The 65,087-nt window shown below is 44.3% G+C and overlaps 1 protein-coding gene and 1 long non-coding RNA gene across 5 annotated transcripts in view; both read left to right on the forward strand.

The window, feature by feature from the left end:
- Positions 1-2,788: 2,788 nt before the first annotated feature.
- On the forward strand, positions 2,789-28,429 carry LOC147995505 (uncharacterized). The gene is made up of 3 exons (XR_015683556.1): positions 2,789-2,952; positions 4,866-5,251; positions 26,699-28,429. It is a non-coding gene; the product is annotated as an uncharacterized LOC147995505 (long non-coding RNA).
- A 22,568-nt stretch (positions 28,430-50,997) lies between these two features.
- The window catches only part of Rapgef4 (Rap guanine nucleotide exchange factor 4), a 292,481-nt gene continuing 278,391 nt past the window's right edge, over positions 50,998-65,087 (forward strand). For 3 of the 4 annotated variants that reach the window (XM_087649242.1, XM_087649247.1, XM_087649219.1), the window contains exon 1: positions 51,003-51,133. Coding sequence is in view for 2 of the 4 variants with exons in the window: in XM_087649219.1 (XP_087505345.1) it covers positions 51,069-51,133 (65 nt within the window). In the remaining 2 variants the exon portion in view is untranslated. 4 annotated transcript variants of the gene reach the window in all.

A 65,087-nucleotide genomic window follows, 5' to 3' on the forward strand; every position in this document is an offset into this window, starting at 1 on the left:
AGTGCTCCCCTCGTAATGATGTAATCAGGATGTAAATGTGAGATTACTACCTCACTTACTCTTCACCCATTTGTCAAATACTCAAATCACTTAGGATGAAGGCCCACAGGTTCCAAGCTGTGCCTCAGGAAGAGCGCTATCATGATGCTGTATGCCTGCCAGCATGGAAATACTGTACAGGAGTAGCCTGGGTCTTGATCTCTGAGCTGTGGAAGGCTGGGCCATGATGCTTGTGGTGGTTTGAATGAAAGTGAATCCCTCAGGCACTATTAAGAGGTGTGGCCTTGTTGGAGGAGGTGTGGCTTTGTTGGAGGAGGTGTGGCCTTGTTGGAGGAGGTGTGGCTTTGTTGTAAGAAGTGTGTCACAGGGGATGGGCTTTGAGGTTTCAGATACTTAAGCCAGCCCCAGTGTCACTCTCTCTTCCGGCTGCCTGCCATTCCAGACGTAGAACTTCCAGCTACCTCTCCAGCATCGTGTCAGCCTGCATGCCACCATGCTTCTTGCCATGATGACAACGGACTTAACCTCTGAACCTGTAAGCCGCCCCAATTAAATGTTTTCCTTTATAAGAGTTTCCATGGTTATGGGGTGTCTTCACAGCAATGGACCCCAACAAAGACAATGTTCTGCAAGTCTCAAGGTATCCCTTCCAGCCTCTGGGCCCTGGAATTTGCTGCCCAAACACCCTTTGTACACACAGGGCTTGAGGTCCTCCTCATAACAGATCTTCCTAGGGACAGGCTATTGCCAAGAAGTAGACAGAACAGATATTTCCTTGGGTGGGTGGGGGGAACCGAGCTTGGCTGTGTGGGGCGGAGTGTTTGCATTCATGTGTGGAAAGACAAGACTGACAGAGGGGTGTGAAGAAGGACCTAAGGGTGGGTTAGGACCAATTTTCCCTGCCCCGTCGAGAGAAACTCTGAAGAATTCAGTGATTCCGGATTCAAATGCGGCAGGAAAACCAGACGATTGTAACCATTTACCAGCTTGATTTATAATTCTGTTTAGACAAATGATTTTGTGGGCTTCCATTAGCATTCTTGTTCCAGGCCCCATAAGCATTAGAGGTCAGTCCCCCCACCCCCCATAGTCTCATGGAAAATTTTTGTATTCCCAATGATATGGAGTCTCTAGTTCCCATTACTCAGTTCTCTGAGATTCATCCATGAAGGGTGGTCCATTTCAGACAGTTTTATAGAGAGGCAGGGTTAAGGAGCAGCTCTGAGATAATGCCAAGACCCCTGCTTTAGATAAGAAAAAAAATTATTGTTAGGGTAGGAAAAGAGACGTAAGATGTGCCAGGAAAAACACAAACAACAACAACAACAACAACAACAACAACAACAACAACAATTGAAGAAACATATCAGGACTAGCTGCCGACATGTCAAATCAGCCATGGTGAGTTCAGGGACTGCACGGGGTAACACAGCAGTCTAGAGTTTCAGCTCTGAGAATATGCCTGGCTTTAAAATCCTGGATACAAGATGCATAACCTTTGGGTAATTTAACTTCTGTGCCCAAAGACAGAATAACAATAAGATCTGCTTCCCAGGGAGGTTGTGAGTTTACTTAAAATGGATTTGTGTGGAGTACACACATTGCTGTAAGCATTCAGTAGATAGATGCCTGCAGATTCATTTTCATGAGAATTGGTTCTCATGAGAAAAGCGTGTGTGTGTGTGTGTGTGTGTGTGTGTGTGTGTGTGCGCGCGCGCGCGCGCACGCATGCATATTGAAGCTGGGGTTGTCAAAGTTAGTAGTAATGTGCTTGCCTAGTATGTGCAAGGCTCTGAGTTTGATTCCCAGTAGCACTTAAAGTGGGAAATCCCTAAGGAGATATTAGCCGAGGGTTTCTGATTGGTTACACTTAAGTTTTCTTTTATTGGTTCAGTTGGGCTTCGGCTGCACAGAACCCTGGCTACAGGTACCTGGATCACTTAACCTCTGGCTTCCACGTCTGTGAAATGGAGACACAAGCCCATGATGTGCTCATAAGAATGGTGGTAGGTGGTTTGTGGGACTCAGCTTGTACCCCTGGCAGAAGCAACTCTTATATCTTCAGGATTTTACAAGTCAGCTGTTGAACCACTGGACAACCTTACATTAGCAATGACTACAAACCAGACCTCTTTCTCTCAGAGGGCCATTTGCCAACACAGTGGTGATTACAACAGAGAAACATTTAATAGTGTGGGCTTAGGTTTTTAAAAACCTTCTTTCAAAAGGGTTTTTAAATGCTTTAACCTCCCTTCTAGTGCACTATTTGCCAGAGGTAGTGGAGGTAGGGCAAAGGGGGATGTGGATCTATTTAGAAATAGTTCTTTGGAGATGATTTCAATCTTCGTTCTCAGAATCTCAATAGTGGTAGCTCGATCCAATCACAAATGGCAGTTTGATCCAGAAGACATCGCAAGGCTCCATCAATCGGCCCGCGTCAGCTGAAGCAGCAAGAAACCACTGGAACATCAAGAGAAGTTCTTTGGTGATTTATCTCTACAAAGTTACAACGAACAATGACCAGTAAAGCAAGAAAGGTGAAGCAATGCCACAGTGTAGTCAGTGAAGACCGGCATCAGCAAAGCCCAATGAAGGCCAGCAAAGACTGGCAAGGCAAACCATCGTCTACTGTCTGTTGAGATACATTTACACCCTTTCCAGACATCACGTGTCCTCTCAGGCTTCCACTACAGCACACGTCCCTTCACCAGGCAGCTTCCAGAAAAACATCACATGTCTGTTCTCAGCAAAACATCCTCTCATGACAGTCTCTAGAAAAACATCACATGACACAGCTGAGTGTTCAAAAGAAAACAGAAATTTCCACCTCAAGACAGCATCGATACCGCCCAGAACGAGAGCTGACACTGTTCAATGTCGTCAGTTGTTAATGGACCCTTAACATGCACAGAAGTGTGTTTTAGGCACTCTGGGACTCATTGCTGGAAGCGGGTGAGTGCATACACAGTGCCCTGGGGAAGGTCAGCTTAGACTGTCTGAGAGGACAGCACTGTGAAAGGGTTGCCCTTACAGTCACTGAGACTGGAGGTCTGTCAGGGAAATCTCCATTTCTGTCAGGACTTTTGGATCTCACTTTAAATTGCTGGCTGGTCTGGAACTCACTGTGTAGACCAGGCTGGCCTTGAACTCACAGAGACGCACCTACCTCTGTCCTGAGTTCTTGGATCAAAGTTGTACATCACAATGCCTGTCAGGTTTTCTTTAACTCTTAAAGATAGAGATTGTAATGTCTGCCTCATTTTCCATAGGAGGTTTCCACAGATCAAAATGAAATAAGGGATATGAACGTGCTTTATAAAACACTATCAGCCTTTCCTAGACTTTGATGAATTCTGTGTTCATTCTTACAGTGAGCCTTTTCTCTTTGAAAGCCAAGACAAAACAAACAGAAGGATCCTCTGTGCAATGCAGAATTGTTTCTGCTAAGGGAAAAGCCACTCAATTTTAAAAGAAGGATTGGCCACATACATCATTTTGTTTGACTGTCTATTGATGCAAGTAGGGCTAATATCTGATCGTGCTATTTAGTCATATGCAAATGGATTATGAATGAAATAGTATATTGTAGTTTAGATTTAAGCAATGGGAAAGAATCTGTCTGTATTCAAAAAAGCAAAAATCATCAAGAGTTCTGCTCCTATGTGATTTATTTATTTTTTAACATTTATTTATTTATTTATTTATTTATTTATTTATTTATTTATTTATTTATTTTTATGTGCATTGGTGTTTTGTCTGCAAGTATGTCTGTATGAGGGTGTTGGAACCCCTGGCATTGGAGTTATAAACAGCTGTGAGCTGCCATGTGGGTGCTGGGATTGAACCCAGGTCCTCTGGAAGATCCGCCAATGCTCTTAACCACTGAGCCATCTCTCCTGCCCCCTATGTGATTTAAAACAAACCTTCCTCCTTCTACCTGGTATAAAATGACATTAGCCTAACTAGCGGCCAATCAATGGGACACTCTTCACCAAGGTGGGTTGCAGCCTGTGGAGCAGCCATCCAGTGAGGTCCTAATTTCCTGTGAGGCAAGAGTAAGATGAGAGACTCAAAAATAAAAAAATCGTTAAAGCAGCATTGTAGACATATTCACACCTAAGTTTCTATTTGTAGCTAAGCGGCAAGCACTCACAATTAAATCACGAAGGGTTTATAGAGTTTATTTAGCGGCAGAAAAATAATAATCGTAGACGTGAATCATATGGTTTGTGACTCACAGCTAATTACTGTTTTCCCTTCTCGGAAGCAAAGACATAGGAAGTGCATCTGGGGGTTAATAGGGATGTGGCACTGACGGGTTTCAGGGTCTCTTAAACTTCCAATTCCCTATCCCCAAATACAGAGACCAAAAGCCCAGGGGCTTGGGCTGCTCTTCCTCGCTCAGGCAGACCCCAGTATGCAGTTACAACCGATGCCTATGAGATAGCAGGGGCCAGATTTCAGCCACACTTGCAACGATTCATCTTCGGACATAAATCCATAGGATGTTGCAAGTCCAGAATGCAAGAGTACAGAAAATTCCTTCTGAACATTCCCTCAAATTCCCCAGAGTCAACCTTTCTTTAAAAAAACAAAAAAACGGGGCTGGGGATTTGCTCAGTGGTAGAGCGCTTACCTAGGAAGCACAAGGCCCTGGGTTCGGTCCCCAGCTCCGAAAAAAAGAACCAAAAAAAAAAAAAAAAAAAAAAAAAAACCAAAAAAAAAAAAAAAAAAAAAAAAAACAAAACTCCTGATTTCACATCGAAGGTGAGAACGTCATTAACGGAAGTGTGTAATTTAGGATTTCTTGATAAATGGCAACTGTATAGACTTTTTTTTTTAAGTCTTATTTTTTATGTGTGTAGGTGTTTTGCACGCATGTGTGTCTGTGCACCACATGTGTGCCTGGTGACCGAAGAGTTCCAGGAGGGGGTGTTGGATCTCCTGGAACAGGAGTTACAGACCATGGGATTCACAGTGATGAGCGACCTTGAAGGCACTTAGACTCAAACGCAGGACCTCTGGAAGAGCGGTCACTGCTCTCAACACTGAGCCATCTCTCCAGCCCCAGCTGTGTGGACTTTCTGCCTTGTTATCTTATTGGAGAACGGCATGCCCAAAGGCAAAAGCGGAAAGTCAATTCCCAGTTTCACCATTGTAAAACTGTGCTGTCATTAGCTGCATTTAATATTTTATTGGAACTGTCTGTAGCATTTATTTGCTGAGGAGCCACGGGCAGACAGCCTAGTAGGTGAGTACAAAGCTATCTTTGTGTCTGGTGATAATGCAGACTTTAGTATCTGTTCTTAATAGAGAGCGCTAGGGGATAGAGAGTTATTTTGTTATCTACAAGGAATATGTTATTTAGAGCCAGTTGTGGTGGCACATGCCTTTAACTCTAGCATTTGGAAGGCAGCGGCAGAGGCAAAGACAAGGGCAGGGGCAGGGGCAGGGGGAGGGGCAGGGGCAGGGGCAGGGGCAGGGGCAGAGACAGAGACAGAGGCAGAAGCATATCTCTGAGTTCAAGGCTAGCCTGGTCTACATTGAGTTCTCAGAACAACCAGGGTTACATAGAGAAACCCTGTCTCTAAAAACAAAACAAAACAAACAAAGGAATATGCTATTTGATGCCCTTCAGAGGAAAACGAGGCTTTGACATCTGAGACTTGGCTACCCAGGAGGAACCACTGTGGTTCTGTTTTCAACTTCTTCCCTTAGGGGGTCCAGATACTGCTGTAGACCAGGCAGGGAAGGATGAAGCAAAGTCTGGAGTAGGCGGGTCAGCAGGATCCTGGAGACTGCAAGCTTCATAGTGAGGTGAAACTGACCACTCTTCTCAGGGCTGTGGGATTCCTATAGATGGCAAGTAATTTGCCTTTTGTGTGAAAACCTACGAGCTCAGCGTTCACCCTCTTGTACTCTAACCAAGAGAACATATCTCTTCTCCAACCATCCAGGGACACATGCCAGACAGTCACAGCTAGCCCTCAAACTAGCCAATCTTCGACCTCAGAAACCACAACCCAGGTTCGTGTCCACCTCTCCTGGTCCAGCCCTTTGCCTCTTGCCTCTTGCCTGGGTTATGTGTGTCTCTGTGTAGCTCCGCTTAGAGAGTATACTCACAGAATACTTTAAAACAGAAATCGTTATCTCTGTGCCTTACCATACTTCACTCAAAGCATCCTGCATATCTGTTATGACAAAATAGATTTTTAAAATGGTTAAGAGAAGCGTATGGCATTTGAATAGTCCAAGATTGTGCCATCTATTCTAGGTGGCTTTAGTGGTTAAATTAACGTGTCTTAGAGTGTTCTGGGAAGAAAACCCTCTATTGAAGAGTCTCCTAGGTAGGGATGACCTGTAGGAGACTGTCTTGATTAACTGATGCAGGAGAGCTTAGCCCACTGTGGGCAGTGCTATCACTAGGCAGATGAACTTTGGCTATAAGAAAGATAGCTAAATAGGAGCCTTTGAGTGAACCAGCAAATGGCATTCCTCTGTGGTTTCTGTTTCAAGATCCTACTTAAGTTCCTTTCCTGACTTCCCTCAGCGATTGAGTGTGAACCGGAAGTATAAGCCAGTAAGTTCTTTCCTCCTCTAAGTTGCTTTAGTCATGGTATTTACCAACAGCAACAAAATGAAATTAGAAAACCATCCACTTGAAAAATAATTACTCCTCAACTCAAAGTTTATTGAGTCTTCCTCAAACATAAGTGACCACAGTCTTGGAACATGCCCATCAGGGTGTACTAAACGGTATGCTCCATCTCAGAAGTGGTTACACAAACTTTGATAATCAGGGCAAAAGAAAAGCATAAATCAGAGCATTTACTAAGTATGTTTGTGAGGGCATCAGGTAGGTGGGTCACAGCTAAGTGGGGAAACAAACAGCTATAGTTTCACAGGCTGTCAGGTGACATTTATGACTGGGCACAGTATTGGCCTGTTAAGTTACTGTGTACTGGTCACAGTTATTACGTTAATTACAGAATGTTTTTGTTTCATTTCTGTGACAATGACAAAGAGAATCTGAGGGAGAAAGTTTATTTCAATGTAACATTCCAGGTTAGTCTATCATTGTGGGGAAGTCAGGGCGGGAATTCAAACAGCTGGTCACATCCCACTCATAGTTAAAAGCAGTGAGAAATGAAAGCATATGATTGATTGGTTGCTTGTTTACGCTTAACTTGAGGGAGGGATGGGGAGAGAGAAAAAGAGGGGGGGGTAGGGAGAGAGAGAGAGAGAGAGAGAGAGAGAGAGAGAGAGAGAGAGAGAGATCTCATCTGTTATGGGCTTTTGAAACCTCAAAGCCTGTGGTTTGGTTTCAGACCAAGGGACAAGGGACTGAGGTACATAGTTTACATATCAAAGCAGACCTGGCCTCCATGTTTTGCCAACATCCCTCAGTCTCTACCTGGCATACCCTGCCCCCAACCTTTAACTTTCCAGCCCAGAGACTGGGCTGCCCTTTCCCCTAGAGTCTCTTCCCTATATAATCCAGACATTTTGGTCTCTCTCTATCTCTTCTCCTTCTTTTCTCTCTCTGCAGATGGCCTCAGCACCTTCCCGAGAGCAGCTTCCCAATAAACCTGCTTTTAATATAATCTAATCTGATTTGAATTGGTTCATTTCAGTGGTGACTGAGCAGTAACCCGTCACCTGCCTCCAGTGACCCACATCCTCCCACAAAACCACATCTCCGATTTGTAGTACAACCAGCTTACGCTAATCCCCAACTAGCTTACAAATAAATGAAACACAGACTATGGTTATTTCATTTGGCTTTGACAGTTACTGAGAGGTCACCCCTAATCTACTTTTCTAACCGCTAGCCTGGCTACCTCCCCAGTGGTGTACCCCAGATATTTGCTGTTTCTCCTGGCCATGGGCCCATGGTCCATCTCCCCTCATGGCAGCTTCCTCTTCTCTTTCCCTCCTACCTCCTCCCTTGGTCTTCCTCTCTCCTTTTCTTTCTCCACTCCCAACCAGGTAACTCCAAACCCCACCTACTTCTAATCCCTCCTGTAGTTGGCTGAAGCCAATTTTAGTTAACTAATAGGTTTAGATGAAGGAGTGAGATTTGCACAATGAAAACTTGCAAACATAAGAATTCACTCCTAGGCCTAGACATTCTAGGATTTAGCATTGCAATACACAGCAACAGACCACAACAATCGATCCTTCCCAAACAGTTCCATTAACAGGGACCAAGTACTAGACTGTAAGAAGAGCCTGTGGAGTTCATTCTCACTCAAGCCCCCACACAGAGGTTGGTAATAAATTGCTATTGAGGCAAGCAAACAAAACCAAGACACGTTGGTTTTCTATCTGCAGTACCGGATCCTCCCACAACCACAGATTTGTAGTCAGGGGATCAGTATGCAGAATCTTCCAGACAAATGTGACTTTCCCAGCAGCCTCAGTCCACAGTTCAATTCTCTACATGAAAGTATCCATTAAGCATACCCGTGTTATGTGGAAATCTACCTTGTGATGTAAGAAACAAGAAAGTCAAGAAAGTCTGACCTACCCTGAGTATAGACCTACCTTACTTTCCATTTAGACTTGACTTTTCTCTCCTGTAGTCCTCCTCTCTTCACCCACTGTAATGTTTCTTCTGCTCCCTGCCTTCTAGCTTCCCCCAATGAGCCCTTCCTTTCTTCTGCTTTCCTTTCTTCTCTCTTAGCAGGTTTGTACATCTCCCTTCTATAGCTGGCAGGGCCGTGACACACTCATACCCCACAATGGTTACATCCCATCTTGCCTGACTCCTGGAAAAACAGGCTAGTTATTCACAAGAACTATGAATACAAACATGAATAGGAAATTTGTTATAATGGGCATTTAGACATTGCTTATTCCTAGCTGGGTGTGGTACCTGATGCCTATGTCCTTAGCACCTAGGAGGCTGAGACAGGAGGATTGTAAAAAAAAAAAATTGTGAGAAAATGGCTCAGCAAATCAGAGTATTGATTGTCGATAACACTCTGGACAGAGACCTAAAAATGACTTTGTAAAGACAGAGGCTTATATTTCTTTCTTTTAAAAATTATTTTATTTTGCTTTCTTGTCTAACTCAGGACAATCTGCCTAGGGATGACAACGCCCACAGTGGACTGGGTCCTCCCACATCAACCATTAGTCAAGAAAATGCCCCACAGATCTGCTGCCTACAGGCCAATCTGTTGGAGGTATTTTCTCAGATTACTCTAGCTTGTGCCAAGTTAACAAACTAATAAAAACATTAACACTTCCACAATCATATATTATCACAGTTTGTTAACGAATATTACACGTTTATAGTTATATAGCTTATAGGCAACTTGTATTATTATTATTATTATTATTATTATTATTATTACTATAATTATTGACATGGTCTCACTGTGTAGCCCTCTTGCTGTTCTGAAACTCCCTACGTAGATCAGGCTGGCCTTGAACTCACACAAGTCCTTCTGCCTCTCTTTCTCAAGTCACAGTGGCATTTGACTAATCTTAATGAAACCCATCTGCCCTGCGATCCGATGCCCTCTTCTGGTGTGTGTCTGAAGACAGCCACAGTGGACTCACATAAACAAAGTATAAAATGTAAAACGTATTCCAAAAATCATAGGAGTCTTCACATTCCCTCCTGGTCGTCTATCTGGTTTTCCTGTCACCAGCCACTAACAGTCTTCGATTTTGTTACCTTTATATACTATATTTGTAGAATTATAATGTAAGTTATGATTATAAATACAATGGGCAATTTCTTAATATTAGTAAAGAGTAGGTACATAATTTTGTTCATTATGAAGTTCTAACATAAAGTCGGGCAGTGGTGGCCCACGCCTTTAATCCCAGCACTCAGGAGGCAGAGGCAGGGAGATCGCTGGGAGTTCATGGCCAGCCTGGTCTACAGAGCTAGTTCCAGGACAGCTGGGGCTAAACAAAGAAACCCTGTCTTGAAACACTCCACCCATCCAAAAGAAACTTTAAGATGAAATTGTTTTAATAGATTGAAATATACCTATAAAATAATTTTCTTTTTAAAGTTTTTAATGTTCAGGGCCTCAGTTTCTTCCACTGAGAAGTCTAATATTCCCATTTATTTTTTAGGGGAAGGGTTGTTCTAAAAACACCTTAAACTAATAATGATTATGGACATTCTTCATAGGCTGTTGTCCACACGATTATATTTGCTGTAAAGGTATCCATGATGTGGAACTTGTTGATAATGTCATAAATCAGGGCATAGAGAAGTAGTAAAAAGGGCAAAATGTGTCTTTCTTTTCTTGTTTTTTTTTTTTTTCATGCCTGCAGTCAAACATGCTATAGAATAGAGAGAAAGTAGTTAACATGTTTTTGATTTTTTTTAATGTATGTTTGTACAAATGGGTATTTGCTCGCATGCGTGTATGTCTGAGCTCCAGCTGCACGCCTGTGGTGCCTGTGGAGACCAGAAGAGGGCGTTCTGGAACTGGAGTTACAGACAGTGCGTTGCCATGGTGCTGGGAAAGCCCTCCTCTGGAAGAACCATTCTCTTAACCACGGAGCCATCTCTCTAGCCCCAGCATGTCTGAGAAGAAAATTCTACCACCAGAATTACAGGGAAATTGAAATCAAGTAACGGAGCAAAAACTTAAATACACTTTAGGAGGGAAACTTGGAGGAAGATGGGACCTCAGTAATATTTACTCCACAAATGAGCGAGTGGACAGGAGAACAGAAAGCCCACATCTTGCTCCTATTGTTGTTTCTGTAGACAGTCTTGGGAGTCGTGACAAAAACAGCATCTTTGATCTTGAAAGAGAAAAGCATTTTTTGGAATGCTGAGTGAGTCCGCAGAGAGGAAGACGAACTCCCACCCGCCCTTCCCAGACGGCTGGTTCCTTATTTGTCTGTGAATCAGCGAGGCTCCAATTTCATGCCCTGCCCTTTCAAACTTAGTTTAAAATTAGTATCATACATCAGAGCACCATCTCCCGCTAAGACACAGCTCTCCTTTCTGTGTTTGGTGACTGTATTTTTAGCCACAAATCGCTAGCGTTATCTGGATGGCGGACCTTCTGGTTTCAATGCTTAGTCTCAGTCTGAATGTCAAGCCCGTTTGCACAACGACTGGGGACCTGGAATTGCTGGTCATGTGATGAAAAGGTTGTGGTGATGTCACCACAGTTGGCTTTGATTTTAAGATGGCGAAGAGTGTTGTTTTTGGCCACCACAGTGAGCCACATTTTTACAAGACTTGGTTAGACATGAATGGAAGTTTGGAAAGTTTATTCCGTCGTGTACAAAGATATTGTTGCTTCTCCCTTTCTCCCTGCCTTAGTTTGTCTACTACAAAAGGAAAGTACTGTTAGGCATTTTATAATCAATAAGTGTTTGTTGTTTGTTAGAAGCTGTAATTGTAGGAATGAAAGGCAGCATCTGGTAGGGAAATTTCCTCTGTTACTTCCTCTGATGGAGTGCAGAGGGTCCCTGGGCAGAGGCGGTGCCTGCAGTAATTCCCTAACACTATTAGAGAGTACATACTAGGCTCATCTCTGACTGAAATACATCCTTGGCACAAAGTAGGTGCTTTTCAGCTATTTGCTCATGAACAAAAGTGAGAAAGATTCAGCAGCGTTGTCAAAGGCAAAAGAACCTTCTAGTAACCAGGTTGAGATTCTAACAAATATATAATGGCTTGTCACTTTATCTAAGTCGGATTTTTCAGAGGAAATTCCTGCAAGAGACACTGGGCAGGGGACCTCGCTACAAAATATAACTGTGGAGTTTAGAATGCAAAAAATGTTGGTATTCATGCAGAGAGCCCGTTAGCTTGAGGGTACCCAAACTGATGGCAGTCACACTTTCAGGAGGGGCAGCCTATGTTGTATGGCTGCATGGATGAAGCTGGTTGATACCTTGGTTGGTCGTTTCTACTGAGTTGGGGTGCTTTGGTCTTTGACTTCCCCAAATGAGCGTATTCAAAGACTTCTTCCCTATCTTTTGCCCAAGGGAGAGTGTTGGGGGAAATGAGCTGGAAGTATTTTCTTTTGGAAAGCATTCTTGTGGCCTAATGCACTCTATTTATGGAAGGGCATGGTTCAGCCAGGAGCTGCTCAGGCATTTGCTGTGGGAATAGGATCAACAGGTTGTGAAATCGCAGCTTCTTGTTTCCCAACATATTTGTTCTCTCTGCTGTAGTCATTATGGGGAGGGAGGGGATACTGGGAGAGGAAGAAAACAATGGAGAATGGGAAGGAAAAGAGGCAAAACCACAGATCCATGTTTGGAACCAGTGCACCTATTTTCCATCATCTTCCTTAAGAGCTGTTTCTGCCACAAACATAGGAAAGGCACTCAATAAGTAAATAGCAGAAAGGAGGCTCTTGATTTGAAGCTGTTTGTCAAGGCTTGAGATCTCTGAAGGTGGCCTATTTTTCTGTTGTGAGGTGTCACCAGAGAGGACTACTCAGACAAGGGTTCGAGTCAATAGAAGGCCTTTATTAGCTCACTGGTGACTACACTGGGTGCTCAGGACCAGAGTGCAGGCCCAAGCCTTTCTGAAGTTAAGCTTTGAAACACAAAACCACATCCCGGGTTAATACACCTCAGTTAGCAAGAACTGTTAGACAGAAACAGAGCTATATAGAAGTCAAAAGGGCAAGGTTAGTACATTTAGGGACTCTCCCAGAACTATAGACACTGATGGAGTGGGTCATTGATCCTGTTGTGGGGGACCAGGGTGCGTGCCTACATGCTGGGTTCCAAGGTCTGAATGGAGCTTCCGTCATGGTGTCAGTGGTGCTAAGGTCTGGGGGGCTGCTATGCTTCCCAGAATCATGATGTGGAATTTCCAGACCCTGATGTGGCAAGTTCCAGCTGCCTGCATCTCATAGATATCTCTGTTGTCATCTTTATCACAACGGCAGACACATGTCAGTAATTGCTCATGATGCTTCTCAATCATGGGAGGACACTGTTTTGGTCATCATTGAATGCCAGAATATCCCACACTCAGGGTTTGACACAGTGTTTGCCCAGTTCAAATTTCCTGGATACATGAATTAGATTGTTCTTTTTCTACTTTATAGGAATCCCCTTTTCTGGAACCAGTGTATACTTATTGACAACTTGACTCTGACCAAAACCAACCAATCAACCAACCAACCAACCAACCTAGCTAGCTATAACAACTAACAACTAACTCACTAACTCACTAACTAACTAACTAACTAACTAACTAACTAACTAACTAATGGAATCTGGTGATCAGCCACAGCTATCTAGTCAGAAGGAACCAGATGATGGCTACTCTCTTAATTTGTAAGCAATCCTTTCAGTTTAGATTGAGGGCTGGCCCCATTTACACACACAAGAAGCACCTGGGGATGCCTTCAGGCTCTGACGTGCATCTGCTTTTAGTGAGTAGACTTCCCTTAGCTCACACTGCACTGCTTAAATTGTGAAGTGACTCAATGAACATATGTCTTATGGTAAGAAATGGCACCATCTCCTTCATCAGGCCATAGACTTTGGAAGTCTGGTTGTTTAGGGGACTGGAGTGTTTTGCCAGGATAGTGATGTCTCTATCATTCAGATTGTATTAACAAAGCTTTCCCTCCTTTTTGGGAACAGTCTTGGTAGTGCCAGTTAAGTTAGCCACTGTATCTAATTTGGAAGAAGAAGAAGGCAAAGGAGGAGGAGGAAGAAGAGGAGGAGGAGGAGGAAGAAGAGGAGGAGGAGGAAGAAGAGGAGGAGGAGGAGAGAAAGAAACTACATCATCTATGACCCCATCTTGCTGAATGCTACAGAGGTCCTCTTGGCTGTCTCAGTGATGTAGGTAGGCTTCTTGGGAAACACAAGTGGTACCCTACTGCCAGAGCTAGGCACCAAGGCCAGCTTTCAGCCAGCCAGAATCTAGGACCCTAAATCCTACAGCATCAAGCAGAAATAATCTTCAAAGAGGCTCCTTCCTCATCTGTGCCTCCAGCAGCGAGCACAGCCTGCCTGGTACCTGCCATGGAGAATCCAGCTGTGTCTAAAGGGACCCAAGGAAACGGGGGGGGGGTCGGGGGGGTCGGGGGGGATTGAACAAATTGTGCTGTTTTACGGCAATAACTGTGGTAGTTTATTGCACAGCAATAGGCAATTAATTCATTATCTAGCTCCCCAAATGGTATTTAGTATCTTTTAATTTTATATTTTCAAGAATGAATAAATCTATACAATAAAATATAAACTCTTAGCAAAATGCATTGTAATAGATCATCTGTGTGGGCCTTTGGATTCATTTCTTTTTACAATCTGCTGGAGGGGTCTGACCGGCAAGGAAAGTACTCAGTGACCGTGATAAGCTCTGCGGTGTTGACATCCATCCACGTGTTGTGCTTTCCATGAACATAACTCCACATATCTGTAACCTATCTCTGATTCCCTTTCCCAGAAAACATTATTGCTTTGTATTTCTGTATTGTTACAATTTTTCCAATGAACGTGTTTTTTTTTTTTTTTTTTTTTTAAAAGATTTATTTATTTATTATATATAAGTACACTGTAGGTGTCTTCAGATACACCAGAAGAGGGCATCAGATCTCTTTACAGATGGTTGTGAGCCACCATGTGGTTGCTGGGAATTGAACTCATGACCTCTGAAAGAGCAGTCGGGTGCTCTTAACCGCTGAGCCATCTCTCCAGCCCCGAACGTGTTTTATAAAGACTTGGGGGATCCAATAGTTGAGAGAGTCTTTTGTGACATCGTAAGGACCAGAATTTGGAGTCCAGCACCTATGTAACTATGTGGGGCATCTACACATGCAGCTATAAGTGCACACAGGTTAACACACACACACACACACACACACACACACACACACACACACACACACACAGATACAGAAGTAAAAATAAATCTTTAAAAAAGGACCACTAGGGTTTCTTAATATCTCAGTGAGACCACTTACTCACATTACTCACAGCACTGTAATATATATATATATATATATATATATATATATATATATATATATAGAGAGAGAGAGAGAGAGAGAGAGAGAGAGAGAAAGGGTCTCATTGTATAGCCCAAGCCAGTCTCTACCTTATGAGTCTCCACTCTTAGTCTCCTGAATGCCAGGCTGACAAGAGTGTGCCACCATACCTGGTTCTGAAATTATTCTTTTTTTTTTTTTTTTTGGTTCTTTTTTTTTGGAGCTGGGGACCGAACCCAGGGCCTTGCGCTTCCTAGGTAAGCGCTCTACCACTGAGCTAAATCCCTGAAATTATTCTTAATAGTTCCGCACCCTTGTGATTAAGTGTCACGATGATCTAGGTGGACTCCTGCTGTTATTTTCTCCTGGAATCGTGCAGCTTCCCCAGCCTCTGCTGCATTAAGAATTTTCCTTATGTGGCTGTGGATCACCCTGTGTGTAACATCATGCTAATCATAATGGATGGAGCAACTGTCCTCATCTTCTGAGCAGCGATGTTCTGTAATCAATATTGAGATTAATACGTCTGTGCTACTCAAGGTACCACCTTCTGAGACAGGTCTTTTAATGGGCCTCAACAATTAAATTGACCTTGCCCACACATTGAGGGATATGCTTAAACAATTAGTATGACAGGACTCTCTCAGTAAGCATGTGTCATTCTGGAGGCCACATGGTAGAAGGAATGCTCCACTCTTTTCTGCCTCCAAGCAGCAGAAACTGAGTTGCCTGTCTCTCACTCACGTTGCAAGTCTCCATAGCTATTCTTGCACAAAAAAAAGGCACAGTGTAACCTCACCATATGCTACTTACTAATGAGGAGAATTAAAACTGCTGCCCAGAGGACTCGCCATGGCAACCAGCAGAAGTGCTTCCCTGAAAAGCTAGAAACTATAACGCAATCCAGCATTCAGCATTTGTTTCTTTTGAAGTACAATCTTGGCATACAATTCATGCTCCCATCTCTGCCTAGAGTGACTTTCAGGCTTCCGCGTCATTTTTGTCTTAGAGGGGAGAAAAGTCATCAGTGTCTCCTTAGAAAGCTATGTGCAATGCACTTTAAAAGCAACCAATTTAATATTGCACACTGGGGGCTGCAGAGATGGTTTAGCAGATAAGAGCACCAGTTATTTCTCTAGAAGGCCCAAGTTCAGCTCCCAGCACCTACGCAGCAGCTAACACCCATCTGTAACCTTAGTTCTGGGCTATTCAACACCATCTTCTGGCATCTGTGGGCACCAGGTACACACACGGTGCATGGGCATACATGCAGGCGTAATAACCATGTGCATAAAATAAAAATCAGTGCATCTTTACTTTTGCTCTCGTTCGTACATTACAAGTTAGCAGAGTTTTGTTAAGCGGCAACTCATCTGTCTTGTGTCTTACTAGTTTTGAAGTTTTGTATAGATAAATCCAGTCCATGTTTTACTTTCTGTCCTTGCCCTTACAATCACTTGTCCATTCCCAGTTTATGACCTTTAGCTATCAGATAATGGTTTCACAACTAGCCTAGAAGGAATGTTTTCCCTGATCATAAATTTGCTCCAAGCCTGCCTTCTTATCCTAGAGCAATTAGCCTGTGACACATGAAGGTTTACAGAGCCCTAATTTCAGCTTTCATAGTATAGACGGTTTAAAATTACTTGTATAAATTTAGGAATTCCATAGAATCATTGTTAGGGATTAGGAAATCATCAATTTGTCTGCATAGCATTACTACAAGAGGTTACATCTTCATTGATCTGTAGAAAATCTGCCCAGGAGGGTGGGCTAATGCCCAGAAATCACTATGATACGCAATAATGGCAGGAAAGGCATATCAGCAACAGGAATAAATCCTGAGATGAAGCCTCTGAAGGCCCCACAATTCAGAGTTTACTCACAGAAGCCAAGCAAAATGGGCTATCTCGGAAAAAGTCACCTGTATGCCTTCAGCCTTTCCTAGACAGCTCCTGACACTAACTTCTTTTAAAGATCGCCAGTTTTATTTCTACCTCTGTTGACTTATTTGGAGGACAGACAGTTTCTGACTTACAAGGACTCAGCTTCACAATTTTACTGTGGCATGGAAACTGTGCACTCGGTAGAAGCTGTATGTCAAAAATTGAATTTGGGAACTAGTGAGATGGTTCAGTGGGTAATGGGCACTTGTCACCAAGCTTGACGACCTGAGTTCAACACTCAGGATCCACAAGGTGCAAGAAGAAGAAGAAGAAGAAGAAGAAGAAGAAGAAGAAGAAGAAGAAGAAGAAGAAGAAGAAGAAGAAGAAGAAGAAGAAGAAGAAGAAGAAGAAGGAGACGGAGAAGGAGGAGAAGGAGGAGAAGGAGGAGAAGAGGAAGAGGAAGAGGAGGAGGAGAAGGGGGAGGAGGAGGAGGAGGGGGGAGGAGAAGGAAGAGGAAGAGGAGGAGGAGGAAGAGGAGGAGGAGGAAGAGGAGGAAGAAGAGGAGGAGGAGGAAGAGGAGGAAGAAGAGGAGGAGGAGGAAGAGGAGGAGGAGGAAGAGGAGGAGGAGGGAGAGAAGGAAGAGGAGGAGGAGGGGGAGGAGGAGGAGGGGGAGGGAGAGGAGGAGGGAGAGAAGGAGGAGGGAGAGGAGGAGGAAGAGGAGGAAGAGGAGGAGGAGGAGGGAGAGGAGGAGGAAGAGGAGGAAGAGGAGGAGGAGGAGGGAGAGGAGGAGGGAGAGGAGGAAGAGGAGGAGGAGGAGGGAGAGGAGGAAGAGGAGGAAGAGGAGGAGGAGGAGACGCCCATACGTTTCCTTTGGTCTCCTTACATACACAGTGGCACACACAAGTACAACCCGTGCCTTAGCTAGGGTTTCTACTGCTGCAACAGAACACCATGACCAAAAATCAAGTTGTGGAGGAGAGGATTTATTCAGCTTAAACTTCTACATCATTGTTCATCATCAAAGGAAGTCAGGACAGGAACTCAAACAGGACAGGAATCTGAAGATAGGAGCTGATGCAGAGGCCATCAGTAAGTGCTGCTTACTGGCTTGTTCCATCCCTTGTTCAGCCTCCTTTGCTATAGAACCCAGGACCACCAGCCCAGGAACGTCACCGCTCACAGTGGGCTCACATTCATCATTAATTAAAAGAATGTCCTACATCTGGATCTTATGGAGGCATTTTCTCAAATGGAGCTCCATTCCCTCTGATGACTCTAGCTTGTCTCAAGTTGACATAAAACCAGCCAGTACATCCTCACATACACACATACAAATAAATAAATAAATGTAATTTAAATTTTTTTTGATCTTTTTCAGAGACTAATGATATGTCATAAAACCTTCTTTCATAAGACTGAACAGTGAGCAGTGGTCGTGAGTCACATCTCCCAGTCAGCACCGAATCACAATGGGAAATGACCCATGTTACAGAGTAGCTGTTTCGGTGTTCTTAAAAGTTGGTTACAGGCATAAGGCAGTTGTGGTTTATGATATTTTTCAGTTTGAGTGGATGTCGCCCTCTTATTATATAAGGCCATCTATCTGTTGTTCCACACATGCACATTTAGGGCTTGTAATTTGCTTATGGTGAGTTCAGTTCTTATATCTAGAAATATGTATTAAAAAGAAAAACCTGGTGTGCACATGAGCATGCCTGTGTTCACTGAGATCATTTGCTGAGCATTCCCTTTGGGTTTTTATTTAGAATACATCAGAGAGTGAGCCTTAGACACACTTGTTAGTGATGCTGCTTCTCCATTTGGAGATATTCCCTCTGGGTATGTTACTTCCTTCAGAAGGGGCTTAATCTTGGTTTCTGGGCAAATGACGAAGGCTGGGACAATAAGGATTCCCATTGGGAAGTAAAGCCTTATTTATAATAGCCAGAAGCTGGAAAGAACTCAGATGTCCTTCAACAATGGAATGGATACAGAAAATGTGGTAATCTACACAATGGAGTACTACTCAGTTATTAAAAACAATGACTTCATGAAATTCTTAGGCAAATGAATGGAATTAGAAAGTATCGTCCTGAGTGAGGTGACCCAGTCACAAAAGAACACACATGGTATGTACTCGCTGATAAGTGGACATTAGCCCAAAAGCTTGGGATACCCAAGATGCAATTCATAGACCATACAAAGATCAAGAAAAAGGAAGACCAAAATGTGGATGCTTCAGTCCTTCTTAGAAGGGGGAACAAAATATTCACAGGAGGAAATGTCTAGACAAAGTGTGGAGCAGGGACTGAAGGAAAGGCCATCCAGAGACTGCCCCACCTGGGGATCCACCCCATATGCAGACACCAAACCCAGTCACTATTGCTGATGACAAGAAGTGCTTGCTGACAGGAGCCTGATATGGATGTCTCCTGAGAGGCTCTGCCAGAGCCCTACTGATACAGATGAGGATGCTTGCAGCCAACCATCAGACTGAGCATGGGGATCCAAAAGGAGTTAGAGAAGGACTGAAGGAGCTGAGGGGGGTTTGCAACCCCATAGGAAGAGCAATATCAACTAACCAGATCCTCCCAGAGCTCTCAGGGACTAAACCACCAAGAGCACATATTGGGGGGGGGGACCCATGGCTCCAGCCACATATGTAGCAGAAGATGGCATTGTGTGGCATCAATAGGAGGAGAAGCCCTTGGTCCTGTGAAGGCTCCTTTCCCCAGTATAGGGAATGCCAGGGTGTTGAGATGGGAGTGGGTGGGGGAGAGTGGAAGCATCTTCATAGAAGCAAGGGGGAGGGATATAGGGGAGGGGGGAACTGGGAAAAAGGATAATATTTGAAATGTAATACATAAACCATCCAATAAAAAATGATTCCCATTAACTTTGGGTATCATGTCGAGGCCACTCAGAGCAGAGTTGGCTTGTTTTGATTCAATTCTACCCAAGGTATGCTGCCTTAGGGTTTCTAACTGAGGATAGAGGGACTTACTAGGGTCCCCTCACCTCATTGCTGGGTCCTATTCTCTTTTTACCCAATTAGTTACCAGGAGCTCTGCCCAACTTCTCTACCTTTTAATTGCCTGTTTTTGAAATTTGTGAGTGCTTCCAAGGGAAAACATCCAAAAATACTGGGCTAATCTCTCTTGCTCTTGTCCTTTTCCTAGATTTTGGCTTTATAATCCTTTACTGTTTTCAATGTATATATATTAAACTACATCCAGTTTTTTAGGTGTTGTTAATCAAATGATCAAATGGCTGGTCAGAACCACCCACACCATCATGCTGAAGGCACCATCCTTGATACCCGCTCCTAGATTCTCTTGACAATACCTTTTTTACCATGTACTGACCTGAAAGGCTATACTATTACATACTACCACATCTCTCACAAATATCAGGTCCTAAAGTATTAGTCCTTTGGGGCTGAAGCATGGCTCTGTGATAGAACATATGCTCAGCATGTGTAGACCTTGTTCAAACTACTACAACAAAACCAAACCATCAGATCCTAATTTTGAGACCTTTCTATGCTACCTTAGGATTAAAATCAAGTCTTTCCCAATGTGATTAAATTAATGATTCCATGATGGGGAAGTCATTCTGGATTATCTGAACCAAATGATTATTCTAGAGGGAGGTTTTTACATCATAGAGTAGACACGGTGAAGATATAAACATATCTTTATGTACATAATGATTGATTTGAAGGCAAGGGATGTCAGCTGTCAGTGGTTGGAAGACTAAAGAAATTGATACTCCCAGGGTCTATAAGGAAGGTTTAGCCAACACCTTAAAATCAGCCCCCTTCAGAGCCTGCAGACTTTGAGAGATTATATTTCCATTATTTAAAGTTACCAAGAGTCTGGTATTTTGTAATAGGGGCCATAGGAAAGTAATACATATACAATCAAGGCCATTTTATAAACTTCGTCAACTTTAGTTAGACAGCAAAGGTTTGGAAAGTACAGATCTTTGAGTCCTTTTCCCTTAGAAACTTTCAATCTACTAACCTTAGTAATTCTCTTCCAAACAGGTAAGGTACCCTGGCTAACAGAACTAAAATGACAACAAGTAAATATCGGGGACGAGGAGAAACCCAGGAAGTCATCTTACACAGGGTCCATGTCTCCTCATTCACTGAGCAAATGGTATAAACAGGGATCAGGAACATGTTATTATGATGTAGCTTCTCCACATTTAATAATGCTGTCTGACATGGCACTGGAGAAACAAGTCACTTCAGAGGCCATAGAATCAGAATACCAGTGACACCTCTATGTTCTTTCGCCTCCATATTATTCCTAGGATCTAATACCCAGAGAAAAGGGCAGTTGACAATAGCTGAAAGGGCTGTTTATGGGGAAAGCTAGATCCTTTAATGTTGATGGGATCTGTAAGGGGGGGGAGTGGGGGTTCTGTTGCTAACGTCCTGTTCCCCAGTTGGTTCTTGATCTGTCAGAAAAGAAAATCTTATGCCAATTGCTGGGTGGAAGGGACAGGCAGATTTTCAGGTCCCTGGAGGTAAGCAGAGAGATCCAAGAAAGGAGGAGAGAGTTCTCCAGACTTCTGATGAAGTTGACCAGACAAGTGAGGTCTCTGGCAGAGTGATGGCCTGTGGTGGCTCCTACAGGCAGGTGGTCAAGGATGTAATTAGCTGAAGTTTAGGGCAGGTGAGAGAAGCAGAGATAAAAACATTATAAGGGTATGATTTTCTAAGTGGGATAGAGTAGCACCCAGCAATTGTGCCTGGTAGGCAAGTGGAGATTGAACAATTGTGTGTGTGTGTGTGTGTGTGTGTGTGTGTGTGTGTGTGTGTGTCTGTGTGTGTGTGTGTGATCTGTGGATTCAAGGGAAGCTGTGTGGGGGCTGGTAGTGCAGACCATTCCCAGAGCTTAGGTGGGGTAGCAAAAAGCTACACACAGCAAGGATCTCTGTACAAGACTGAACAGGTTCACATGAAAAGATGACTCTGTTTTCTTAGCATATAATGCAACTTTGGGATTCAACAAACATCTGAAGGGAAGCCAAGATTGTGTTTTATGACACAGGGCCTTACTTAAAGTCTCTACTCTGGCAATGTTCTGGCCCCTTGTTGTCAGGGAAAGGGGGAGGAAGCTGCCTTGTTACTGCCTTCCGAGGCAAAGTTCCCAGTTTCTCAGTCAGCCTCCATATCTTTGAGGGAAGAGGGGCTTCTGTTTGATTGGGGTAGGGGGGTCTCAGCTGCCCTCTAAGTCTCCCATACTGGCTGCAAGCAGTAAGAAGGCCTTATTAATTTTTCTTAGGTAGCTTCCATTTGGTTTGGTCAAGGTGGCATGTGACCACTGGGCAGTGGTGGAAGTGACTCTCCACCTGCCTTCCTCTGGTGTTGCCCTAACAGGAAGGAGTAGGAAGAGTGCATTGCCTTTCCTGAGTACCAGTTTTGGGACCAAATGGGTCACCTCATCTCATCTGCCTCTTGCAGGTAGCTGTGATTTTCCTTAGAGCTTGGGAGGGTTAGAAATACTGACCCATATCTGGTCTTCATTCCACTTGGGGGAGCAGATGGAAATGTTTTGTCAGTACAACCTGCCATGGTGAGTCAAGACTCCCTAATTGACCTTGGATAGCACATGCTGGCATGGGACAACTGAAGCTTAACATCACAAACTCCATTTTGCTTTATGATTCCATTTTATGATTAACTTGTCCTTTGAATGAACTCAGCTACTCAAAAACAAAACAAAACAAAAAAACAAAACAAAACAAAACAAAACAAAACAAAACCAACTTGTTCCAGGAGCCATGTCGCCCTGGTAACAATCACAATTCCCCTGGGCTAATAACCATTCCACTACTAGCAACAGTCAATCAGTTCTTAAGGGGAAAGCTCCTAATGTCTAAAGTAGATTGACTAAGCTAGCAACCATTGTTCATACCAAGCTGAAATTTACTAGCCAACAGAAGTGCACCAAGCAAATGTCAACCAATCATGTAACAGCCAAGTTGGAAAGTCCCTCACCCTGATACCATGATAAATAGGCAAGGTTTATACCAGCTTGGTAGCTTCCACACTTTCCACTGTGTTGGAGAGGTTGGAGGGTCTGAGCTCGAGCTTGAATAAAGACTTTTTGCTTTTGCGTTCGAGTTGGACTCCTGGTGGTCTCTGGTGGTCTGTGAGGACCTGGTGATCTGGGCATAACAATGACTGTGTTTTCTGTGATGTTTGGGGTGAAGGTTACTGTTTAAAACTTCTCTGACTGGCTGACTGCCCTCTTTCCCTTTAGTTTCATTAAAAGATAGAGAAATTCAACTTTCATCCCAAGCTGTAAAATAAATCCTTGCTTTATTTCGGCAAACTGCTCACACATTCTTTGTAGTGATGCTCTTGCATACATTCGGCAAGGTTTTAGTACGAACTGATACATTTATCAGTTAATACAGTTGATATCATCAGACTATGAGACACAGCGTAAATAACATATGCACAACTGCAGCTTCTCCAATAGCACAGCTTATCTTTCAGTTACCACGATGTTATGGTTTCCGTGTGCTCTGTCCCCTACAAACTTAAGGTGCTAAACCATCTCCAAAGCAACAGGATTGAGAGGGAGGGTCTTATTGAGAGATCTGTCCTCACGAATGGATTAATACCATCACTATTGCAAGAATTTATTTATGGTGTGGGGGAGATGGCTCAGCAGGCAAGCCTTAGAGCCTGATTATCTGGATCCCATGTTTAAAAAAAAAAGCTGATATGGTAGCACACGTCTCTAATCCTGGCACTCCTGTGTAGAGATGGGAGGCAGAGACAGGATAGTCAGTAGGAAACATGGAGGCCAACTGCAGCTACTGAGGTGGAGGAACACCCAGGATTCCAAACAACCGAGACCTGCTCTCTCTTCCTGAAAGGGAACCTTCAGTTCCAAATCCATGTCTTGGCAGACTTGTACCAAACACACCAATGCACGTATTCATACACGCACACACAGGTACACACACACTCACAGAGAATAGAAATATAATTTTTCTAGCTCAACGCCAGATTCTTGGAAATTTATATAGTATATTGAATGGCATTAAACCACATGTATATTGTAATATACAATTGCAAATACTTTAAGCAGAATTGTCATAATGAAAATACAAGCCTTAAAGTCCACTTTAACTCCAAGAACTTTTTTTTTTTTTTAAATAAAAGCAAGTGTTGTTGTCTACCTCCCTCTCACGCTCTCTTCCCATTCTGCCTTAGGTCATGGTATGAGGCAAAGCAAATCCCTTGACCCTGGTTTCCTAAACATAAGAAATACATTTCATTTTTTAAAATAAAATACCCAATCCCAGGTATCCTTTTTATAGCAACACACAAAGAGCTAAGATATAGCATACATTAGCTGTGAGAAATTGAACAAAGTGCATACTTCACTATGAGTGCAGTTTACAAAACCTTGTAAAAGTAACAGATGTTTAAGGATCAGGGAACCATTACAGCCCTTGAAGTCTGTGTTGATGGATCACTGTGTATCACTTCAGTTACGGACAGCCAAACTCATCATTGTGCTTTCTTATCTTTCTGAGTACCTCATGCATTACTTTGCAAAAAACGAACCAAAGCAAAACAGACAAACAACAAAAAAAACCCCAAGCAATCAAACAAACAAAAAAACCCAGCCAAACCAAGCAAACAATCAAAGAAAACACAACAAACAGCCAGGCAACTAAAGCCAAGGCAGTTGGTGAACAGGGAGGGAATTGCAGCAAAGAAACAAAAGATGGTGTTGGCAGTGAAGTTAAATGCAGGCGTCAGCAGAGTGATAGAGAAAGGACCCACCACGGCTGCACTGACATTGCTAGGTGGGAAAGCCCAGGTATACACAGCCAGGAGCATTTTGTTTAAGTCAGGAAAGTGGCTGTGATGAAGATATCCCAGAGTGAGCGATGCTGACAAGGAGGTCCACGTTACAGCAGATCTTAGAGATACTTTACGACACGGGAAGTGCTAAGTGCAGGATGATGTCATTATGCAGCAAGGTAGGTCTCCTAGATGGAGAAAGATGACCCAGATCTGGGTGAATTGCCAAGGTAGCTGGGATGGATTTCTGTTGGCAAATTTATCTTATCTAGGTGGTCGGTTTATATCCTTATCAATCGGTTGTAAGTTTATTATGTTGATGTATTGAGAATTTAACATATAAATCTGATTGTTGGGTTACAATTTGTTGAGTCATGATTTTACTGGGTAGCTGGGACCAGAGAGTTCCTGGCTGGTCAGGGCTAGGCTAACATGGCATGGTCTACACAGAACCAGCTGAGATAAATTAATGTTACTTTTATATGGCCCTACAATGCCAGAACTAACGCCAGGGAGCGACCGCCTGGGTCTGAGAGTACCAGGGGCCCAGTGTGGAGTGGTGACACTCGGGAACTGATTGCCTTCTTTTTTTATTTTTATCACAACACTAAGCATAACTTTTCTGCACTGACCCAAATTTAGGGAGAAGTATGACAACTAGTGAGACATAAATGACGACCCAAGGTGCTATCCAAAGTATGCTTTATAATTTGATTTACAAAGGAAACTTTAATTGTCCATGTGTTTAAAGTAGTGAACGGTACGAACCAAGGTCTAGTTTCAATTCACTCTTCTTTCTTTCGAATTCATACCGGGAAGAGTCTTAACGTTTTCACACACATTGCTAAAGGCCACGGGACACTCACCGCTCACTGCTGTCTTTTCGTGTGGCTATACGTGATTTCAGCTCACACAGTTATTTTTACCTTTCCCACTGTGGGCAGGGCTGGGGCTCCCTGTCCACAATCAAGACATTTGCTTTCCTGTTTTTTCCCTATCCCGGCCTGCCTTCTGCTGGAAGTGCCACACGTCAGCAAAAGTATCCAGAGACATAGATGACTACTTTGTATCTTTCCCACCCCACGCCTTTCTCTGGTGCCTTCGAGGCTACTCTTCTATTCCCCTGCTAAGCCATAACATTCACATCCTGCAGGTGACCCTGATGCTATAAACAGTCACATCCAACTAAACTCTCTTAGTTGAATGTTGCCTCCTATACGCTTCTTACTGAAAGACTTGCGGGGACTTAGTTCAGCTGTTGACTGGTGCCAACTTCCACTGCAAAACAAATTTTTTAAAATTGTAAATGTTATGCCAGAGATCATTATTCTTAACCTACACCAGAGTTCAATGAAGTCCCCCATCTTTGCTCTATTTCTGAAGTTGCCTGCCCTTGCTGGGCAGTTCTTATAGTAACTCTCCGTTTTAATAACTGTATTAAACTTCTCTGTTTCCAGACTACTTGAATTCCTAGACGCTGTGTGATCTCTTCTTCATCCCATCCCTACACTGCACTCTTCTGTTTACATTGCCAGATGACGTAACTATTCATGTTAGAGCCATGGGAAATGCTTAATAAGTGATTGTTAAGTCTGTGATGTCTCCCTGCTGCCCAGTGGCATTTTAGTTAATGACAGACTGCCTCGGGAGTCCCTGGAGTATTCTTCTGACACCAGTGACAGGCAAGAGAGGAGATGTCACTTGTGGACAGAAACCAGGATATCACCTGAAAGGCTTTGATTCCCGGTCCAGTTTGTATTCTCAATTTATACTCTAAAGCCACAAGGTGGGACAGGCAAACAGGGGAGATTTTACAGAAGCGTCCATGGCAGTCAGCAGGTTGTTAAGGGCAACAGCCCATTGTCTCTGCTATTTCTCCATGTCAGTCTGTTCCTGGTAGCAAGTGAAGTCATGCTTGGCAAATAGGCAGTAAACCAGGGCTTTAAATAAATCACTAACTGAATCAATAAATCCATAGCTAATAACTGTTCTTTTCTATCTCATTCTACTTTAAGGTCGCACATACAATAGTGGTGCCCTGAGACGGCAATGCCTAGGAAAGCAGTGTTCATCTTACTTCATACAAGCGTCTCCATGAGGTTTGGACAACAACTCAGTGTCAGCCTTTCGGCCTCAGCCTCCCAGCGCTTGGATTGCAGATGCGAGCTACCATACCTGGCTTCCAGTTCTGTTTCTAAAGACATCTTAGAGACTAAAATGCCATAAGTGTTCACAGTGCACTACAGATTTTCCAGTTTTATCTTTGCATCTGGGAATGCGAAAAGGCCTGGCATAGTGTGATGTGTGTGTGTGTGAATGTTGTACAAGAAGCCATGGGGTTACCCGGTCCCTCTTCCTGGGTGGTGTTGGCAGATGGCAATGAAGCAGCTGTGTTCCTTCTATAGTGGAGTGTACTCTGGGGCATCTGCTTCCCTAAATCTTCACTCTGTTCTCAGTGGTTCTCAACCTTCTCAATGCTGTATCTCATGTTATAGTGACCGCCCCCACTATAAAATTATTTTCTGCTACTTCATAACGGCAATCTTGTAAGCGTTATGAATAATAATGTAAATATCTGATACGCAGAATGGCTGATATGTGACCCCTGTGAAAGGGTCATTCAACCTCCAAGGAGGTCACAACCCACAGACTGAGAATCACTGACTTGTCTACAGACGTGTGCAGCTATGTAATGGTGTTTTCCTGGAGAGTTTGAATCACAAAGCCTCTGAATTTCTTTGTGTGTATTTTCCTACCAGGGATGGAGGTGGTCTCATCAGTAAAGTGCTTGTCTTTTGAGCAGGAGGACTCGAGTCTAACCTCTAGATCTCATGGAAGAAAGGTGGAGAGTTTGTAATCGCAGTTCTGGGAGACAGAAACAAGTGGATTCCTGAGGCTTGCTCTCATCCAGACCAACATCTCCGGTCTGCAAAGACACTCAAGGTTAGCCTCTGGCTTCTACATGTAGGAGCAAATACACACACACACACACACACACACACACACACACACACACACACAGAGAGAGAGAGAGAGAGAGAGACAGACAGACAGACAGACAGACAGACACAAAGACAGACACAAAGACAGACAGACACACAGACACGTAGGCACACAGATATATACATACAGTCATATACTCAGAGACATACACAGACACACAGATACATGCAGACACACATAGACAGACAGACACACAGATACACACACATACATACACACAGACATGGCATAGCCTTTATCAGACTAGATCTTTTCTTTTCCTCAATATTTATTTTTGAATAAAGTTTTTGAGACAGGGTTTCTCTGTGTAACCCTGGCTATCCTGGAACTCTTTCTGTAGACCAGGCTGGCCTCGAACTCAGAGATCTGCCTGCCTCTGCCTCCTGAGTGCTGGGATTAAAGGTGGGCGCCCCCACAGCCTGGCTGGATCGTTCCTGACAATGGAGAATGGAATGCACCTACTCTCATCCCCCGAACCTGGAATCAATCCAGATTATTTAATGAGTAAAGCAATGTATGCTTTCGTTCCTCTCTGCATTGAGAGCAGACTGTTGTAGCAAACAGCCAACCCTGACACAGTCTCCTTTTCTTCCTGTGTCCAAACACCTATCGAAAAGCCTCTGATGCACGGTCTTACCAGGCTTGCCAATTGGTGGGAGGACAATCACGAGACACGCTCTTTTAGACCCTCGCCATTCCCGGGCTGAAGACGAGAAGCAAGTGGAGATGACATTAAAATGTTTTGAAGTGGCACAGAGCTCACCTGATGTACAGACTGCAGAGCATCCTCAGTGAGGCCTGTAGTGCTGGGCTGGGGAAACGCTGGGGTGGTGTTCAGGCTCCAGGGAGAACAATGATTAATTAGCAATAACCGCCACAGGCAGGTGAGGTCAGAACCGAGGCATGGGCTCAAAAGCTACATCACCCCTGGGGCTGCAGCCAAGCCCCTGGCTGCAGGAGGAAGCCCGTTCCTAGAAATACAACTCAGACTTCCCGTCAAGGCAGCTTCCTTGCCATGGTTCTTATTTGTAGAAATTGATATATGCTTATAATCTATATGTATGTATATAGATATATAAATCTTACTGAAAGATTTAATAGGCCAAGTAACAAATGAAATTTAGACAACCTCCCTCTGCCTAAATTTTGCCTGATGACTTCAGGAATTGGGTCTCCCCCCCTCCATAATTAAGAAATCTCCCTTGGGAGGTAGAGACAGAGGCAGGGGGTTTTCTAAATTTAAGGTCCACATGGCAAGTTTCAGAACATCCAGGGCTACACAGAGAAATCCTGTTGAGGGGAGGGGGAGGGAGGGAGGGAGGGAGGGAGAGAGACAGAGAGAGAGAGAGAGAGAGAGAGAGAGAGAGAGAGAGAGAGAGAGAGAGAGAGAGGCAGAAAGACAGGAGTGAAGGGAGGGAGGGAGGAAGGGAGGGAGAAAGGAAGGAAGGAAGGAAGAGTGAATGAAAGAGGAAAACTAAGCAACTGCTTGAGAGCGACAGCAGAAGAGGGGAAACCGAAGTTTTCACTACCCAAGGCTCATTTATATCGAGAGACCATTTCCTATTTGTCCTGTTCTGTTTCCTTCCCAAGCCAGTCAATAAACTAGACAGGGAGTTCATCAGTCATGGCTTTAAATGCTGGCGGTGCCCGAGAGTAAATCACCTGTATATCCACTGCTCAGACACCGCAGCCTGTGAGCTTTCAGAGCTGTCTCCGTGAAGCCTAGGACGGCAGCCCCCGCCTGAGACCACAGTGCTCTGCAGAGGCAGGATTGAGGACTTAGACCAGCTTAGGCTGTGTAGTGAGAGCGTCGCTCAAACTGAAGTTCAGATGCGCATGACTGAGTCCACCTCCCGTCGAATCCAACCTCAGCCCGACCTCTTTAACCAGTCTGTCAGCGATGCCCTGTTTCAAAGACAGCAGGGGAGAATTAATACCATTTCGATGCAAAATGAAGTCTATGATTTAGTGGAGAGATTCAAGTAATTTCCAGTGATGAAAAAACAGATATATTCAAAGTTGAAGAACAGCCTGCAAAATAGCTAATCTAGATAGAATCTCAAAGGGGGTCAATATCATGAAAGGCTACCCCCCCAAAATGGCTGAAAAATTATTTTATATGGCATATGATACAGGCCAAACTAAACCAAATAGAACACACAAACGTTAGACAAACGACTATTTCTTAGTGTAGCAGGGAAAGTTAAACTTTATGTTTGGTAAGAGGATTCTCACATGTTTGCTGCTTGGGTGACATGGTTGTAGGCGCTAGGAAGATGCTTGCCCGAGACACAGATGTGTGGGATGCCAGGCCCGTCTCCAGCCATGGGTGGTACCAAGAAAAGCATCTTGGGAACAGTAGGTACAGATAAAGCACTTATCAGCCCTGGTGGTTGGTTCTCTGTAGCTTTGAATTTTTCCGAATGAAAATTTGGTAAAAAATGAGAACACTTTCAATACTTTATATTTTATTTTTACTGCATCAAATTCAGTGTTTGAATCAGTAATTTTAGATCTTCGGATATGGAATGTGTTGTTAAATGTAGAAAGTGACACCAGGTGTCGGGTCCTACTGTTGCAGTCTCACCACTTGGTGAGAGGGGCAGGAGGTCAGCCTGGGTTACATAAGATCCAGTCTCTACAAGAAAAACAAATGTGGGAAGTGGAGGGGGCGTCTTCACTCATGACTCTACCATTACTGGTAATCTCTCTGTGTTTCCAAGTCTTTGGTGCCTGTACAATGAATTGGAAAAGACGCACACACCAACCTTAAAGCAGGATGTTTTACTATGAGCAAAGCGAAAGTACAAGTTATTTCAAAGAGAGGCAGTGGACTCCCTGAGAGAAAGAGTACTGAGGGGTTCAAGTTACTGTTTGGGGTGTAGGAGGAGGAGGAGGCTACCAGAGTGTATAGCAAGGTGTTCTCTATTTTGATTGGCAGGCTTGAGTTGTCTCATCCCCTTTCATGAAACACATGATTTCAATCATATGCACTCCCAATTTGCATAGGCACTATGTCTTCGTTAGGACTTTATTACCATGAACAGACACCATGGCCAAGAACTCTTATAAAGGGCAACATTTAATCAGGGCTGGCTTATAGGTTCGGAGGGTGAGTCCATTATCATCAAGGCAAGAGCATGGCAGCATCCAGGCAGGCATGGTGCAGGAGGAGCTGAGAGTTCTACATCTTCATCCAAAGGAAGCCAGGATCAGACTGGCTTCCATGTGGCTAGGAGAAGGGTGTCAAAGCTCATCCCCACAGTGACACACTTCCTCCTTCCTCCACAAGGTCACATCCACTCCAAAAAAGACCACACCTCCTAATAGTGCCACTCCCTGGGCCAAGTGTATACAAACCACCACACGCGAGAGAGCAAATAACATGTTCTTCCTAAACATTGACACAGTTTGTCTTATTATGCATACACTCAAAGCGGTCCAGGCTGGATATACCCCCTTGTTCCCATACTTGATATAGCTGTAAAATGTTCACACAGAAACTGTCTGTGAGGGCTGGGTCACTGATAGTTGTTTGCGGTGGGAAACCTTTCTTGTTCAGAGTGTTGGGCATGCATAGTTTGATGCCGAAGGGGATTCTAATTGCTAGGTTCATTGCTGGGAGAGGGGTGTACGTATAGCCCCAGAAAAGAGGAGTCCCAAGTATCTAAGCTATTCTCTATGTTTGTCTATCTCATTGTCATTTCTTTTCCTAAAGAAAAATTACATATTTTTCCTTTTAATTGATATATTTATTTGTGGTATGACATTTTGATAAATGAATATGTAATAATCAGACCAGGGTCCATTATCCTAGCATTTTTTCTTCTCTTTTATTGAATATTTTCTTTATTTACACTTCCAATGTTATCCCTTTTCCTGGTTTCCCCTCTGGAAACCCCCATTCCATGCCCCCTCCCCATGTTTCTATGAGGGTGCTCTCCCACCCATCTGCTCATTCCCTCTGGCCTCCCTGCCCTGGCATTCCCCTAGACTGGGGCATCGGAGCCTTTATAGGACTAAGGGCTTCTCCTCCCATTGATGCCCAACAAGGTCATCCTCTGCTACATATGAGGCTGGAGCCATGGGTTGCTCCAGGTGTACTCTTTGGTTGGTGGTTTAGTCCCTGGAGCTCTGGGGGGTCTGGTTGGTTGATATTGTTGTTCTTCCTATGGGGTTGCACAGCCCTTTAGTTCCTTCAGTCTTTCCTCTAACTCTTCCACTGGGGACCCTGTTCTCAGTCCAATGGTTGGCTGCAAGCATCCACCTCTGTATTTGTCAGGCTCTAGCAGAGCCTCTCAGGAGACAGCTATATCAGGCTGCTGGTCAGCATGCACTTCTTGGGCATCCACAATAGTGTCTGGGTTCGATGACTGCCTATGCGATGCATCCCCAGGTGGGGCAGTCTTCCTTCAGTCTCTTCTCCACACTTTGTCTCTGTATTTACTCCTGGGAGTACTCTGTTCCCTCTTCTAAAGACTGAAGCATTCACACAAATGGCCATCTTGCAGAAAGCAATCTACAGATTCTATGCAATCCCTATCAAAATTCCAACTCAATTCTTCACTGAGTTCGAAAAAGCAATTTGCGGATTCATTTGGAAAAACAAAAAAAACCAGGATAGCAAAAACTATTCTCAACGATGAAAGAACTTCTGGGGGAATCACCACCCCTGACCTCAAGCTATATTACAGAGCAATAGTGATAAAAAACTGTATAGTATTGGTACAGAGACAGACAGGTAGATCAGTGGAATAGAATTGAAGACCCAGAAATGAACCCACACACCTATGGTCACTTGATCTTTGACAAAGGAGTTAAAACCATCCAGTGTGAAAAAGAGCATTTTCAACAAATGGTGCTGGTTCAACTGGAGGTCAGCATATAGAATAATGCAAATTGACCCATTCTTATCTCCTTATATAAAACTCAAGTCCAAGTGGATCAAGGACCTCCACATAAAACCAGATACACAGAAACTAATTGAAGAGAAAATGGGAAGAGTCACGAACACATGGGCGCAGGGGAAAATTTCCTGAACAGAACACCAATGGCTTATCCTATCATTTTTACATGATTATTATACTTTCCTTCCTAATTTTTCTTATTCTCTATATAAATGATGTCACATGACAATTTACATTTACTTTCCCTGTAAACAGTGGCTGTTCTAGAATTTCCTACCGTCGTATATCCTAGGTCCTTTTTTTTTTTCTTTTCTTTTTTTCGGAGCTGGGGACCGAACCCAGGGCCTTGTGCTTGCTAGGCAAGCGCTCTACCGCTGAGCTAAATCCCCAAGCCCTATCCTAGGCCCTCTTGATGACTATGTGTTCATGATCATGATCCTAAAGACGGGAATCTATGGTATGGAAATAATAGACAAAGCCACATATCCCTCGCTGGAAGGGATACTGGACAACTCAGAAGCCATAGCACAGAGCTGGAAGATGTTTTCTTTCTTGAATACAAGTGCTCTAACAGTGACTTTGCAGGTTAGCTGGCCAGTGGCCTAGCCCAGAGCTCCTCAGTTATTCATTGTCTTCTAAGAATGTCCTGGCCTCATGGTTTGGTTGGGCTTTATGCTTGGGCAGATAGACTGCCAGTGCCTACGTTGCTGAGAAAGCACCAGGGTGGGGATCTAGACACACGCAGTGTCTCTGAGGGCAGTAGGCCAAGTAATGCTATTTTATAATCATGAACAAAATCCCAGCTGATCATCAACTTATCATCATGCCTACAGGCTTAGTGGAGTCCGACTCAGTTTTGAGGCAGCAAAGGAGACAGATACACTCTGAAGACAGGTGTCAGTCCACTTTAGTCTCTGCTTCATGTTTGTGTGGCCACTTCTAACTTGACTGGTTTCCTATTGGTCTAGGCCCAAAGGGATCCTTGTCTGTAAGCTTTTTGGCCTTTTAGCCTAACCTTGTTTTATGACCAAGCTGTCAAAAGTATGCTTTTTGTGGGTAACAGGGGACGGGCCCAGGACTTGCCTACCTTTTCTTCTTGCAGTTACCCCTTTCAGTGTTGTGACACCGTTTATTCAATGATGCCACAGCTTAGACTTTTAACTAGTGCTGCTCTGATAACGGTTTTGTTTGCCTCTTTCTCCACATTGTGGATTCTAGTTTCGGTGAACAGTTCTACAGACATGTTTCCAGGTCGACTGATAATTTATAGAGTACTGCAAATACTACCTGATTTACTTTGTTTTTGTTTTTAAAGATTTATTTATTATATATAGGTACACTGTAGCTGTCTTCAGACACCAGAAGAGGGCATCAGATCCCATTACAGATGGTTGTGAGCCACCATGTAGTTGCTGGGAATTGAACTCAGGACCTCTGGAAGAGAAGTCAGTGCTCTTAGCCACTGAGCCATCTCTCCAGTCCCCGATTTACTTTTTAAACAACTAAGTACAGTAGTGTTTGTGCGCATGGGGTGGTCTCAGGAAAGCAAGATGTTGCCAGCAGCTACCTGCACCCGAAGATGTTTGCACTGCCCACTCCCCAGCTAGCTCCATGCTTGGCATCTCTCTTTGCCACCATTTAGATGAGGTTTTCCAAACTGAGACCAAGAGGTCTGTGAGAGTAGCAGGGGCTTTTTAAGCTTTCTAAATATTTTACCGACCAACATGAAACGCTTCTCTTCCGAAGCTTGGATAAGTGAGCTTAAAGGCGATGTCTCTGACCCCACGGATGCCAGCTCCAGTCGACATCTCCACTGAAGCCCCAGACTGAGCCCAAACCACCCACTGAGCTGTTCCCAGGCTCCTGACCCTAGTGAACTAATACTTGATTGTTGATTTCAGCTGCCAGGGTTCAGAGTGATGTACAAGGTGGCCGTGGATGACTAACACAGATTTGAGAGATGGGATGTGGCCAAAACAAAAGCACAGCACGTGGAGGAGCACGGCATAAAAGAAGCTAGGTGATTATGAGCACATGAGAAGATCGTCATTAGTCATCAGGAAAAAATGCATATTAAAACCACGATGAATACCACTGTACACCCACCAGGAAGGCTAAAATTAAAAAGATTGACAATTCCAACTTCTGGTGAGGCTATGCAATGAATGACTGGCTCTTTTGGATTATGCAAAACTGCAGTCACTTTGAAAAACTAAGAAAGGTTTTGTTTTGTTTGTGTGAATCTTTTGTTGTTGACCCAGAAAGTACGTAGGTGCATTTATACCAATAGAAACGGTTGCATGTACTGGAGAAGGGAAGCTAACATCTATGCTCTTAGCAGCTTCGCAGGCCTGAGTTGCAACCAGTTCAAACTGCAGGACTGGGTAAACCCTGATTTATGCAGGCAGTGAGGGGCTACTTCACTATGCCACCGGGGGTGGGGGAAGGGGGGAAGAAGCACACACACATCAATGGAAGCATCTCAAAAGCATTACTGAGTCAACGTAGTGCCTGCCCCCTGGTTCTTTATACACCACTTGAGACACAAAGCACACCTATGATGATAAAAGTAATTAGCAGTTGTCTTTGGTTAGAAAGTCAGTAAGTTTTGCTTTCTTAAACTTTTTATTGATTCTTTGTGAGTTTCATATCGTGCACCCCAACCCCACTCATTCCCCTGTCCCTTCATATCTACCCTCTACCCTTGCAACTGCCCCACAAAGAAACAAAAATTAAAAGCCAAAAAATAAAAATAAAACATTAAAAACAGCATCAACAACAAAATCATCTCTCCACAGAAGCTGAGGTGTGTCACATCCTTTTGCCCAAACAGCTTTATTTGCAAATGTTCACTGCAATGAGTCATTGGTCTGGTTTGAGGCCTTTGGCTTCTGGTATACTATTAATCCTGGATCCTTACTGGGATTCCTCTTGGATATCCTGCTGTTGCCCTGTATCATGGAGATCCTGCAGCTTTGGATCTGCAGTGCTGGTCCCTTCCAGTGCTCCAGCAGTTCATAGACAGGGTAGATGTTGGGTTGGGCCAACTCAAAGCCCTGGATCTGGGCTTGGATGGTAGCTGAGTTGGTCAGCCTGCCAGCTCCCGTGCTCTCACACCACCAGGGAGAGCTCTATTGTGCTGCCTAGGCCAGGGGACCACTCTCACTGCTGTAGCCAGTAAGTAGTGGGGTTGTTGGCTCCACTCAGTCCTTGGACGTCAATATGTCCCCAGGCAGCAGCCCAGACCAGAGAAGTTGCATGGCCATCCGTGGTAACATGGGCTATGGTCATCGACACAGACTCTAGACATGGTCCTCGGCTGCAGCATAGACTGGGACATCACCATGTCTTCATGTGGCAGTGCGGGCTACTCATACCAGGTTGCTCCTCTCTATCCTCAAGTCTCTAGTTGAGCCTCTCTCCATAGTTTACAGACTGTTCCGCACCTCCCTCCCTCTCTCTCTCTCTCTCTCTCTCTCTCTCTCTCTCTCTCTCTCTCTCTCTCCATTATGTACTTGCTTATTGTAGTGGTGCTTTTGGTGGACATGCCATGAGGCAGATGGGCCTCTGGGTGTCTTCCATTCAGGCCACTGTCATCAGGCTGGCTTTTCTTGGTAAGTTATGTTGACCAAGATGTAGTAATTCCATAAGGTGATGGGAATTTTATTTGGAGGGCAATCATTTTAGTTAGGGTTTCTATTGCATGACCATGCAACACCATGACCAAAAAGCAAAAGGGAGGAAAGGGATCGTTTGGCTTATACTTCCACACTGCAGTCCATCATTGGAAAAGATCCAAACAGGAAATCGACAGAGCAGGAACCTGGAGTCGGGGGCTGATGTGGAGGCCATGGACATGTGCTGCTTATTGTCTTGCTCCTCGTGGCCTGCTCAGCTTGCCCTCCTATAGACCCCAGGACCACCAGCCCAAGGACGGCACCACCCACAATGGGCTGGACCCTCCCCCATCAATGGCCAGTGAAGAAAATGCTCTACAGTTTGCCTACAACATAATCCTAGGGAGGCATTTTCATAATGGAGGTTTCCTCCTCTCAGATGATTGCAGCCTGTGTCATAAAACTATCCAGCACAGCAGTTTTACTGGATTGTTACGTTTTAATAAAAAAAAAATCACAAAAAGATACCCCAAGATGCAGTCACTTGATTACAATGTGTAGATTCTATTTTGGCATATAGCAAGAAAGAAAACAACAAAGCCCAATCCTTCCTGTGGCCCTGGATCATGTTTTTTTTATTCCGCCAACAAATTTAATCATTCCATTCTTCTCCGTGGTATGCTGCTGCCACATCAGTTCTGTCGTCCAGTTCTTTCCTCTGTCAATACTCGGCGAACTCGAATATTTTCTCAACCAATCTTCCTCCAGTTTATCCAGGACTTTGGTTGTCATAGCAATGGTTCTCTGGAAAGCAGACCTCAGGCAAGGATTAAGTGTTAGTGCTTATGTGGGAGGTACAACCCCACGCAGCCGGTCTACAGAGTGACGGAAGTCCTTAAAGCAACAGAGATGTACTGTGTGGTAGTTTTGGAGGCCAGAAGTTCAGAGTGTCAGGGTGCGGCTAGACCATGCTTTCTGGGCAGCTCATACCGGAGAATCGTTTTTTGCTTCTCAGAGCCGATGTTTGCAGAAATTCTTCCTGGTCTGTAGACGCACAGTACCAATCTCAGTTTCCCTTGTCATTTAGCAAAATCTTCCCTGTGTATCTACGTCTTTGTCTTTCCTTTTTGTAAGGATAAAAGGTTTCACTAGAGACCCCATCCTTCTTCATTGATCATGACTTTATCTGGTCATGAACACACATGCAAAGGACCCTATTTCCAGGTAAATCTGCACAGATTTCTTATGTACATTTGTGGGGATACCATCCTGTTGAATAACCGACCTAAGCTTATCTCCACTAGCTAACAAATAAATGAGACTCAGACTATGATTATTTTATTTGACTGTGACAATCACTGAGGGGTCACCCCTAATCTACTTTCCTAACTGCTGGCCTGGCTACCTCCCCAGCGGTGTGCCCCAGACACTTGCTGTTTCTTCTGGACACATGCCCATGGTCCATTTCCTCCCATGGTGCCTCGTCCTCTCTCCTCTTCATTCTTTCTTTTCTCCCCCTTCTACCCCATCAACCAGGTAAGTCAAAAACCTGCCTGCCTTTAATCCCTCCAGTAATTGGCTGCAACCATTTTTATTTAACCAATAGTTTTAAATTAACGAACAAGGTTTGCACAACGAATGCTTGTATCTGTGAGAATTCACATGCAGGCCCAGACCATCCCTGGGGTACAGAATTTAGCATTGTAATGCATAGCAACAGACCAAACCTCAACACCATTCAGTGGTCAAGCAGGTTGGATGAAGAATCTGTGCCCTGGAGCAGAGGGAGAAAGTGAAATGTATATGCTTGTTCGAATCTCCCCCTGGCCACATCTCATGGAGGGGGAGTTAGTTCCTTAGCAGTCCATTTTTGTTGGCAGGCATTCAGGGACCCAGGTCCTGAAGGTTTCGTTTCATCATCTGAAAGTCAAGAGTCAGCAATCTCAGGCATGTGGCTTGTGAGGCTCAGACAGACAGTGGGGCCCAGGACCCACTGTGGAGTTGTAGAGTTGACTGCTATGGAGGGGTAGGTGGGACAAAGGATCCCAGGCTTTGTTCAAATGTCACCTTCTAAGGAAGGTGTACTGGCTGGTTTTGTGTGTTAACTTGACACAAGTTGAAGTATTCACAGAAAAAGGAGCCTCCGTTGAGGAAATGCCTCCATGAGATCCAGCTGTAAGGCATGATCTCAATTAGTGATCAAGGCGGGAGGGCCCAGCCCATTGTGAGTGGTGCGGTCCCTGGGCTGGTGGTCTTGGGTTCTATAAGAAAGCAAGCAAGAGAAAGGAGGCCAGTAAGGAACATCCCTCCATGGCCTCTGCATCAGCTCCTGCTTCCTGACCTGCTTGAGTTCCAGTCCTGACTTCCTTTGGTGATGAACAGCAATGTGGAAGTGTAAGCTGAATAAACCCTTTCCTCCCCAGCTTGCTTCTTGGTCATGATGTTTGTGCAGGAATAGGAACCCTGACTAAGGCAGAAGGTTTCTCTTATTTATATGAAACAGAAGCCCTCTCCTTCCTTCTATTGCTGCTTGTTTTTATAGTATCCTCCCTAACTGTAACATAAAATGTTTGTTTGTTTATTTTTCATTTATCCACTACCACAAACAGTCCATGCGAATAGAGAATTTGTTTCCTGCTTTTTCCTTTGGGCCTAACAGAAAACCCAGAACAATGAAAACGCTCAATAGCTTCACTGGATTGGATCACAAGAGCCCCTACTCTACAGACTGGCTGTGGAGGCAGCAGGCCTGATGGCAGAGGGGTTGGTTATGTTGACTGCAAGCATCACTGTCTTAATTAAGCATATCAGGGCCTGCCTAGGTTTGGAGGAAATGATGGCTGCATGCACAAGATCTGGATAGCTCAACTCCTGGAGGCGGCAGTGGCAGCCTGGATCCTAGAGACTCCTAGGCAAACAGACAGCTGAAGATGTTGCAGGTGGAGGAGTTTCTTCTCCTTTGGACTTGGAGAGCTGAACCCTACTATGGCAGGAAGGCCTTCCCCAGGCAAAGTCACAACAAATAAATCTACCTTCCTGTGCTGGATAGTTTTATGTCAACCTTACACAAGCAAGAGTCATCTGAGAGAAGGGAAACCCATGAAAATGCATCTGAAAGATCCGCTGTAGGCAAGCTTATAGGGAGTTTTCTTTATTAGTGACTGATGGGGGAGAGTCTAGTCCATTGTAGGTGGTGCCATACCCAGGCTGGTGGACCTGGGTTCTATAGGAAGGCAGGCTGAGCAAGCTCTGAGTAGCACGCCAGTAAGCAGCAGCCCTCTATGGCCTCTGCATCAATTCCTGACTCTAGGTTCCTGCCCTGTTTGAGTTCCTGTCCTGACTTCCTTTAATGCTGAACAGTGATGTGGAAATGTAAGCCAAATTAACCCTTTTCTTCCCAAGTTGCTTTGGGTCATGGTATTTCATCATAGCATAGTAGAAGTGGTTCTGATACTAAGATCCTGTTCCCTAATTGGTTCTTGATCTATCGGCGAAGAAGCCATGGGCCAATTCCTGGGCGGAAAGAATAGGCGGGACTTCTAGCTCTCTTTAGGCAAGAGACAGACTCGAGGGGAGAGAGAGAGAGAGAGAGAGAGAGAGAGAGAGAGAGAGAGAGAGAGAGAGAGATCACCATGCTTCTGAGAGAATGGGATGCTTAGCTGGAACTAGATGTAACTGAGCAATTAAAATTGAGGGCAGGCGGAGAGGTATGGAGCTAAGAACATTGATAAGGGCATGCTTCTCCGGGAGAGAGATAAGTAGCTCCCAGCAATTGTGCCAAAAAGGCAAGTTGCAATCGAACAACTGTATCTGTGTGTTTTTTATCCATGGATTCAAGGAAATCTGGATGGGGGCTGGTAGCACGGCCCGTTCCCTGAGCCTAAGCTCAGGTGGGATAGCAAAAGCTACATGCAACATAGCAATAGTAACCCTAACTAAGATGCTTCTCATTTTTACCTCTTGTTAGTACTGAGTTCTTGTCTCTCTTGGGCTCTAATTGGTAATTCTGAGAAATGGATTAACCAGATCATCAATATTTTCAAAGTGAAAAATGAATATCACCAGACCAAAAGGGCTTAGCTCCTTATAATTTTATGAGTCGAGATTTGTCTTACTATAATTGGCAGCTGTTCATGTTACTCCTTCCAAGTTCTACACGCTCTTGTTTTATTATAATTAGGATGATTTTTAGTCACATTCTCTTACTTGTGCTTATTTTCTCTGTAGAATCCACTATATAAAGTAATCTGCTATTGAAATATGCAAGCAACATATTGGATTATAGACAAAAAGGAAATTGTAACAAATGCTGCGTGACTAATTCACTTGAAAGTTTTAATGATGATTTTTCTCCATGAGTGTGAAAAGTGTATGTAATAATGTTTATATAAAAATGTTTATAATAATGCCATCAGAGATTTTTCTGAGCTGAGTACTCTATGGATCACTCCCACAATATTGAATAACAATGCCACCTTGATGTTTCACCAATAGAGATAATATTTCACAAGAGCACATAATGTTAAAACCAAGATATGTTTGCCCAGATTCATTATTGCAATTTTGTCCACTCAGTTTGAGGATATGACATCTCACAAACTTTCACTCCTGTGCAGGGTCACCACTGTTTAGGTGAGGAAGACTTTGCCATAGGTAATCTGCTGAGCCTCCCAGGTCCTTAGAACGAGTTTAGTCTAGTATGCTTTACATATTAATGACTGCCATCATCCTGGGGTTCCAGAGGAAATGTCCTATCTGGGAAGGTCAGGTGGACCATTTCAGCTTTCCCACAGCCACCTACCCAGTAGTGAGGAGCTGGCAGCATATGAATCGATACAGCATAATTGCCAGTTTCTTTGTTCATGTCAGTGTGCTTCCCTAGCATAAAGTTTTACTTCCAGAGGAAAAGATGTTTCTTTTAGGACTTTCTTTCATTAATTTAACAGAATTGCCTCTTTACTAGTTGAAAGTTTCTAAACTATGTGTGTGAGAGGACTCTGTAAGGAAACTTTGAAACAGCTGTTCTATTAGAGGAAGGGTTTTTATTGTAGGTATGAGAGATAAAAATATCCAGAGAGGCATCTGAAAGAGTCCAGAGCAGAGAGTAAAAGAAACAGACTGGACATGGCCAAGGAAGTGGGTTAGCAGGGTAAAGCAAGAGTAGCTGGATTATAAGGAGGATGAGGAGTTGGGGGAGGAAAGATGGACCTGGCAGTTTATGGTAAAGGGGAGGGAGAGGGGCCAGGATGCTGGTGTGAGGGCTTTGAAATGTATACCATTATACATTGTATAACATTGTACACATTGTATAATTATATAACATTGTATGCAATGCATGTCTGTAAACTGAGGGAGGCTGGATGCCAGCATAGGCTTTGAAATGCTGAACCACCGCAGGCACATATCAATGGAAAGCCACATGTCCCTCTACCAGAGGCATGGGAAATGAATTCCTTTTGAGGACAGAAAACCTATTTCACAAGTTCCCAAGGAATACTGGATTTCATCTTACTTCTAGAAATCCTTCTATCATCCAGTTTGAATTAAGCCAAGACTTTCATTTATAGACATATGCATGAACTTAAGGAGTTTGGGAAACTTGTGTTCCTTTTGGCTCTGACAAATTATATGTAGCAAATCTACTTCTCTCCTAGCCCTTATGGCATTTGGTTGCTGACTTTAATTCTGGTGCCCCAGAGTTGTGTGAGAAATGTTTTTGTTTTTCTATCAAACGTAGATAGTCCACCAAGGGCCAATATTTCATAAAACTCCCTCACCTCATAAAACTTTTATTCAAATATTTATTCAAACCTCCCCTACCTGGTAACAGTTTCTTTACACAAAGGCAGTGGGTCCCTTTCCCATTTTCTTCACTTCTTTTGTGTTGATTTTCTTCAATCCCCAAATTCCTCTCTTGGTCCCCTTTCTTGCTCTCTCTCTTCTTCCAACCCCTTCTCCATTCCCGCCAAGGTCTAGTCTATTCTGTTGGCCATGTTCAGTCTGGATTCTCCCAGATGCCTCTGGTTGCTCTTTCCCTCATACCTGCAATAAAAATCCTCTTAACCATACTTTGGAGCGGTCAGAAGGAGAGAAGCTGTCATTAGTTGTCTTCAGATCTCACACGAATTGAGAACCAGTGAGACACTGATTCTCAATAAAAACAGGAATGGCACATCCCCACCCATACGCACATATAGACAGTAGCAACAAAAAGCCCATGAAGAGATCTAAGGATGCTTAACTTAGTATCACATATGTGGGCCATTTGTGACTTTTGCTTTATTGGTAAAACTTAAGAACATTGTATTATTAAAAGCAGAATTTTTGCCATTTCCTATCCCTTCTATTATTGTTTAAATTGTAATCTGATTATCCTTCCCTCAAATGGACATACCTTCAAAACCACATTTTTAATATAAACCACAAATTGGGACTCTCCTCATCAGATGGTTTTAATTACACACTTGTTCCTTAGAAAGCTCAAGGGCCCGGAGAGATGTACTTTGCTAATGAGTGTGGGATTCCTTACAACTCCCAGGTGAGTCGCCTCACCTAGAAAGGCAATTGTTTTAGTGAAGTGGGAGTATGTGCTGAAGGTGTGGAGGAGGGAGTTGCCTTGATACAGTTGTATCACTGTTAAACTCCAAGTGTCATCTGAGGCGCTGAAGCAGAAGGGCGATGAAATTCCTCAGTGAGAAGCAGACATGCAGGGTCTCAATAAAAACACAAAAGTACAAAGAAAGAGCAAAAGAGTGCTTAGGCGGTGGTAACTGAGTGAGGGCTTGCTTGAAGAGTTCGTGGTGTAGTTTTGTGTGTCAACTACACTGTATCTAGAGGCGCCCACTCTCTGCATGTGTCTCCAAGGGTTTACCCCATGAGGTGACCGTTTGAATCCCCGAATTCAAGGCAGGTGGGGGAGGGGAGCAAGCAGGTGTTAAGAATCTCAGAGCTTTGTGAAGACTTGTCAAAATTACTATGAGGAGGGTTGGGGATTTAGCTCAGTGGGGATTCAGCAAGCGCAAGGCCCTAGGTTCGGTCCCCAGCTCCGAAAAAAAGAAAAAAAAAGAAAAAAAGAAAAGAAAAAAATTACTATGAGCAAGTAGTTTACTGTAGGCTTGCGTTCTGAGGTTGATTTTCCTCATAGTAAATAGGAAAGCTTTAAGAAGATAGGGCTGTGTAACTTCCTAACTAATGTCTATTAGACTCTTCCATAGTCTCTCAGCTGTCTTGTGAGGACTGTCCGTCAAATAGCCAGCTGGTCTATCTTTAAGCCACCAACTGGGTGTGTTGAATGCTCCTCGGACACCATGAAAAAACAACGTGACAAATGCAGCTTGCTTTCTCTGCATGCAAAGGTGCAGCTCTGACCACACGTGTTTCAGACAACTTTCGCTTGCTGTTTTCTGGATCCATTTTCATGTGGGCAGAAGGGAGCACTTCTCACAGTGACCTAACAGAGGGATGGTTGTGACTGGTACAAAAAGGACAAAGCCATGATTGGTGTAAGCACGGCTTACACCAAGGGAAGCTGGCTTTGCAAGCTGGCCAGGAGGTACATGTCTGTGTAGCCTCTCTGGTATGGCAACTTGAAGCTCAATAAAAAAACCTTCTTTCAAGAGGACTTGTCTTGCCTGCTTCTGATATCCGACAGTAGAGTGGGCTGAACTGGAAGCAATGAAAGGCAAGGTAGGGGAAGGGACATAGAGCAGCTGCCAATGGAGTCACACAAGTGGAGCCCTGGAGGGCTGCCATGGCTTCCACAGCTACGGGAGAGGCGGGGCCACAGGAACCTTGGTGGCCTTGACAACTTGGCAGTGATGGTGGCAGAACTGCCAGAGTGGCAACAGAGAAGCTATGGCAGAGCAGAGTGGGAGAAACAGTCACAACAATGGCTGCAGGAACCAACAGGGACAGTAGTCAGACACAGCAGCGGCAGCAGGACAGGAGCGGAAGCAGCATGGTCTTAAGGTCTACCAGTCTTAGACTCCCCGGGGCAGGAGATGGAATAGTAGCTACTACCAAGGGCCAGGGAATCCCCACGCCTAGATCTGTGTACCAGTCCTGTTCCTGTGAAGGGCTGTTGGTGGTTTGAATAAGAATGGCCCTGGTAGGTTAGTATATTTGAATGCTTACTCACCAGAGGGTGGTGCTATTGGAAAGGACTAGGAGGTGTGTCCTTGTTGAAGTAGGTGTGGCCTTTAGGCAGGGACTGTGTCACTGGGGATGGGTCTTGAGGTTTCAAAAGCCATGTCAGGATCCTGGGTTTTACTACCTATGGATTCAGATGTAGAACTCTTAGCCACCATGTCTGCCAGCCTGCAGTCACATTCCTGGTCATGAAGATAATGGACTAAACCCCTGAAACTGTAAGCCAGCCCCATTTAAATGTGGTGGTGTTTTTGTTTTTTTGTTTTTTTTATAAGAGTTGCCATGGTCCTGGTGTCTCTTCATAGCGCTATAACACCAATTAAGACACTTCCCAAACACCGAGGGAAGAAAGATTCATTTTGGCTGTGGTTTCAGAGGATGAATCTCATCGGTGAGGGGAGCACAGCAGAGCATCTCTGTTCACCTTATAGAGGACCAGGAAGCAGGAGAAGAAGAGAGTGTGCAGAAATAGCCCTAAGCAATCACCCCCACCTCCAGCAGTCAGCTCCTACTTCCCAGAGTTCTCAGAGCTCCCCAACAGTACCACCAGCCAGACATCACACTAGAACCCATAAGAGACATTTAAGATTCAAACCATAACAGCCCAGGATCTGTGACATGGTTAAGTACTTCCTCAGCTCACATAAGAGATAAAAACTCTGTTCACTGCGGGGCTAAGAATCCCAGTTCCTGAGGCCTCTGACATTAGAAGGTACCACCCGTTGCCATCTGACATGGAAGTTTTCGGTTGTGTCATGGGACGCAGACTCATGTGGTGATTTGCTGAGGCAAGACACAATGGGAGGACAGAGATGTTTGGAGAGAGTATAAATAGGACTCAACAGACAGCGATGGGGCGCGTGCATAGCTAGCTGTGCAGCTCTTCTTTGGTCTCTGGTCTTCGCTGGTCTTTACTTCGTTGAGAGAGGCATGGCAGAGAATCCCTGGCATTCCAGCTGGTTCCGGTTGCTCCTGCTGACCTGTGCTGATTTGTCAGAGGCCTGGTGGTTTCTGCTACATTATGCCACCATTGCTGATTAGTGTTTGGTGACACCTTTGAACAGGACTGTGTTGGTAACCTGACACAACTAAATTGGACTTCTGGTATCCTGGCAAGATTGAAGTTTCCCCAAAGACCTACTTGTAAACAAGTCTACTTGCTCTGGTCCTGTGCACAATTTTTTCTGTTTTTGGATGGTGGGCTAGGAGGGGCAGGGTCAAAGTGTTTGAGAACCTTTATTAAGGTAGGTTTTAGAAAATTTAAGCCTAGTGTCTTAGTTAGGGTTTTACTGCCGTGAACAGACACTATGACCAAGACAACTCTTATAAGGACAACATTTAATTGAAGCTGGTTTACAGGTTCAGAGGTTCAGTCCATTATCATCAAGGTGGGAATACAGCAGAGTCCAGACAGATATGGTGCAGGAGGAGCTGAGAGTTCAACCTTCATCTGAAGGTTGCTAGCAGAAGACTCACTTCTGGGCAACTAGGACTAGGGTATCAAAGCCCATACCCACAGTGACACACCTACTCTGACAAGGCCACACCTCCAAATAGGGCCACTCCCAGGGTCAAGCATATACAAACCATGGCACCCAGTATTACTCTGCTGCCAAAGGATAAAAAACTTGCCGGAGACGAGCACCTAAGAGCTTTTCCTTTCGTACCTATTACTTCTCTCTGGGTTGAACAAGAGGACCAGGGTCAGCTGATTGGTAGGAGACCCAGCCAAGCAGATTTCCCTCCCCAGATTGGGCATCAGAAATTTAACAGAGCAAAAAAAAAAAAAAAGTAGAGGAAGGAGGGATTTGCACTCTCTTCCTGTCTTACTCTTGAACATAAACACTATATTCCATGTACTCTGTTCTCTACCCTGGATTTATATTACCAGTGCCTTTGATGCTCCTGTCTTTGAACTCCATTTGAGTCACACCACCAGCTGTTTTAGGTCTCCCATCTTCTAGAAAGTATGTCATGAACTTCTCAGCGTCTAGCATGGTGGAAGCCAGCATGATGTCAGCGAGCACCCGGTCTATAATGGAATCTCCTGGGCTGGGGAAATGCAGGGTTCCACTTGATTTTTGCTGCTGTGCTTCTGATTTCTCCACGGCAATAATTATCCAGTGTTATCGGATGTGGAGCTCTCATTTGAAGAATGGCAGAGAGCTGCACAGAGAATGAATGGTGTTGATTGTGATACCAAAGCTCAAAATAGCTTGAGTAGGAAGCGTTAGTGTTTCTTAGGGAGAACCGTCTCCTGAATCCTTCCCAGTGGGAAATTTCAAGTTACAGATTGTAAATGGAGGGCCATCGATATAAAGGACCCCAATGACTTATTAATAGGTTCTTGGGGAATACAGAAGGCACACGCTACTTCTCTGTATTGTGCAGAGAGCAAATAGTTATTGAACACATACTGTGTATCTGGTGCTTGTGATACAAATCTGTGATGGTTTGTATATATTTGGCCCAGGGAGTGGCACTATTAGAAAGTGTGGCCCTGTTGGAGTAGGTGTGTCAATGTGGGTATGGGCTTTAAGACCCTCATTCTAGGTGTCTGGAAGCCAGACTGCTCTTGCTTGTCTTTTGATCAAGATGCAAAACTTTCAGCTCCTCCTGCACCACGACTGCCTGGATGCTGCCGTGCTCCCACCTTGATGATAATGGACTGAACCTCTGAACCTGTAAGCCAGCCCCAGTTAAATGCTGCCCTTTATAAGAGTTGCCTTGGTCATGGTGTCTGTTCACAGCAGTCAAACCTTAACTAAGACAATGTCCTACAAGCATGATGCTCACATATAGTGCCACAAAATGAATATCTCTACTTACTGATGAAACAGAATCTTAAGCTAAAAATTCATCCAAGACCAGATTCTTAGTGGAAGAAGGAACTGAAATTTGAACTGAGGGGCCCGTCTCCACACTGATTAACTTAGCTTCTGCTCAGCTACACAAAATACAATATGAACATTCAGTGGCTTATTTAAGGATTGATAGGCACTAACAGATATATATCATGTAACACACTCTGCATCTAGTTGGAGGTCTGTACTGAACACCTCAGCTGTCATAAAGAGAACTCCCTGAACTACAAGAACAGGATTGGGCAGAAAATATTTTTTGCCAATGATTGAAACAGGTCCAGAGAATACAGACACAAGTTATAACTGTATCTTTGAATATTCAGAAGCCAATAAAATTTCCTAATGAGGATATTTTGAACATGTAAAACATATGCCAGTACTTATAGAAAAGCTTATAATTTGTTGATATTTTCTAGCCAGCCGGGATATATTTATACACATTTATAACATAGGTGATAAATTATTGATTGCCGCTTCCATATGTTTGTGTCTATCCCTGTTTTTTTTTTTAACATTTATTTTTATGTGCACGGGTATTTTGGGTTCAATGCTCATGGAGAGGCCAAAAGAGGACATCAGATTCCCAGGAACAAAGTTACAGTTACCACAAAGTGGTTGTGCACCATGATGTGGGTTCTGGGAATATAACTGGGGTCCTCTGGAAGAGGAGTCAGTGTCCTTAACCACTGAGGTCTCTCTCCAACTCCAAAAGTTTAGAATGAAGTTCACTAAAATAATAGGAAGGTCCCTTCTAGGTGATGGAGCTATAGGTCATTTTAATTTTTTTCCTATAACTTTCTCTTACTGTTCCTAATTAGTGTATGTTCCCCTCTCAGCCCCACAGTAGATAGGTTTACTATTTCTTTTAAACAGTTTTTTTTATGATGTCATCTGCACGCTATATCTTCACTCATTTTAAACATATCATTCAGGGATTATGTGACTTTTATGACGTGTGCACACCTCACCACAAGCAGTGTGAAGTCATTTCTTGAGTTCCCGATAGCCTCTCTGAGCCAGTTGCCCAGGTCTATGCAGTTCCCCATCCACATTCCCTCTTTATAAATTTATCTTCTCTAGACATTTTCCAAAATATAAATACATCGTGTACGGTCTTTTTTAGTCTGGTGTTATTTTATGTCCTTTAAAAGAGGGGTTGGAGAGATGGTTTAGAGCACTTGCTGCTCTTTCAGAGAACCTGTGATTCCCAGCGCCCACATGGTAGCTTACAGCCATCATAACTCTAGCTCCAGGGGATCTGGCAACTCTGTCTGACCTTCATGGGGACCAGGTGGGCATATGGCGTACTTATAAACAGTGCAGGCAAAACACCCATACACACAAAATAACAAATAAATCTAAGAAAGAATTAAACAAAAAAGAAATGTAGGAGAATATTTTTTGCCTGGCTTTTTCCCTCTTAACAATAATCAGTAGAGCATTTTCTTTTGTGTTTGTAGTTCTTGACAACAGTCAAAACCCTTTTAGACCAGGAGCATAACCTGTATATCAACAATAAGACCGTGACTTAAGGAGCTCGCTCTCTCTGTCTGTCTCTGTCTCTCTCTGTCTGTCTCTGTCTCTCTCTGTCTGTCTCTGTCTGTCTCTGTCTGTCTCTGTCTCTCTCTGTCTCTGTCTCTGTCTCTGTCTCTGTCTCTCTCTCTCTCTTTTCCAGAGATGTTTCCCCATTCTTACAGTTCTTAACACTTGGGAAGTCATTTTGGACAGACCTTATAGTCTCATTGACTGTTGACAGAAAAGCAGAACCATCACTTTGAATTTACCAGTTCAAGGGAGGGGAGGTGGCTCTAGGTCCTGGGCCCTTTGTGGCCCTCACCATCCTGGTGATTCACTGACACCTACCTCCAGGGGTGCATGGAGTCATGCACACACTCTGAATGAACTAATAGCTGTTCATAGGTGCTCCTTCTAGGTAGCATTTAAATAAATCTGCTTGTCCTTAGAGGTCAGTCAGTGCTCCCCGTGTAACAGACAAAGCCCTTGGGCTTTATCAGACAGAGCTTAGAATGCTTCCCCTGTGTGGGAGACTTTTTGGGGACCTTCCCCATGACAAGCAGCTCCTAAGGAGCTCCACCTCCTATACCAGTTAATATTTTCCCTCAAAATACAATTTTCACTATTTTGTTCCACTTTCAAAGACCTTCAGTGTCCCTTGTGGACTATCGTCCCTCTGTCCCTGTCTCGCAGATTGACCTGAGGACTAGATGAGAATGCATATGAAGAGTGTTGCCACTGCCTAACACCTAGTGGATTTAACAAATAACTAACACGCTTAGCTTTGTGACCTCCCATGCCACCTTGAGCCTCTGTGCAATGACAGGTGATATATTGTCTTTTCCCCCCTCTGACTCCTCACCTCTAAGGATTCTCTGAGGCATTTGGAGCAAGCATTCAGTAACCTTGAAATGTCCCAATGCAATGGTGCTGATATCTTTATAAACAAAAATATTTAGAAGACACGTCTCCTTCACACCCTGTAAGATGACATCGTTGGAAATCTTAGCGCGGTACAGTATGGTAAGTGATATTTATGGTAAGCAATAGAGAGTAACAGAATGAAACTGAGCTGAGGGACAAGCCCCGTGCAGGGAGGTGCTACTGAAAGCAATTGTTTGCAGGTCTGAAACCAGATACTGTCTATTGAACATGGGGAAATGGAAAATTTTCTGGAGAGAGATTTAAGGTCAAGGTTGTTGTATGAGAACAAAAGCATCCCAGAAAGAAGGCACAGGCTGTTTCCTGCTCCCCAGGTTCTCTGCATCGGCCCTAAAAGGGGGAGCGTGTGTGGGGACAGTATGGATGAGCAGAGGGTAAAGCACTGTTCGTTCCACCCATACCTACTCCTAAATGTATTGAATATCAAAACGGCACTTGGTAGTAGTCCAACCGATTTAACTTGTCCCCACATTCCTGAAAAACGGTCTTTGTAAATTATTTTGTTTTTTGGCAGAGTCTAACTGAACAACTTCTAGGCATAACATTCACAGCGAGCACCTACGGGAGGCAGGCAGTTGTGGCGTCCCTCAGCACTCGGCCTGAGTTCATGGAGCACCCAGGAACTTGGCTTCCAGACCTGAACCCCTAATTCTGCTTGGGATTCAGGGATATCCCATTCTTAATTGTTTCATTTTGTCATGCTTGGGTCATGGAGCCCAAGCAAGTCCGAGGTTCAAGGCCGGTGACTTCAGTTTGCACCCCCTTATTATCCTCTGGTCTCCTGGGTCCTTTTGCCTCAGACCATGACCACACGGTCTCTTTCTGTCCTTCCCAGCCCCCAACGCCCCTCAACCTTCAGAATCATTTACCCTTTGGGGTCCACAACGAGATCATGGTGTCCTCCACCCCCACCTCATTGCCAGTCTTCCCAGCCCTGCCCTCTCTCATCCCTATTTAAATGGGAGACCGTAAAGGTGAGCCAGGAGCAGCTAGCAAGTTTTGACAGCTACCGAGGAGGACTAATGGGTTTCTAAGGAAACGGAGAGGCAGCAGCCATTTTAGTGGCATTTGCCGTACGAAAAATTTATAGAGTCTGACATCCCCTCCCAACGCGCACCCGGGTGGCACCGGCAGCAGACCCCCACCCCCCACCCCCGGAGGTGAGGGTAGACGCGGGCTTGACTGAGCCGGGCACCTGCCGCAGGTGTCCTGGGGTCGCCGCTCCTGGCGGGCGGGCGGGGCGGCGGGGCTCCCACGCGGGCGCCGCAGTGCAGCGCGGGCCTCGCGCCTGGCCCGCCCCTCGGTCCCCGCCCCGCAGGCCGCGGGAGCCCGCCGGGAGGCGCGCGGGAGGTGGCCGCGGCCCGGGGCCACCGCGCGCTGCTGCCCAACATGGTTGCTGCGCACGCTGCACACTCTCCGTCCTCGGCCGAGTGGATCGCCTGCCTGGATAAAAGGTACGGGGGGGTGGGGTGCGGGATCTGGGTTGCAGGGGGTCACTCGTGGGGTGCCACCTGCGGGAGAGCATTCCACGTGCCAGGAACAGAATGCGGTGCTGTGGGGGACAAGGCGCCAGCCTGCCCTGGTCCCCTTCCTCCCCGCTGAGACTCCACGCTCCACTTGTGGGTGGGTGGGTGGTTTCCAATGGCATTAAGACCAGGGAGGGTACATGCATGCGGGCTTCAGGCTGTCCAGACCCTCAGGGAGAATGTCATTTAAGTTTTCAGGAGGGGCGGGGAGAAGGGGGCTATGCATGCAGGTGCAGAGTCACCTTTTTTTGTTTAAGGAAAACCAAGTGTGAGGGACTCAGTGGAGCTGTCAAGTCCCTTGCTGAAATTCACAGCTCTCTTCCCCAGGCGCTCTCTCAAGGTCTGTGTGAGGAAGGTCACCCGGGAGGTGGTTTTCTTCGTCTTAATCTTCTGCAGAAAAGACCCTCACTCTAAAGAGGAATTTAAACCGTAGAGTACTGACTCTGGCCGGCCTCTGATGAAGGCGCCCTGGGTGACAACCCATTGCAGTTGTTCCCAGGCTCTAACGGTGTAATTTTCTGTTTGTCCAAATTGCAAATTTAACAGTAAACATTACACAGTATGTTAGCAATTACAGTTTATTACCCTAAGGAAAAAGGTGAGGCATCTGAACTTTGAAGAAACAAGCAAAATGTCTTGCTGAGTGAACTGCCTCTGAATCTCAGAGTTCGGTGCCAAAGGCCAGTGATTCATATCTTGCAGCAATCTGCGTGATATCAGAATTTGCATTTGTGGGACATATTTTGGGCTCTGCCAAATTGAAAATTTTTTCAATGAACGGATTTGTGACTGGATCAAACTTGAGAATCTTAAGAGTGGCCTGCTATGCATGTTCTGCTATGGTAGGCCTTTGATGAAAAGATATTAACTAACTGAAAAGAGCTAAATGTATCCGATTTGGATAACTTAATGTGATAAATAATCCTGACTTTTAGCTACTACACGGCAGCAAGAATATTTTTGGCAGGCGTTGCCCCATTTCCGACTAAAATGGTATGTTCTAATATTAGAGAGATTATATGCAGTAAACAGTCCAACAGTTGAAGAGACGGTTAAGTCATAGAGAATTCTGTGGAGGAATGAAAGGCATGTTTAAGCCGAGGGCCTGCTAATGTGATCAGTAATCTAAATTTAATACTTTAGGAAAAATGAGCTATAAAACAAGAGATAACCAGGAGCTTACACTTAACCTATGAATAGTGCTTCCTCGTGAGGGATCACTTTGGGTAGGAAGCCACATACTTCTCTTTGCAGAAGTGCATATCGGACAGTTTTTGAACAGTCAGTAATTCACTGGAAATCCTTTAGTCAGTGAGTACTCACGGCAAAGTCACAGAGTAGCAGCAGTGTGAGTGGAGTGCACAGGGTGTTCTGCCTACATGGCTGTATTCAGAATGGATTTTTAGGACATGTTGCCACAGTTTAATGCCACCGTTCATAATGGGCAAAAAAAAAAAAAAACCAAAAACAAAAACAAAATAACTCCACACAAACACAAAAATAAAAACCCAAAACAAACAAAAATAAAGGTAGACAAAAAACCAAAAACCACAGCAGAAAGACCTTCCCCTTCCTGAGCCTCATGTTACTGAAATTCAGGTGGATAAGCTAAGGATGATTTAGGCTCAGAGTTCCCACCAGTTCTGATCTTGTACTTCATCACTTTTGCTTCCTGAGTTTGAAAAATGAGTGTCTCTGGCTCACCCCCAGCAGAAGGGAGGAAAAAGCTTCCTAGTGCTTTGGAAGTTAGGAAGTGCCCTGCGTATGTTTTATTTCCTCAGTGTGAAGACCTTCTTGTCTATTCTGTGGCCTCGCTCCCAGAATTCCTCAGAAGAGTCATTTAGGAGGAGCGCTTTCATTGCAAGCCAGTAGGAGGGGCACATTTTGAAGTTGCAATTTTAAATGTAGTCTGTTAAATTTTTAAAATGAGAGAGTGAAGGCCGAGAGTGGGGATGAAAATTGTCTGGGGAACTCCCTGTGCTGCCTTCTGTTCCAGGCACTGTGCTAGGCATCGAGGCGTAAAAAAGACGAAAGGTGCTTCTTGGCTGGGAGGGGCTGAGGGTGTGGTGGTGGGGTAGCTAGGCAACTGTAACTGCAGTCCAGTGATAAATGCTTTAACAAGGATGTGTAAAGTGCTTTGGAAATGCAGAATCAGGCCTGGACAGGAGAGGCTGAGGGTTATTCTGTCAAAGACAGAGTATAAGAAGGTCAGGCCAGGCAGAGGAGCAGGTTGGGGAAAGAAGGCACACAGGTATAGCAATAGACTAACCTTTCCTCCCCACAAAGGGATGCTCCATTTTCTAAATCTTGTATCATGGACATTTCCAAGTGTGCACAAGTAGAGAAGGACCAACACAGTGAAGGGGTATTTGGGACTATGATGATGGGATCATATAGTAAGTTTAGCTGAGAAATATAGTTCCAACGTTTGCACGAGCCAAATGACCAGGAGTCTGGATATCTGAAATAAAGAGGAGCCCAGAGATTGGAAATAGAAGAGAGAGTCGATGGACCTGGCACAGTCAGTAAAATGTCTGCTGTACAGATATCAGAGTTGCCAGCCACCTGTGCAGAAAGCCTGGCATTGCAGCAAACATCTGCTGACCCAGCCATGGGGGAGCATAGACAGGGGCTCATTGGCCAGCCAGTCTAGCCAAGATGATGAGCCCTACATTCAACACTGTATCCTGTCTTATAAAATAGGGTTGTGAGTGGTCAAGGAAGACACCAGCATTGACTTCTGATGTCTTCATGCATGTATATCCACATGCATAACACAAACACACATAACACATACACAGGTACACACACACATACAATCATACTTTTTCTTGAAAGATTACTTTATCTATTATGTATATAATGTTCTCCCTGTGTGTATGCCTGCACCCCAGAAGAGGATACCAGATCTCATTATAGATGGTTGTAAGCTTTCATGTGGTTGTTGGGAATTGAACTCAGAGCCTCCGGAAGAGCAGCAAGTGCTCTTAACCTCAGAGCCACCTCTCCAGTCCCTACAACCAAACTTTAAGAGAGAAAAAGAAAGTAGAAATAGGAAAGTCTTCCTGATAAAGACATATGTAAGGAAAATTGAGGTGAAACAAATGAAGAAGAAGAACAGAACCTGGGAAATGTGTGGTTGGCACGCCTACAAAGACCCTGGTTGGGACAGAACTTCCCAAACTTAACATGTAAAGGAGGAGGTTAAAGGGATATAGGTCTGTAGATTACATTAAAGAGAGAAAATGCAAAGTGTTCTATGTGTCAGCAACTTATGGTCATGGGCTGTGGTGGAACTGAGTTGGTGTCTGTAAATAATCCCCCCCAAATTGGGATGATGTCAGACCTTAGGACGTACAAACCAACACCCGAGAAAAGCCTTAATGCACTCACTGGGAAAGCCAAGCAAGTTTACTGTTTCCTTATAGATCTTACGTAGGTTGTCCCTTGAGCTGAGATGGTTAGCTAAAAGTGAAATTACATGCATTCCTACTAGTTGGGATTTAAAATAGAAAAATGCCTCTTTAAAAAAGTGTGATGACCTTTATTTAACTTTAAGGAAAGGTTTTCAGTTGGCTTCTGTGGATTTAAGAACTGTTTCTAGTTGATCGCTAGCGGGGAGGGTAAGGGGCACCGCCAAGTTTTGTGATTCATTCATTGTCTGTTTCAATCATAGTAGATCAGGAATCAGCAAACCTTGGCCTGTGAATTCCCCCCAAGAATGGCTCTAAAATCTATGATTGGCTGGAAAATAAATAAGAAGAGTAACATCTCATGATGTTTATGTGATTTCAAATTTCAGTGTGCACCAACAGTTTCATTGAAACACAGCCACACTTACTCGGTTACACACCGATGGGGCTGCTGTCTCTCCAAGGTGGCAAAGCTCAGTGGCTTCGAGGAGGCTTGTAGCTCACGGAGCTTAGTATCTGCTGTGTGAGCCCTCACAGGAAGTGCTGCCATCACTTGCTCTCCAAGAGAGACTCTCCCCAGGGAGGCATGGGGAAACTCCTTCAGTGACAGGAACTATCTTCTCTTGGTAAAGAGTTTGCTGTGTCCTTCCTTTGGTTTGGAGTTCTGTAAGGCAGTTGATTAATTTACTTGAAGACCATTGTCTCACGGGCTGAAATACAAGATGAAGTCAAGGTTGATGGGGCATATAAATAAGACTGCCATCTTTTAAAGGCAACTGAGGTCTTCTTCTTATGCTTTTTGTTTTTTTTAATTTGTGTTTCCTTTAAGCACACACACATGTGTGCACACATACACACATGCACACATACACACACAGATATTTGTTGACATCTCCTTCTCATGTGACTTAGCCCCATATAGATGGTATGTTAGCTATTTTGATGTGGCTGAATGGGATTGAAAGAAATCAAGGAGCACATTTGCTAAAACGAAAATACTTTGTAGGACACATGGTGTGAGAACATGACTCAGAAACCAAAGGATATGGTCTTACTCTGGAAGGATGGAGAAAATCAAAGAGGCACACAGAGGGGAACTCTGGCTCTCGGGGAGGCTGGTGTCAACCAGGCAGAACTCCAGGGATGCCCTTTCTCTGGGACTTTCTCCAGGGCTCAGGGCTAGCCTTGCACTCACTCCAAGAATCTTAACTTGTCAGCACATTGAGAATTCCTGCATGTTTCAGGGTAGGTTGCACAGGCACTAGACTTTTGAGACGTTAGAGACTAGCCAGATCATTAACTTGACGTTAAATCTGTTCCCCCGGACAAGAGGCTCATCCTTTGGCTAACATAGTCACGCCAGAGGCCAACTGATCGGGGAATCCAGTTAAGCAGAAGCACATCTCTTGAATTTCCAAAGAGAAGCGGGGTGCCAGGAGGTCAGGATGCTCACATCTCCAGCCTGCAGAGCGTGTTCTTTTCCCAGAGCCACAGAGCTGGGAATTGAATTCTAATCACAAGGTAATTCTGGGGGATACTTGAGGACAGCTTTGCTATCCCGACTTCTAGTTAGATGACTACCACAAGAGCTCCCAGGGCACACTTTGTCCACAGTAATAAGACAAGTCGGACTCCGTGGTAACTGCCTGATTACTTCTCACTTACATCCCTCCACATTAGTCGCCGTATTTATTCATCCCTTTATCCCCAGCACCTGCCCAGTGCCCTCCGTGTAGAAGTGCTCACAGGGCCAGGGTGACGTGGCCACATACACTATCTCCTTTGGGCCCAGGTGGCCTCTGCTGCTCTCTGGCAAGGGTGCAGGTGATGGGTTAGCCCTGTCTACATCTGCTCCCGCCGCTGCTTCTGGTTCCCGGCTGATGTGAATTCTGGCTTTGGAGTGGGGGGTGGGAAGATATTTCATGACTATTTTAACCAACCATTTAAAAAAAAATTCTACCTATTTTTATTGTGGAAAATTTCTAAATGCACAGAGTGATAAGGTTTTGTTATTCCACCCCCCCACCCCCACGAATTATTAGCTCACTGATAGTCCTGTCTTACTTTTATGCCCGTTCATTCTCCTCTGGCCCTAGGACTGTCTGTCTGTCCGTCCGTCTGTCTGTCTGTCTGTCTGTTGTTTAGTTATTTACTTGTTTAGTTGTGTGTGTGTGGCATGCGTGCATGCAGGTGTGCATATGCTGCAGTCTGTGGGTGTTGAGCTCAGGAACATTCGGGGATTCTTTCTCACCTTTCATCCTGGGTGAGCGGGTCACCTTTCCCTCCATCACACAGTGTAGGACTTGCTTGTTGACCCCAGATCTCCTGGGCCATTCTTCTGTGTCTGCCTCCCATCTTGCCACAGGGCTCTGGGATTATGAATGCATGCTACCTACTCCTGCTTATTTAAGGAATGCAGGTTGTCACGCTTGTGTGCAGGGTTTTACCCATTGTACTTTCCCCAGTGCCCTGCCCCTGGGTTATTTTGAAGCAATTTCCACATGTAGCATTTAATCTGCAAGCATTTCAGTATATTTCTCAGGAAGGTAAGGATTCTCTATAAAGAAATAAATGCCATTACTATACATTAAAAAGTTTGATACCAGTCCCTAAATATATTCAAATAGTCCCAGTTCCTTGTTTATTTCAAAATGTTCTTTATTCCCACTTTGTTTGTATCATCATGCAAATTATTTATGTTTAGTTCAGATATGCTTTTATATGTGAATTTCTCTCCCTATATCTTGAAAGTGGGGACTTGTCTCTATCTGAATTTTAATTGTTTCCCTGTGATGTATTTTTAGAGACACGTTCCTTTGAACCTCTGTTTCCTAAAGATAGCATTTGGGTTGAGAGCTTGATTGAGTTCTGACTTGATATTTTGGTGCGAGCTTCAACAGAAGACTCGAGGCGTTCCCTCAAAAGGCACATGGTGTCTGCTGACCTCTCCCTGTGATGTTAGCAATCTATCATTTCAAAGTTTAATTTCTGACATCTCTGTGTGTGCAGATTCTTAGGGGACTGCTCACTGGGGCCTCGAGACCATGGGAACCCGTGCTGTGTACATGTGGAACATATATACAGCCTGGTGTCTAATCAAGGTTAAGAGTTATGGCTCTGGTTTTATTTGCAGAAGATTTTTAAGGAAGAAGAGCATGACCAGCCTTGATGCCCTCAGAGGGGACATGGGAGATGGTATGCCCAAGGGCCAGTGAGCCTAGGAGAGGAGCAGCTGGCCACAATGCCCTTGGCCCTGCTGTCTGTCCCTTGCCCTGAGCTGGGAGATTAAATTATCCATAGAAAAGTGGTTCCTTAAAAAGCACATGCAGCTGCCTGTCTTCTTTGGGCTTCCCTAGGTGGGTATTTGGTCCCTCTGGTGATGGTTAGACTGACGTTGCCTTTTTCTCTGAACTCCCCTGGGTTGATAAGCTCTCATAACAGTTCCTTAGCATAGGTTAACCTCCCAAACCAGCCCTCCAAGGTTTGCTTCTGACAGATTTAAAGCTGTATCCTCAAGAGAGGCAGGGAAGAGAGCTGCCGTTCTAGGCTCTTTTTCTCTCCCAGAGAATGAAGGCTCAGGGAGGCTCTGGTGGAAGAATCCTCTGGTGGAGGAAGGAAACGGAAGTAACTGGGCGGATGGTAGAGAGGGAAGCAGCTGTACACACCAAGGAAAACGGCAGACTGGCCTGGGTGACAGCAGCAGTCTCCAGCTGGCCATGTTGACTCAGCTGCCTTCCTGCAAAGCACGTGGGTCTCCTGCAGAAATGTGAAATGCATGTGGTCCTCCTTTTCCTCTTCATGCACGCCCTTTCGTCCACGTCTCCTGCTCCATGAGGACTGCTTAAATTTCGTGCTCAAGGCACATGTCACAGACCAGGTGCATTCGTCTCTGCCTAGGGCAGTTCCCTTGTGATATCCCACTGACATTTCGCAGGAACATTGCCTTTACCCTCCACTGCTACAGAAGCTGGAGAGAAAAGAAAAACAGCCGAGTCTCTGCCAGTCTCTTCTCCCAGTCCAGGTGTCCTGGCCACAGTGACAAAGTGAAAGGGTGCTGAGAGATTCTAGGAGGGCTTTTGCTTTCCTGACAAATGATGAAGATACTGATATGCTTGATGCCTAGAAGGCATGGGCCTGCAGGTGGCCATCTTGTAACTCAAAAGGCGAGACCAAGGGAAACCCTAGGCCTGGTCCTGACTTTGCTCAATTACTATGTATCTTAAGATGTTCTGACTTGTGAAGAAAATGACACACTGTTCTTAGAAACTACTCTTTGTTAGATTTTCTGCCATTTGCTGTCAAAACTGCCTGGAATCTAACAAGCTGGTGCTTGTCAAAGTTTTTACCTCTCTCAGCCCCCAATCCCCTTTAGGTTCTCGTTCTTTTCTGTTTTAGTAATGACATCACAATCCTGCATTTCCCGGTTCCCGAAGCTGTCTATGTCCTTAGGGACATTTAAAGTCTCCAATTCTTTCCTTTGCCATTGTATTTTCCTGTTTTCTTTCAGGGCCGTATGCTCGGCTCCCTCATCATTTTCAGTCTCCAAGTTGGAAATGTTACTACATCGTCAGATCAGCTTTCTTTTAGAATTAACCAGATCTGGATTCAGATTCCACCAGCCCCATTCACCCGCAGTGGGAATGAAGCTGTTAAGTTTTCCGAACCTCTGCTCTTGAATTTTCGATTAAAGCGACAGATACTTAACAATGACAGCTGTGTTGAGAATGGTTACCTTTAAGTTGTGAAGGTGTAGTGTAGTTGTCAAAAGTTGGGAGACCGTAGTGTACAGGTTCAGATGTCCTGTTTGATTGGATTAGAGATATGATTTTTGCCAAGCCAAATTCTTGAGTTCTAGTAGTTTCTGTATAATTGTTTTAAGAGACCGCCATGTCTACAAAGCAAAAATAGCTTTGCTTATTCGTTTTGATTACTTTTGCCTTTTCTTATTTTTCTTGACCAACTTCACTAGCTGGGACTTCTAGGACAGGTTTAGGAAGAGAGTTGAAGGTGGGCGAGTGTCTCTGAGTTCTTTTTTTTTTACCAGAAAGACTTCATGGGATTTTAAGAGTGAGTCTCTTCCCTCCCCCACCTCCTTTCTCTGCTTGCTTTTATTTTAAAAGCAAATCCAATCTTCCTAAATTAAGATGTCATTGTGAATTTTTTGTTTCTCTTTTTCAAAAACTTTTTTTTTTGGTTTCTCCTAGAAATGTAGAGATTTTTCTCCTTCTCCTTCTCCTCCTCTTCCTCCTCCCCTTCTCCTTCTCCTCCTGCTCCAGACACAATCCTGCAGTCACCTAGGCTGTCCTGCAATGAGGGCTGCTTTCAGACCATAGTCATCCTCCTGTATCAGCCTCCTGAGTACTGGGAACACATATTTAATCACCACGCATGGCTGAGTTTTGATGATAAACCAACCTTTCCAATTTGAAATACTACTTTGTCATGGCATATTATCATCCTGATATTTTCAACTATGTATTCAACTATGCTATATTTTCTGAACGCCATTTTCATATCAATGAGGGATGTAAGCTGGTGGCTTTGTAATGTTTCTTTTATTGTCTTAGTATCATGATTCTTCTGGCTTCTCAGTCGCCTTCTATTTTATTCTTGACCTCCCCTCTAATTTTAAAAGAAATGATCAAAGATTGATGTTTAAAAAATATGTATCATTTGTTTCGGGTGGTTTTGTTCTTTTTTTTTTTTTTTTGTTTGTTTTTTCAAGACAGGGTTTCTCTGTGTAATAGGCCTGGCTGTCTTGGACTCCCTTTGTAGACCAGACTGGCCTCAAACTCAGAGAGACCCACCTGCCTCTGCCTCTCAAGTGCTGGGATTAAAGGCATAAGCCACCATGCCTAGTCTGTAGAAAGGTTTTTAAAGGCAGACTTAATGGTTTTTATTATTTATTTTATGTATATGAGTACACTGTAGCTGTCTTCAGACACACCAGAAGAGGAGGGCATCAGATCCCATTACAGATGGTTGTTAGCCACCATGGGGCTTCTGGGAATTGAACTCAGGACCTCTGGAAGAGTAGTCAGTGCTCTTAACCACTGAGCCATCTCTCCAGCCCAGATTTAATGTTTTTAATAGATAAAGGACTACTCCGATTTCTTCTGGTCATATTTCAGGAGTTCACTCATTTCACTTAGGTTATCAGGTGCATTGGCACAGCGCCTCCGAGCTACCCTCTTGCCACCACCCTCTGGGATTGTCTTGGTTTCTGTGACCAAAGAGAAGAAGCAGCATACAGGAGAATTATTTTGGCTCACAGTTAAGAGGGTGAGTCCATGTGACAGGGAGTGGTTATGGCAGGGCTACAAGGTGAGTCACAAAGCAAAGAGAAACAAATGCTGGCTGCTTCTTTTTCCCTTTTGATTAGGTCTCCTCGAGCCATCATGACATGGTGTAACCCATGCTCAGGGTGAGTCTTTCCTCCTTGGTTAATCCTCTCAGGAGATTCCCTCATGGGCATAGCTAGAGGTGCGTTATCATTGGCAAAATGTCTACTCAGGGCCTTTTGGCCATTTTTAGCCCATTTCATTTTGCTTTTTTTTTCTTTCTGCCATTGAGTTTTATGAAATTTTATATCTTTTGGATGTTAGGTTCTTACTGGATATATAATTTGCAAACATTTTCTATTCTGTGATAGCATTACTGATTATTTGGGAATCTCACATCATGCACCCTGATTGCCCTTACCTCCCAGTCTTCCCATGTCAGCCCCCACCTCCTGCTTCCTTGTGACCCTCTCCTTCCCAACTAAAAAGTCCATTTTGTGTTGTCTATATAGTCCCTGGAGCATTGGCAAATTCCTAGTATCCATGACCCCCCTTCCCCATGGGAGGATGAGTCTTTGTCTGCCTGCATCCACACCAGAAGCCATCAACTAGGAGAGCTATGAGGTACCAGATCTCCTATGAGGGGCAGGACCATCTCTCCTGTGCCTACACCATCACTAGTGACAACTTGAGGCTGCTGGCGAGGGACAGGGCCAGTTCTCCCGTAAAGAACCATGTGGTAGCTTTTGCCTGGCTATATGTCTGTCTGTCTGTTTATCTATCTATCTATCTATCTATCTATCTATCTATCTATCTATCTATCTGTTTCATTATTTATTTTGAGATCTTTAAAATCATTTTAAATTTTGTTCTGAGATTATAATATAATTACAAAATTTCCCCTTTCCCTTTCCTCCCTCCAAATCCTCCCACATACCCCTCCTGACTCATTTTCAAACTCAAGTCTCTTTTTTCGCTAACTGTTGTTATAGGCATATGTGTATACACTCCTATGTCTGCATAATATTACTTGCATGTATGCTTTCGGGCTGACCATTTGGTATTAGATGACCAGTTGGTGTGCTCTTTCCTGGGGAAGCTTATTTCTCCTTCTATTACATAATTACTTATTGAATACGCCACAGGAAGGATGGGTATTTGAATCTTGCATGCTGTCTCCGTCGGCTCTTTAAACACATTTGTGATATGAGAGCTCTGCCTTCTGTGCCCCTTGCCAGTCCTTGCTCACTCCTCCACCTGCCCCCTTCTCCCCACCTCAGGCTCACTTTCACTTTCCCCAGACCAAAGGCCGAATAGGAAAAGATCAAACTTAGTGATTTCTTTCCTGCTCATCCATTGATTCAGTCCGACTGTATATACTTGATCTCTCTATGCCAGATGCTCTTGTGGAATGCCCATTGGTGTTAAAAAAGACAAAACCTTCTCCTTAACCCTTGACCTCGTGAATTGAGATACTAGATGAAGAGATACTCCCCAGCCAGCCTTCGGGACATGACTGAATGCCTGCTGCTGTGCTGGATGGTCTTCCAGCTGGCTGGAATGTGGTAGGGGACAGGGAGAAGTTACCCATGAGATGTGTCACTGGGCACACAGAGTAGGGTATACAGAGTATACAAGTGCCAGCATCTATACTGCCATGCCCAGCAGCGACAAGAGCTGTGATGAAAAGTAAAGCAGAGACAATGGAGGAGACCTAGAAGCATTGCTATTTGAAAGCGGATGGCCAGAGAGGCCTTCCTACTGATGTAATGTTTCATTTAAAGCCTTGAATGAACTGTGAATTGAATTTAAATCCAGGCTGTACCCAAATGGGTGGATGAGACATTTTAGAGAGCGGAGTTGGATGGGTGCCCATGGTAAAGGTACGGGCTGAGTAAATATGGGAATCCTTTGGTTTGGAGACAAGATCTGACTTTGAAAAAAATTCATACTTTTAACTACATTTGTTGCTGTAATAGATGATAGTAATTTTATAAAATGGATAAATGAAGGCTTTTAGAATTCTTGATTATCTTTTAAAAGTTATGTTTGCTTATTTATTTTGTGCGTGAGTGTGTGTGTGTGTGTGTGTGTGTGTGTGTGTGTATGTGTGCATGTGTGTGCCATAGCCCATGAGTAGAGATCAGAGGACAGCTGGTGGGAATTAGTTCTCTCCTACTTTGTGGTCACAGAAAATTAAACTCAGGTCATCAGGTTTGGTAATAAGTGCTTTTGCCTATTAAGCTATTTAGCCAGCCCTGGGTTATCTTTTAAATATTATTTATTCAAAGATATATTAAAAAATAAGACTAGAGATCTAGTCTTTTTGATCTCATAGAGGATGTGGTGGTTTGAGTGAGAATGGCTCCATAGCTTCATGTGTTTGAATGCTTATTTCCCAAGTGGACCTCTCTGAGAAGGATTAGGAGGTGTGGCCTTGTTGGAGTGGGTGTGGCCTTGTTGGAGAAGATGTATTACTGAAAGTGGGCTTTGGGATTTCAAAGCCCATGTCAAGCCAGTCTCTCTCTCTACCTGATCCCTGCTGATAAGGATGTGAAGCCCTCAGGTACTGCTCTGGCACCATGTCTGTCTGTTTCCCACCTGCCATGATGATCATGGATGAACCTTCTAAAATTGTAAGCAAGCCTCCAATTAATTGCTTTCTTTTATAAGCATTGCCTTGGTCATGGTGTCTCTTCACAGAATAGAACGCTAAGACAGAGGACCTGGAGTTGGTTATTGGCATCTACATTGTGACTCAAGATCACCCATAGCTCCAGTTTTAGGGAAGTCTGATGCTCTCGTTTGACCTCCATATGCACCAGGCATGCACATGGTATACATACATACATGCATACATACATACATGCACACAAATACATATTAACAAAAACGTTTTCCTTCTTTCTCCCACTCTTCTCTCCTGCCTCTTTCCTTTAGGACTTTAAACAGGATCTGAAGTCCACCCCCAACTTGAATTTGCACCCCCCATCTCAGCCTCCTGTTTGCTGGGATTATAGGAGTTCATCCTACCACCCTGCTTAGTTTTCTAATATAGTGATTGTTTTCTTCAGGAAGCAGAAAGCTGCCTTTAGAGAGCCACTGAGCATCATTCAGATCAGGAGAGGCAGAGGTGTGAGCATGCTTTGACCTTGGCTATGAAGCCAAACCCTGCCATTGCCCTACTCTAAGGATGGCTTTCTAGTCTGTGCTCACCTGGCTTAGTTTTTATCAGGGGTGAACTTAGTGCCTGCACGGAGCCACTTAAGCTGAAGTCCTAGAAGGAAATGGCCTGGAAATCCTGCCAGTTTCCTGTTTGAAGGATTTGTTTGCTGGCTTGAACATTTTTTTTTCTGTCATTATCATTGGCCTTTTTAGAACATTGTGTGCACGTGTGCCTATGTGTGATTATGTATGTGTATGTGTATGCATGTGTGCATATGTGTGTGTGTGTGTGTGTGTGTGTATGCGTGCCTGTGTATGATTATGTGTGTGTGTTGAGTTCATATCATGGTTTCCTCATAGTGATTCAGCAATATGTTTTACTTATGTCAAAACCTGAAGCCCACTTGAGAACAGCGAGCCTGTTATGACAATGTTGGGGTTGCTGTCTACACCAGACTTCCCTGATGGTGTTTGATGACCCAGGTTGTGGAGCTGGGATTCTCCGACTTCTGACCTGGCTTTATATTTTCTTTGTCTAAAATACTTTAAAAACACTCACCGGGAATCCCATGTGAATGTCTGGATTACTAGAGCACAGATAGGGAGTCCTGTCTTGCTACAACAGGGTGCCATTGCAGATGGCTGCTTTTGCATAAAGCAGATCTCCGTGTGAACAGAGCGTGTGTTCCTGTGCTCGCTCGCTCCCTCATCTGCTGCTGCTGTAGCCGCACAGCATTGTAAGCGAATATACCTTATCTTCCCCTCAATTGAAGCTGATGCTATCTCAACCGCTTTGCTCCCTACCTTTTCAGTGTGTGGCTGCGTATTTATCTTAACTGCAGAGGCAGCATTTCACAACTCAACATTCAACAGGTTCCGGACGTCAAAGTAAATTTAATTTTTAACCCCCTGTGGGCTTAGAGGATTAAAATATGGTTTGTCTCTCTTTATCAGAAGTTCTAGCCTCAGGAGAAATGGGCAAGAAAGCCATGGCTCTGAATATGTAGAACTCAGAAGTGGGAG

This window comes from Rattus norvegicus, chromosome 3, assembly GCF_021556685.1.
Source record: "Rattus norvegicus strain SHRSP/BbbUtx chromosome 3, alternate assembly SHRSP_T2T, whole genome shotgun sequence".
In the NCBI taxonomy this organism is placed as follows: domain Eukaryota; kingdom Metazoa; phylum Chordata; class Mammalia; order Rodentia; family Muridae; genus Rattus; species Rattus norvegicus.